General features: G+C 39.0%; 3 protein-coding genes across 9 annotated transcripts in view; 2 read left to right on the forward strand and 1 right to left on the reverse strand.

Annotated features, from left to right (window-relative positions):
- The window catches only part of LOC118263810 (DNA repair protein complementing XP-C cells homolog), a 5900-nt gene extending 5346 nt beyond the window's left edge, over positions 1-554 (reverse strand). The window contains exon 1 of the mRNA XM_050705400.1: positions 17-554. Within this exon, the coding sequence (XP_050561357.1) occupies positions 17-416 (400 nt within the window). The 5' untranslated portion in view covers positions 417-554. The remainder of the gene's footprint in view (positions 1-16) is intronic.
- A 12255-nt stretch (positions 555-12809) lies between these two features.
- Positions 12810-57953, forward strand: LOC118263338 (LIM domain only protein 3-like). 3 transcript variants are annotated; one of them, XM_050705192.1, is made up of 7 exons: positions 12810-13283; positions 37319-37403; positions 54021-54264; positions 54389-54514; positions 54733-54874; positions 55939-56136; positions 56244-57953. In XM_050705192.1, exons 2-6 carry the CDS (start codon positions 37358-37360, stop codon positions 56104-56106), a joined length of 726 nt encoding a protein of 241 aa, XP_050561149.1. In that variant the 5' UTR covers positions 12810-13283; positions 37319-37357; the 3' UTR covers positions 56107-56136; positions 56244-57953. The 3 variants fall into 3 exon arrangements, with proteins under 3 accessions (XP_050561149.1, XP_050561150.1, XP_035431160.2); XM_050705193.1 differs by having other exon boundaries at positions 12850-13283; positions 54733-54859; XM_035575267.2 differs by lacking the exon at positions 12810-13283 and adding an exon at positions 37069-37092.
- LOC126912570 (uncharacterized) lies at positions 39426-45859 on the forward strand. Of its 5 annotated transcripts, none has more exons than XM_050705188.1 (2): positions 39426-45105; positions 45803-45859. In XM_050705188.1, exon 1 carries the CDS (start codon positions 39530-39532, stop codon positions 43433-43435), a length of 3906 nt encoding a protein of 1301 aa, XP_050561145.1. In that variant the 5' UTR covers positions 39426-39529; the 3' UTR covers positions 43436-45105; positions 45803-45859. The 5 variants fall into 5 exon arrangements, with proteins under 5 accessions (XP_050561145.1, XP_050561146.1, XP_050561148.1 ...); XM_050705189.1 differs by having other exon boundaries at positions 39426-44334; XM_050705191.1 differs by having other exon boundaries at positions 39426-44193.
- Positions 57954-72089: the final 14136 nt, after the last annotated feature.

The raw sequence follows: 72089 nt of genomic DNA on the forward strand, positions 1-72089 counted from the left end.
CATTGTTCAAACTTACCACTTTCTGACAAATTAAGTTCAGAAAAATTAAATTTTGGTAATATTTTGTCTGCTTCTGTTAAGTCTTTGACTGAGAACTGCGAAGTTGGAAGTACATCGTCTTCATTTTCATCTTCGGCCGATGTTTGTTTATTTATTTTTTGGATTATTGTTTGTGCAAATTTTGGTTTCCTACTCAAACTCAACTTCTTAGCCTTAGGTTTTCTTTGTTTAGCGCTGGCTTCTTTGTCAAACTCTTCTCCAGATGAAGGAACGCCGGGCGCTTCTTCCTCTGAGCTTGACTCATCTTCAGGTGAAAATTTGGCATCTGAACCAGAATCACTAAAATCACCGTCTTCTACTTCACTGTCCTCATCCTTATACACCGTTTTGATCACTTTTTTCCTAGTGTTAGGCATGGTACCTTATTATAAATTGACCTTGAACAATTTCGACGGTGGTGTAACACAAACCGCGGCGTAATTTAAATAACGGCGTGATTTCGACTTAGCCGCATTTTATTGTTCGTGAGAACAAAAATAAACGGGTTTGACAATAAGAATAACATTGTTTTGTTGACATTGACAGTCAATGACATTATGTTTGGTGTTGCTATTATAAAATACGGAACTTCAGTGTTGTTGATGAACTGTTTTAGTTGCCTCGAAGCAATGTAGATGTCGTTAGTAGTACTAAATACGAATTGGTCACTAAACTTCTGTAACTTGGAGTTTAGTTGAGCTTTTCTCCACGTATTCACGTGAGTAAAGTGTGATTTTTAGTATATTTTTATGAGATTTTCTATTTTATGAAAACAAACACGAAATGCTAAGGATTCCATGGAAAACTCACATAGTCCACGTTTTTTTCTTGGAAATCCCATGGGATCCATCCAATCCATCTTTTAAACAACTATACCTAAAAAGCAACGTCACGCTTTTTATCCCCAAAGGGGTAGGCAGAGGTGTACTACTGAACCTATTTGCGTGAAATTCTGTACAACGATAGTTTGAGAGCCGGGAAATCCCAGGTGAACGAGAACTATGCGTTAAAATCTTGCGACTGTATTTCTTATTTAAACCACTTTACCTCTTTGATTGAAGTCTGGTTCAACCGTGATCTTTCCCCAGAAAGATAGAATAGTTTTTAACGCTGAAATCTTACGGGAACGTGCACACACGTTGGTCGGATTGTTATTTTTTTACCTTGAAAATAAATTAAGTTATTTCACATATTGAATTGATTCTGATGACATTTGCTACAACCGTAGAATATTCTACATTTGCAAAAGACTAATTAAATAACCAAAATTCTGCCATAAGTTGGTGGAAATAGTTAGTTCTTACCTATAATTAAATAAGAAATAAAAAATTTGTATGGTAGGTAAACAAATAATATAGTAATATAGGGCGCTACTAATGTCCTTACTGAAATACAATCAAAGAGTCAGTTTACTTTATAAAGTGAGCGCAGGGTTAAAGCTACTAAATGAATTCAGCGCTAGATACCAAATCTATTTCAATAATAATATCCAATTGCGTCAAAGCAGACCGCTCCTTTTTCTTCGATTTCGATTTGCTAAAAGGTTTTATAATTTACCATAATGGAAAGGTTGTGTTTGTTTATAGAATGGTAAATGGTCTGAATCAATCCTGTTAAGTGCTTTTCAACAGAGCTTTATTGCCTGTATAGCGACGTCGAATGGATCAGTCCTCGATGCGGTTCATCTCCTAATACTTTACTGGGATAAAGGTTCAGCCTTATCACTTGTTACGTTATTAGGGCGCTATGTATGAATCTATGCCTCTCGACAACTTTAACTCCATTCCGGTTATGGACAGTTAAATTGTCAAGCATATGTGTTATACCAAAATAAGAGTGGCACTTAATATATACGATTTTTATTTGAGGGGTAAAATCACCAAATGACTTCTCCCACCTTGGGCGAGGTGAGAGGCAGTGTCAGACTCGTACTGACTAAAAACTACCCCGTTCCAAATCCTGCTTTTTGAACCGGAACCCTGGTAAACCCTTTAGGTAGTCCGTAGCTCCGGCAATAGATACGATAGATATAAATCCTAAGTTGGTAAATGTATACTTACTTTAGCTATTTAAAACTTGAAAAAACCTACAACTATGTTTAATTGTAAGTTGAAATTGCCTCACATATCATCAAGTGCCTAATAATAGCAGCGAAGTTAAAGACGTAACAATAGAAGTCAGCATATTCAAGTCGGCTCTTGAGTAAATCGCATTTCCAACGTAGCAGTACTCGCCATAAAGCATAAACTAACATAAATAACTTCAATTGTTTGCTGCCTTATTGTTAACTTTAATTACATTTTGAATTAATTTTGTAATTAAAACGGAAGCTAGGAGCGCGCCGCGTGAAGTTTAAGTGGCTGGAAACGGATCGACCCCGGGTGGAGATGGGGTGCGCGGGGGCAGCGGGCTTTTAGATGCAATCTCTGAGTGGATTAATTAATTCTGAGGTGCCGGTTATCTCCTGTTATCATTTAATAAAGTTACGTAAGGATATAGAAATTTCGCTTTACGGCAAAGAGATGATTCTTGCTTTAAGCTCTTGCCATGAATCCGAGTCGTTCGTTTATTTCAACCTTGTGCAATTAGATAATAATATTATTGTTATGTCCGACTACGTTTTCACCTTCCTTTATATTCGTCATAGTTTAAAATATCTTAATTTAATTGATTTATACCTATAGTTTTCAGCTATCAGAATAAAATTAACATACCTAGAAGAAGTGTTAAGTACTGGTTTAAATATTAAAATAATATTCCTGATTAAGTCTACAATAAGTTACTAATTTTATCATTCGTGTGAAGGCACTTTAATGATTTTGAGAAAGGGGTACCAAAGTGATGTACCTGTACCTACTTAGGTACTTTGTAATAGTTGCACCAACTCATAAAGGTTATCTGATAAGATACTTATTAAAAATAAAGTCATAAGTGAGTTAAGATAGGCTACCGTCTAATGAAATCTTTGTGAAGCTTGTTGAACAAACAACATTATGTACATCGATATGTCGTTAAATGTTTCATGAGGTGCCTGGGCATCACCTGGTGTGACGAAAATAACAAATTCAGAACGCTTTTCAAAACAACACTCAGCCTGCGCTACATTATGCATGAAGCACTCCATTTGCTGATCCGCTCAGGAGTCCCGCTCGCGGCTCGTTAAGCGCTTACATTAGCTACAAACACTTATTGATTTTGAGAGATTGATATAATTTGTAAGAAATGTACGCGTCGTCTTTTAAAGGAGTTGTTGGATCGTACTCTACGTCTAGCTGTATATGGATGAAGTAAGGAAACGATACGAATGTATTTCTTCAGGTTAGTTGAATTGCTATTTCAAGGCATGTACACAACATGATGTAGATACATCACTAACATTTTAGGTAGGTAGCCTGAAGCCAATTTATTTTTTATTTATAAGTACTCAATACTAATGGTCAATTCGTTTAGGGACCGTACTATCTAAGGCAGCCTATACCTAGAATATTTTTTTATCATTCTCAAAATGATATTAAAATGAAATGACGTTTTCTACAAATGAATATTGTCGCAATATGTAAAACAATGTCCATTAGCTTTATTTCTGAAAACCTGGCCAAGCAAATGTCCATCGAGGGCTCGCAATCGTGGGGGTTTGGGGCAGCAGGGAGGAGTTAGAAATGCAATATTAATGCAGTGCCGAGTGGCGGCCAGAGTGCATTTACTTAATGGATCGTAGGCAAAATGTTTACACTGTCGTCGAACACGAAAAAAACAAGCAGTCCGAAGTCGGATAGAGAGAAGCTCTTTGGCAGGATTATTGTAAGCAACTGGGGACGAGCTGAGTCACATAAATAAAAAAGTTGCTTACTTCATCTATCTACTCGGTAAAAAAACTTATACGACATCTCCACTACAGACGTAGGAAAGTGTGGGATACATTACCGGAGTGGAAAAGTTAAAAAGCTTAAATGTATCTCCGGCGCGGCTAAAAGTGTCTGACAAAAGTTCGACTTCCATTTTAAAAAGCTCCATTACAAAACATCGAGATTCGCTTCCGCCACGCCGCCGCGAGCGCGAACTGATGGCGGCTTGAGGAACGGAATTAAACTCGAAAACTTTTCAATTTATTTTATATGAAATCGAGCATAGCCGCGTATTCGTGACGTGAAGAAAGCAAACTTCCTTCGACTTGTGGCTTTTTAGAAGTAACGGAGAGTTAATGTTGGATGTTTGTGGGCTAATGCGAGTCGGGAGAAGGGGACCTCAGTGGGCCCGAGCCGCAGGAGCGGTGTTGCTGCGGTTTGTCTGCCGGTCAATTGCAACCACGGCTCTCCGGTCTCAGCCCTGTGCGACACTAAACTTGAATTCGTTACGTGTGTTGCGCCTGTATACTTAGCTCAACTTATTTGATACTTTATACTCCTTTTCTTCGTGTCTACCCTAGAAAAGGCGACAGAGTAACTCAATCTCACTCAATAAAAAATTCTGATAATTTTATTATAAATGCCGATTGTAATTTTGTAAAATACAATTAGGTACTGTGTGGTACAGAGTGTGGATGGAACTTTAATTTGATTATATCGATAACATTATAAATTGTACAGTAACAAAATTGTTAGATTTATTATTTTAGTTCTAAAATATTTAAATTTATTTCCACTTAAAATGTTAACTCATTAGACAATGAAACGTTGAATAAAATGCTACAAATGAGCAGTTTTCCTGAACATACGAAACGTATCAACATTATTTGTAAGAGTACAAAACATCGGTACGGGCACCTCCACACAGAGCAAAGTAAGTTGAATTTGAGAAGAGTTGTAAGGCTTTGGCTCCGAGATAGTGCTTTTAGGCCCTAACCCCGGGGGTGATGCAGTGGGTCCGTGGAGCTTCTTAAAATGTTTTCACTTATGTATATATGGGAATACATTACCCCTGCCTCCGGGTTACTTGAGGCGCGCACACTTACTTTTAACACAAAATTGAAGTGACGTAAAGCCTTCACTCTGCTCTCATGTGTATCTTCACTTAAATAACATTTTATTGGAAAGAAACATCTCACTTGTAGTAGTAAAAAAATCAAAACTTGGAATATATTTACTGAACCGTAAGTGACGTTGAAAGCTCGGACTTGGAACGAGTCGGTCATTGTGAAGACGTCGGGCAAACATTTCACTATCAGATAGCAATTAAGTTAGTTCAATGAGTGGCCATGACGAGTGCATCCATCGTTTTGCGCTCATAGTTACTAATAATCACTTAGCTTAATTGCGGCCGTTAATTACCACCGATCTCGACGGTTCAAATTACGTACTCTAAAACGCATTAGCGGCTGACAGCTGGAGATTATCCGTCTAAGCGGCGTCGGACCGGCAGTCGGCCGCCCGCCCCGCGCCTCCACTCGCGGGACCGTTCCACTAATGAAATTTAATGAGGCTTAATTGTTGACGACTTAATGCAGGAACTGTAAAGATAAGTGCTTACTTACGGTCCTCGCTGAGCATCTGAAACAAAACGACTACATTTTGTGCCTAAGTAACATTCTAATTTCGTGAGAGTCGGCAGATAGCCATGTGCCATGCCATTTGTTTTTGTATGACTGAGAACAGCAGGAGTAAAATATATATCTGAGCGACTAGACTTCAGTTTATTAACTGTATCGATCATTACCTACAATAAAGTAAGCCTTTAGCTTGTGTTCTAATAGGTCGGCATCGTATCGGCATTTTGTGTCTGTCCAATTACACGAGGACGTTGAAGTCTGTTCTCATCAAGGCAAGAGGTTGAACACAAGTGCGGGCACACAATCAGGAGGTTCAAGTTGGTCGTGACGTGTGGCATGTGATTACAGATCACAATGGTGTACACTGAGTTTCTTGTTAACTGATTAGAGGCAGCCGAGTGGTGTCATCTCAGAACGTTCCAATTACTAAGACCGGGGTGGGGGTCGCAGGGGGAGATTGCCGGGGTGTGAATGATCCATTTCGAAAACTAATTTAGAGTTAGCAACTAAACAAAGAGCACTCCTCGCAGATAATAATTAACGCTTGCGGTAAAGTTCCACTTAGTCTGTATTGGTTAAACCTCACTATACCAATGGCAACGTTAATTAAATGTTTTTCCGGTCCTTTTAATTTGTTTAAATGAGATTGAACGTTGTTCAGATAAGGTATTTTAAGGCAAGTGATTTTTCTTATCGTTAGTAAGAAATGGTTGGTTAAACGTTTTATTAATTGATAACAGCAGAGACCTACAGCGGAGAGTAGCGGGTCTACATTACTCACGGAGAACTTGTCAATTAGCTTAATTATGTAATTAAATGAAATATGATTATTGTAATAACGCAGAATTCCATTTTTCATAGGAATAGGTAATTAATGTATGCAAATAAAAATGTGCGAGTCATTAATTAAAACACAACAAGAGCAATTAACTTTATTTTTGCATCTATTTCCGCGATACGACAGGCGTAAAACAGTCAGATGTTATCTAAAATATTGGTCTATAGGTCATCTGGACCATCGGAGCTCCTAATGATGTAACTCAAAACATAATTAAAGTAGAATCAGCGCGCAAAGTCCGCAGCGAGACAGATAGAGCGTTTTATGTTAAAGTGAATGTGTCTGTCGTGTGACTGTTTGTGCTGCCATCCGACCGTTGTCCAGATAAAAGCTTCTCCATAGCACGAAAAAGCACTCACTCCAAATATTGATTTGTTACTTCGCCGCTCCTAAAATGGGAGAGATATGTCTTGGCTTTCATGTTCGTTCCTATATTTAAAACAAGTAGAAGTTATTGTCTCCCAGGAAATAATAGGAAAGTTGACCTATTTACGACTCGACATTTTATACGATTTGCAACAAAAGTACTAAGTAAAATCACTTTACTAAGACTCAAAGATTGCTTGTGCATAGAGAGTAATGTTGTAATTAATTTTGTAGAACGTTAATTTCATCATTATGAAAATGTCGGTAAGTAGCGCGCAGGGCCGGCGCGGCGGGTGCGGGCGCCACCGACCGCGCTAAATCCTAATTAACTGCTTGATTACAAGTGGAATAAAAAGCTCGTAATCTTAATTGGTATTTTTAATCAAAGCTCTCTGCGCGTCGACGGAATCTCCTGCGAAGGTATTTAGACGAGCGCTTCGGTAATACTTTGTACTTAACTAAAAATACAATTATTTTAATTTAACATTCATTTCTAACATCTGTGTAAAATGAGTTCGTAACGTTTGCCTTAGTTAGAGTATTAATAACATGAGTCAAGGAAAACTGAGTTATGCTAATGAATTTTCCCGGCAACAAATACGTTAAGAATTTCTTTTATTAAGGAAGAATTAAGGGATTTCTTTATTAATACCGTAAAGCACTAATTGCAGAGTAGGTAACTTTCATTTCGTCGTGAAGCCTGCTCGGGGGACTGCCCAGGGACGTATTCAGCCGAAGATATATTTAGCTTTATTACGAAATGCTTTGTTTGTCTTTTAACCATTTATAGCAATTTGGGTTGTGGCCTAGTGCTACAAATTGGTGTTCGGTAACCTACATACATGTGTATGTAATGTTTTATTATAATGAAAGTTGTTTTTTTTGTATTTATAGGCTTACATGTGTAACAGGAGCAACTTATTAAAAGCTTATATTATTGTTTTGGAGATAGAGTATGATACAAAACTATATATTTTTTTATTTGACATGTATTAATTATTATTTTACATGATTACTACGTTTATTTGGTACCTGGGTGATTCTTCAAAAAACTTTAACTTTTATTTAACAAATCCGCGTTATTAAGCATCATGGTAGCTTATTGTCATCCTTATTTATATTTGATTGGTTGAGAGCAGTGTCACAGCTTAATTTATTGAAACCAAATTTTGTGTTTCAATCGCCAGAATTGTTAACTTTTGGGTGAGGATAATGACGCCGTTAACTTTTTGTGACTTTTTTTGAAGAATCACCCACCTACCTACGTTGTTCATCACTTTACTTAATTTTACGAAAAATTAAGTAAATGCTTTACACAAGTAAGAAGTTTACTATACGCTTGTTTCACGTAGGAGAGTAGGAGAGTTATGCTTTGACACGGATAACACGTTAATTAGCTTTCTTCAAAAGGCCGACAACACACTGGTAACTCCTCTAGTGTTGCGAGTATATATGTATAGGTAGCGTTAGTTGTTTATCTTTAGGCGATTAGTCTACCTCATTTGTCACCATATCTAAAAAAAAATACCTGAAATGGAATAAGTTTAGTATTATAATAACAAAATAGGAGTTAATTTGGTGTTGATTTCGCAGTAGTAAACCGAGGCTGTGTCCGGCCCTGGCATGCAATTACTGTACCTATTACTTATTAACTTTCAACCACCCTTAATGGTTTCCGTATTACAGCGTGAGTAAATTGTTGATTTCGAAATTTGGCTATTTTAATTAGATTTGTTTAATAATGCTTCTACTTACCTTAATTACATTTTGTTTAGTTTTTAGATATTTGATACAATTATACATGTGCCAGGCCATCCTGGCAAACCTGTCAGACCAATAAACACTCTGCTTAACCCATGTTAAGCAGAGTGTTTATTTGTCTGACAGGTACAAAATAATTAAAAAAATCACTGCCATACGTTGTGTACATTTGATCTTGGTACGAATGTGTGTTGTAGTATCAAGTTTTTTTTTGATGTATTGTTACATTTTATAGTAAGAGTAATAGTTATAACGAGACGACAATAGTGTTGTACAACTAGTTGGAGTTGCAGTGCGCTGCCCGTAAGTGGCTACAATAAAGCTCTCGGTACATTAAGCTTCCGCTAGTGCGCCGTTAGCGAGATAACGAGACCCACTGCCCGCACCACACATAATTTATATCGTCCGAGCTCGTTAAAAACTTATAAAGACGCACATTGTTAGTGCGGCCAATATTCGCGGTTATCCGAGATATACGACCGCCCTAACGACTCCTTGCTCGGCTCGTGCGAACCATTGCACAAACGACCCCGTTCTGACTGGAGCCCGCGAAACGCCACTAGCCGATGCGATGCTCTACCATTATGTACTCTGTGAGTTCCGCACATTAAAATGTGTTGCTTGCTAGGTATAGCTTACAGGCATGAGCTACGACTGTGATATAGCTATAATATTCTGTTGTAGGTAGGTACCTACTACTTAATGGGTAAACTTTACGGGCTCTATTTAATTAAAATAGCCTGTTAAAGCATCGACCTTAACTTGGTTCTCGAGTCTCGTAATAAAGAACTAGCGCGTAATGGAAAATCCGTGTGCCGATGCAATCTACCGCGAAGCTTTTAGGCTGGCTGGCGAGCTTCGTTTTTCACTTAGTTGATGTGCGCGCAATTACTCGCTTCGCACGAAACGAAAACACATTCTAAATAAGCGCTGTCTGTAATAACATTTTGTTAATTAAATATTACGATAACTTCGGTGGATAATGTCAACAATAGATAATGGCAGGTAATTATAAAGTGAACTTTATTCTTCTGTAGCAAACGAAACTCGTTAATGATAATAAATTTTCCAATTTCAACGTCACTCATCAAAAGAAGGTTGCTATTACATGCGGCATTAACCGTTGTTAAGTTGAAGAAAACTTGGCGAGGCTGACGTTAATTTGACAAGGCGTCGAGTGGCGGTATGGCCACACGTGGGCATCGGGCACGGTGAGTGAGCGGCACGGCGGCGTGGCGGCCGCGGGACGGCGACGGGGCGTGGGCCGTGCGGATCACGGACGCGTGCTTGGCTAAACACAAATCAACACCGATTCTCCATTTGTTAGACACGGGAATGTAATTATGGCCGGAACACTTGGTGGGAAGAGGGGGTTGCAGTGAGGGCTCCACGTCATTCAAGCTTTTAGTTCGTTGCTCGACAACGATCGTTACTTTGGATTCCCAATGTTACTTTTCGGAAACGTCATATTTCTTCATATGTAATTAATTATTATTTTTTAGATTTGTATAGTTGTCACAGCGGATAGATGGCACGTTGTTGTCGATCAAGGAAACTCAACTGTCCCTATAAAATTAGATTTTAGAAGTCAACCTTAACTTCGTAGCACTATGTATGTTCCTAACATTTTTCTATGTACGCAAAAGTATGGTACAGAGAAGGTATATTGAGCAAAATTAAGTTTATTATTAGGAGTTATATGCTAGGAAATTGAGCGTAAAATTAAAAAGTGCGGCTATACATAGCATGTGGGCTAGTGGCAGGGCGGGCGTACCGTGGGCCGGTGCCGTGACACGAGTTAAACTAAATTAATAAACTTGCACCAGTCTCCAGCTTTATTAAAAAACACTCATTAAAGCAAAGGAAAAGTAGGTGAAGTCGCCGGCGGGCGGCGGGGACAGCGCCGCTAATTGCGCCGCCTTTATTGCTTAAATAAAGTTTTAGTGGGGGAACACAAGTTTTAATTAAAAATGTGAGAATAGTTTTTAATAAAGGACGGGCTCGGTGCGCGTATATTGCGAAACTTTAAGCGATGCGATACGTTCAGCTTACAGGAAGTCCGGCGATATAGTATCTTGCGCACGACCGACGACCGGCCGGCCGGCAGCCGGCAGCGCGCCCGCCGCCCGCCGCGCTCACTGACCTATTGTTTGCGTTCAGATCAATTCTTGTTTTGTTCATACCCTATTTGTGATTCTAATAACCTTTGATACATTAATATACATTTAAGTGGCTTTGTAGATCCGCCGCCTACGTCCTCCCACTGGCTCGCACACGATCACTTACATTGATCGATTATCCCGGGTTAAGCGAGAATATTATCGCTATTGATTTACAGTTATCGACGAGAAGCTTTAATGTTTTATGAACTTTTTCGAAAACGGTATTCTCACATCAATATAAAGTGACAAATGGCACCGAGTAACAAGAGAAACTAATAATGCTAGTGATTTACGCCCGCCCTTGTTATTACGACTCATGTGAAATGTAATTTCGGCATACTGCGTGTAGAGTCGCACGCACACACGGCCAGTGGGCGAGTGTGCAATACGTTTAATAAAGGAGGGACGCGGAGTAAATCCTTCAATTTCGCCGGCACACAACGGCGTATTCTCGTTAACCGTGGCAATAAGTTAAACGGGCGGGCAGCTCGCGCCGGCCGCCGCGCCCGCACCCGCGCCTGCCCGAGGAAATTAAAAAAACTCTTGAGCCACCGACGTCATATTTGCCACTTCGATGTTTTCTCTCATTATAATAAGATACCTCCAACAATGCATGGGCTTTTCCTCGACAATCATATTTATTTATGCATCTCCCTGGGGCCACTTCGACCAGTTTGACATTTATTCGTAAAGTTGTTCATTTCACTGAAACTGAGACTCTATACGTTATGTAACAAGTATATCCGCTACTACATACACCACACTTTTTAATATATCTAGATTTTTAATAATGTCTGATTTCTGCGAGATAGGATAGAGCCAATATCAGCTTCTTATAAACTTTATTATACCTTATTGACTTTTAACTCAATATAAAACACAAGGCTGTACCGATATAACATGGCTGAGTGCACCATACAAGACGCGAATGTTAAGACATTACCTACATTTAAATTGATACTTTAGCGGCAGTGCAAGCGGTCGATTTTAATCAAAGTTCGTTCATTTCGAACTTAGCTGGGGAGGCAGTGCTTCGTGGTGTAATATAGGCCGAGTGTAATATCTGCGGAACAAAGAATACACACGTTCCCGCCCCGGCACGGCTCGACTGCACTCCTAATTAGATGTTCGATGAAAGTGTAATCAGACGTTGGCCGGATCCGGGACGTAATTAAACGGCGGAGGCGAAGAGTGATTTATTAATAGAAAAGCTCGAGCCGTAATGAAATACTGGGCGGACAATGGCGACGAGGGCGGGCGGGCCGTGGAAATTAAATTCTCAGCTACGGTGAAGCCGCTGGACATACACTTACCGTTTCTTTGCGGGTCACCTCCGACCACCGGCTGCTTAATAATGTACGCGCGCCCAGCAGCGTCGCCGGCGCCGCCCGAGCCGCCGCCGCTCAGCCGCCGCCACCGCCACCCATTACCCGCGATGTATGGAGGTGTATAAATTTGTCGGCGAGGGAATGTAAAGAAGATTGGTTTCCAAGTCGAACGGGCGAGGAGAAAAGGGGTGGAATTGAATTTAGGCCGGAATTCACTAGCGAGGTTGTGTTTGTGATATTTCTTACCTATGTAGCAGTAGTGGGACGTGACGCACTTGCCGATTACATTTATTAGGTATCGATTCCTTACAACATTTATATGATATCAGCGTGCGAAATTATGTACGTACTAGGTACACCGATCCTTGTATTTGTTAATTTGTGTAGAGATTGGTGTTACGTTAGAAATAATCACAAATTCACTTACAGTGTCTGAGTACATATTTACAACTTTCATCTGTTAAAACTTCTTCTCGAGGAGAGGAAAGTGATCCGTAATGTTTATTAATTAATTTTTACCATTAACTTTTTTTATTAATCTTTTAAGATAAAATATAGTTACGGTTACGGATATTAAGATGTAAAAATTGTACTTAATAATAAGAAAATCTCAACAATTTATTTAAAGTCATGAACAAAACCCCTTTCAACCACAACCCAGTGCAACCTAAACAAAGAGGATCGATGTAGAATCAGCATTTTCTAGTCAGTAAAGTCGCAATGTGGAAGCGTAACCTTAATTACACTTAAAAGCTGTCGGAGTATACTTTTTCAATTAGAGTATTAAAGTGTTCCGAGGCTGTCATTATATTAGAGTGTTGTTCCATTCCACCCCGGGCCGGGAGGGCCGCGCACAGCCTGCCGGAGTGCCGGCCGCCACACGCCGCTCTCGCTGGCTCGCCTCACTTCGCCGCGAGTCATCCTCGACACACTACGTGCCGGCCTCCCTCGCGCGCTCCCAAACTTTACACGAGCTCTCGACTCGGTACGCCGCGGCGATACAAGCCTTCATTTGCTCGTTTAATTACAATTTTAATAAATCATTTTTATTGTCCGTCGTTAGTCTCACGATAATATCTCCCGTTCGACTGCTTTACCGGCGACTTGTGCTCTCGGACATTAACTAAATCAAATTTTCTGTAATTTTTCTAAAGTGACAATATTGTTGTTGGAGTGGACAAGTATTGTATCAATTTATTTGGTGATCTGTATTTGACTGTGATCTGTTTGTCGTGGTTCCAGCTCAGACAATTTGGAGATTACATGTTTTGTTTGTTGTTTTTATCGGAAAATACAATTTAGAGGTGAGTAAACAGATACAATTTAACTATGATGCTTTCTATCGCTTTGTTTTGAGTTGCTTCGTTCACCAGTTTTATAATATAATTGTGATTTTTCTTTTTTTGCGTTGGTTAATTATGTTGTTTCTTTCATGGTTGCCTAATTAATTTTCGAGATAGAGCCTTCAGATATAAATATTCATTAATATCATAAACATAATTAATTAGTTTCGCAGACTATAATAAATTACTCATATTAATCTTGACAGTTATTATCTAATTCAGAGACCAATTAGCTAGAGAGCGATTTGAGACGAGAAAGTTAATTCATTCAAGTTTATGTTTACGTGTGTGCGTTACGTTATCACACGTTGTGATTGTTGTCATATATTTTGGGTGTGAGTGCGTGGTGCGTGTCCATTCAGTTTAATTGACAGATCCAAAGTAACGGATAATTACTTCATTGCGGTTTGGTTAAACCGTAGTGTTTAAGGAAAATTGCAAACAGCCAATTGAATAGATTTACACTTATAAAAACATGAGCACCAAGCAGTGTAGTGGTTCCGCTGTTTTTGTTGTAAAACGATTATCTTGAAACATTGTAGACACTACACGTTTTTACATTACAGTAAGCATATTAGAGTTAATAAGGCAATTTTCATTGAGATCGCTTTAATAAAAATAAACAGTTAATGCTAACGATTTGTTTTCATAACAGTATCACGTGACCTTAGCTCTGAACTGTACCAATATGATTGCAACAAGATTGAAGCGTTAAGCCGGCGTCGGAGGGGCCCACACAATAGCTTCCAGCGGAGTATGTGTCCGGTGGATTAGTGTCGTGTCGTATGCGGCCCCACGAGCCCACAGCTCGCCGGGCCCCACAAACTCGCATACTGATGCGCCACCACGCCTGTCGCTTGTTATTTTAATTATTATGTCTTAATTAAAGTTGCCAGAGCCCGCTACCCTCGCCCACCCCTTTCACGACTAAGATGATACAATGTAACTCACAAGTTTTCACACCAATGCTTTGGACCGTAGTGTTATTTCTATCCAATAAATAATGAACCTTCTTGGACAGACGATAGAGTACACAATCCATCGCTAATTCACAATACTCAAGATGCAGAGGTCATTACTACTTAATATTATCTCGGCTTTTATCTCTGTATTTAAATCGTCTAACATCATAAATATGTAAAGTGGTAACCTAATTCAATAGATAAGTTACTTAACCAGATACAAATGTTAACACATTAATGATGTTGGCCGGAGATAGACTGCATTTAATATTACCATTCTAATTTAATATAAGATAAATAGGTACCTGTTTATTCGTATTATAGTTTCCTTAAGAATATATTTGTTTGTAATTTATTAAAACATCACGACCATAATCTTAATTGCAAATTAATATCCATTAGGCAGTGTAGTCTCTATATTTGTGTTGCAAAATATATTAGTCATAAATAGAGCCTTTCATTTTATTTATTTGCACTAGACTAAAAGCTTTTGCTGTATTTGGCAACAGTCATATTGCTTTTGTAAAATATTTAAATGAAGGAATCAACATTCTTACTAGCTTTATATTAACAAAGAAGAAAAATGGAAAACAACTGCTATCCATACATATACGTAGATAAATGTACAATAACATAAGTACTAAATCCCCTGAAAGTATTTCCAAATGAAACATTAAAGAACAGTCACCCTACAAATGAAATAGCACCGTAGTGTTTTCGAAATCACTCGCTTAATTACCACTGAAAATGTTCAGTGGCATTATATTCAATTTCGGTTACAACAGTACGCAAATTAACATTTAATTAAACCTACTTACGGATTGTAATTTACATAAGTGCATTGTTTTATTCCCATTGAAATGTACTGAAACGCGGCGTGTATAGTAACGCAATTAATTAGTTCACAAACCGCCTCCGGCCCGGAGCAGCCTTGGAAATGTCGATAAGGATTATTATTAGGCGTACAAGAGATACTCATTAGAGGCATCCGTAATGATTCGCTGACGGCCTACGTAATGGCAAACTCTCCATAATGAAGACAGCAATATCTACTCAACCGACACAGATGAAATGAACACCCGACGTTATTCGTTTGTTTATCATTATGTTCCACCCCCACAGTACCTCTATTGCGAAACATTCTTATTTCTCTCCGTTATTGTTTGTTTGAGAACAGAGTAAATTAGTTAATGAAATCGATTGTTCCTACGGCTCAAATACAATTCATTTCATTGTGTCCCAATTATAATTGATTTCATTAACAAAGCTTGGCCCATAATTGAAAGTAGGTATACAGTTTCAGTAAAAGGGAGGGTAAGGTAATTACAAGATCCAATTTAGAATTGCCAAGTCTACACTTTGCTGTTAGTTTCAAACAAAAGCTTAATTAATTAAGTCGAGAACAATTAAGTTCACTGCCGTAATATTCTCAGCAATTACGCGGAATTCGACGTATTTTGTAGTCGTCCGTAATTGCCGACGAGTCTCGAATCTGATTGTATCCGACGCTAATACAGCACACATCCATTAATTATACAGCGAACACTAATTGGGAAATCTATTAATTAAATTACCTATTAGTGCATCACGAAATCCCTGAGAATGTTAAATGAACTGATGGCATTACGCGTTCAATTGATATTAATTACCACACATGCACGTCAACGGTTACCCAGATTGTTTTTGTAGAAACAAAATTGTACAATATAACCGTACAGTAGCATTTATCTTTGGATTAACTATTGGAACAAAAACTAGGAAAGTGTCTGTGGTGTCTCCGACATCCGACATAAGCCACGAAATGTCACGACAATTAGCGTACGACATAAACTGGTCGTAACATTTAAATGTCTTTCAAATTAGTGCAACTTGTTTTTAGTACAGAAATCTTAACGTCTTATCGCTCCTTATGGCTTGTGACTGTGCCTACCTCATTGTTCCCGCTGACATTTTCGCACGTAAAGCGGCGCGGGCGGCGCGCGGCATCGGCATTAAGGAGCGGTCGGTGGCGAAGGCTTCATGGTTGTCGGGTTTCGGCCGAGTTTCGGCTGTCAATTTGAATGTATTGGCTCATATAAATCAGGGGTGTCGTTAGGTGAGGCAGTCGCCGTGGCCGTGGACGGCAGGTAGGCGCCGCATGTAACGAGACACATTTCCGGACGTATCCTTCCAATTAGCGCGGTGCGGCCGCTGCTGGCCCGCTGGCCGCCCCGCGCCCGCCGCGCGCTCGTTACGCTCCCGCCTCGTTAGGAGAATTGTTTGTTCGAGTATGTAAAAATGTGTTTATTTGCACGTACGCTTCAGGGTAAAAAATATATGAAAAGACCCTTTTAAGACTTTTAATGATTTCCCGGCAAAGGGAAATTGGGTTAGTTATTTTCCCCGGGGTTGCCCCTCGTTAAGTTTTAATGGGGTAGCTAGCTACGGCGTAATCAAACGTACTTATTTAAGTTAACGACGTTTACCAGGGATGTGTACTTTGTTGTCAATAGCAATTATTCAAAGACGTACGTAGTGTGCTTGTTATAGGACGCTCTAACAACACTTTGATTCGTGATGCGACACCGGCGTCCGGTGTGACGACGGGCAGATATCACGATGCTACTGCCTCTATATGTCAAAGTTTCCAGGAAAGACGCATAAGCAGCGCGACATGTTAGAAACAAGGGCCTTCCGGCGCGGCTGAGGGTAGCTATCTTGCCGTATAGGTACAACGCCTAATTAATCTTCAGTAAAATGTCGACGCTGCTTGTTTTTGCCAGGAACTCGACTCATTAGACCGGCGAAGCATGTTGATTACATTCTGCAGTGCTTATTAGCGCAAACTCTCATTAGGGGCCACTATTGTTGTAATTAAACAAGAAGCTGCATCAGTACGGATCGCTAAGCGCGGGTTGCGCGGAAATCGCCTCTATGTGGGCGTAATAGCGACTCGCGCGTGTCGGATTGCGAGTGGCCATTATGTTGTGCGAATTTAATTAACAACTCAATAGTTACACAGTAGAAGAATAGAATGGAGGGGTGTTCTTGTGGTGTCTGACATGATTCCATTGTTAGCGTCGGTGCAAAAAAGTGGAGGTTTGTTTTTGAAGTGGCTTACGCAATTACGAGGTGGTACTCGGTTCCGGCGGCGGCGGCGGCGGGTGCGCCGTCGTCAGCGCGAGCGGCGAGAGTGAGTTTAATTGGACAGCCGAGGGGCGCGGGCGGCTCCTAACACTTCTAATTGGCTCGCCTACACTAACAGGAGCTTTCCTCTAAAATGTATACTCATCGTCATTACGTGTAATAGGCTCCGATTCCGCAGGAACACCTGACGCTTTGCCAATTTCTTTGCTTTAATAAGCGAGAAATATTTTGTTGCTAAGATCAAATGTCATTTGAGTCTTGTGTGACGGCGGCGGGCGGGCGACACATCCCGTTAACCTCATGCTTCGGGGAACTTATTAGACTAACGAGTCTATGACAAAAAGATAAAAGTTAAACCTTTTTTCAAATAAATGTAAAGTATATTTATCTTTGTGAAAATATTCTATTCGTGGAAAGCATGTGATGATACTGGAACACGTGGCGGTCATATAATACCTGATACAACACAAGAAATCATATTATAAATGCTCATTACGTATACAAATTACAAATGAGTAAAGTAGCTCTTCATTTTTTTCATTCGAAAATTTACATAATTATATACAAGGTAGAGTGTGACATGCATTTAAGTGTGTCCGATGGCCCGAATCAATCGAGTGTATGCAATCACTGTTTCATAATTTATTTAACTAAATGAATCAAATCAAAAAGGTTATCGGTGTCAACGTTAGAGCGTTATTTATCTATTCGTGTCTATCGGTGTATAATAAAAAGCCAGTTTTAGAAATATATCTAATTTATATGTGCACTTAAAGAAAAAAGGAGAATTTAAATAAGCGATAATCAGAAACATAAAATGAAACTGCATAAATAAAAAAGTTTACATTGTAAATTTTCAAATTTTGAAATCGACAACGAAATATACCTCTTTTTAAATGTAAACAAGATAACCAAATGTAGGCATACTTAAAGTTTTTAATTAATAAAATTATCTTGTGTACGTGATTAATGCTTTATCATTGTTTATGTTATTCATTGACCAAACTAATAACTGGGCGTATCGTTAATTAGTCCAATTAAGAAAAAATATCGTTTACATTAGCATCGGTTTGAATTGATTGGAGTGTATGAGTGTACCGGTTGATTGGCATCTCACGGTGACTGCGCATGCGTGAGCTACCCGGCACGCGACTCGCGACCATGCGGTGCGAGCGATAGCGGCTCAACCGCATATTATGATAACAATACCTAATTAATATTATAAGAGCACCCAGCTTATGGTGTGATACAGCTACACATATTATACTGGAAAGTTTCGAGAAGAAACTGCGAAATAAAATCATGGTTAGGTCAAATACCAACCATTTAAAAAATACCTTACTTCTTCTACCAATAAAAATAAAAAACTTATTGTGCCACAGAAATGCAGCTCTAGTTATTGCCCGTATCCAGGCTTGTAAGAGCTTATTGTGAACGCAGTACTAATAATACAATCGAGAACCAATGACGACGACAAATGCCGTAATTAAAGACTTCAGCGGTCAGAGCAGTCGGTTGGCTTATTACATAATAATAATAGCATAGTTAATATTCATGCAATTATTAAATAGTATAATATAAAGCTGCAGACAATTAAAATAAATCATATTAATTGTCTTGTCGCGTAGGCCTAACGTAGTATCGTAGACACTGCTATGGTTCTGCGTAGTGCGTAGGCGCTGCGTAGGCGTTCCGTAGCTGCCCTGTAGCTGCTACGCAGCTTCGGCGTAGACGCAACATCTTTACGCTAGGCAACTCACAGTACGTATTTGAATGATCTGAATGTAAATTTCTAATCACAGTCGAGAATACTATTAAGATAAAAACAATTTAAAAAACTCAATAGAAAGATAAAGGAATTGTAATTTAAATCAGTGCAGTAATCAATTCCTAATATTATTTTCGAGTTATTTGTAATTGTGTTAATGTAACTTTACATATAAATCTTTAAACGAAGAAATCACAATCTAGTTAATCAACACAAAACCTCTTTTACAGGAAACCGCGATAATAACTTTCTTTAAAAATAGTCTGTGGTTGATCCTTTGTAGTGAGTATCGCAAGTGGGTGCATAGTGGGTGTCTGTGCGAGCGCCCGACACGACACCGACACGACACGACACTTCACGGCCCGGATATGAGCGGCTATTTAATTTCCGTGCTTTCAATGATCGTTTCATATTCAACTATATAACTCTGTCAGTTACCAGCTTTGCACCTGAACTGAACGTACTTTGAAGCACATACACATGTACCATGTATGATAGATTGATGTTAAAGGCACGATCGAGTATAGAACATATTATACCCAGAGCAGGGTACTTTAGAATGAGATATTGCATTCTATTTTTAAAGTAGATACTGAAAAATGATTGGCAGTGGTATTTAATTCCGTTAATATAATGTTTAGGAATAATACAATTTAAAAAATGGAAGGTTTTTTTATTTTATGCTATCTTTGACCTAAACAAATTTGCAGGTCATTCGCATTTTTTTTTAATAGATCTGAGGAAAAACGTCTAAATTATATTTCAAATCTTACTAAAATTGATTATACTAACGGAGGAAATCTCAGTCGCATGTTATATTCATATTGCTCAGTCCCATAATAATTCCATGTGTCTGTGTGTGCGCACAGTGATCCACTCTGTTTAGGCAATTAAATGCATTCGCAACGTCTCCGGAGATTGTTACTGAGACTGTATTATTTCTGATTGTTCACGCAGATTACATTGTTGCGGCCATTATAACGGACGATCTCAGGACGCTTAAAACATGACTACGTTTCATTTAACTTAAACCATTATCGAACAACCAAATCGTTTTTTACACTTAAAAAAATCGAACCGTTAATTGAATTTCACAGAATTTCCATAATAGATACATCACTGGCACTGGAACGATTTTAATTATGCATATGAAGTTTCATTGTCTTTACTTGGAAAACGTTGTGTTGCGGAAACGTTTCAAAATAAATTATTCTATTAAGGTTTGTTTCATAACGACGGTTAATTAATTACGAGCTCAACATAATCACCAAATAAATTAAAATGTAAATGCAATTAACATAACTCATAGTCCATCTATACTTATAATAAATCTGTAGAGAGGTCAATTCTGTACATGAAATATATTTCCAAAATAACTATCAGCGGGTGATTAGTGATCGATACTGATGCCAAAAATGCAATCAGAAAAATTTTTGTCTGTCTGTCTGTCTGTCTGTCTGTCTGTCTGTCTGTCTGTCTGTCTGTATGTTCTTTATAGAAATAAAAACCACTCGACAGATTTCAATGAAATTTGGTACAATTGTTCTTCATACTCCTGGGCAGGTTATAGTATACTTTTCATCACGCTACGATCAATAGGAGCAGAGCAGTGAAGTGAAATGTTGGGAAAACAGGAGAACTTACTCCATTTTTTAAGCTTCCGTCGCGTGTGCAGCCTTAATGGTTAAAGCTACACAGAAATAATGTATGACGGAAATGTTCTCCTTAAAATTGTTTAAAAAATATTCCACGACAGCAAATGTCTATCTCTTATGGTTAATTCACAATAACACGTATAACTCCCGATAGCTTAGCAGTTCGGAGCTTTCTGATTATATTTGTCTACTCTTACGTTTATAACACTCTCATTCATTTATTCATTCATTCATTTATTTATATTATAATAAATATGTAGAAGGGTCAATTCTGTACATTGAAAATATAGAAAAAATAAATAGTAGGGGGTGTTACTGGATCGATACCTAACCCAAATTGAATTTTTTTTTTGTCTGTCTGTCTATATGTTCAGGCATCACGCATTTATTTTTCAGTCTTATTCTACAGAACGCGAGCTCAACAGCAGTAGCTCAAAAGAGGGATCTCCTTAATTATTATGGCCTTATTTAGGTTTAATAGATATTTATAAGATGTCATTGTCAGAGTTACTCAAAATGGAGAAACAAAACTTCCACGCGAAGACCGACATCCGCGCGGACGGAGTCGCGGGCGGAAGCTAGTCTTTCATAAACATTGAGGTGTGTTCGTGTTGTGCAAACACTGGTTATTTTATAACGTATTTATTTTAATGTAATAATGTTACGCCGCGAATGACTTTTTCAACAGGTACAGTCGTCGGCCACAGCGAGTGTACGTAAATACGAAAGTTAATAAGTGCATAGGGAGGGGTGTGTACGGCCAATCCATCTTGTGCGATAGCAATCAGTGCGTCACACACTAATAGAAGCCACTGTATGCTTGTTTGCCATTAATTTCGTGAATCCACATATCCACGTAGTGGCTGCGGCGTGTTGACACGCTTGCAACGATTGATTCAGAAAAATAACATTAATTAAATGTAAACACGATATTATTATCGTATTCATGAGCTTGTTTACGTCTTATACCTACAACAAACTAGTTATAGAGTAATTTATTTTTAGTAACACTTTACTGAAATAAACTTATAAAGTTTAGAATTTAAATTAAATCGACGGGTTGAATTTAATAAAAACGATAGCTGAGCTAATATTAATAAAATTGTGATATTCACCCAGTGTTATGATGTGTCGGGTGCAATATTTTGTAGATAGATGTTTATTTTAGCACTATTGCGAGGGAGTGTGTAGTGGAGGGGTGCGGTGGAGTGGCTGTGTGTCGCAGATAGCAGTGTGTCATCACTGTTATCTGGTATCGAGAGGTACCCGCGCCGCACGCGCCTCCAGCCCACTCGTAAATAACGTCTAACGTTGACGCACTGATTACACTCCGCGCCGTAACACGTGTCTAACACCATTCATTACCACCACCAAATGAAATGTTACCCGCTAATGTAATTTTCATTTAAACAAATTAACCTCTAGCTTCTTGACGTTTTAGCAACCACGATAAGATTGACATATTATGTGTGTTCGTCTTAATTGCCTCAGGCAGTGGTAGGGTAACGAGATAAATTATTATTTTTATAGCTGTAGGTACCGACTACCGAACATAGTCGAGCTCGAAATAAACCGATACATTCATATCAAAACTGATAACCTTATGTTTTGAGTGACAAACCAATTTTATTCTCGACTGCCCCTCTCAGGCGGGCCGCCCCTCGGACCGATCAGACCTTATCCAAATTGGATCTTGAATAATAAAGAATCGGGGCGATTGGATTTTATTCCTTAAATTCAATTAGCACACAAGGGTCGTGTGTGACTGCAGACGAAAGATAGAGGCATATTATCGTATTAAAAGGGATCGTGCGGGTATATTTGGTCGGGAAGAAAGTGTCTAATCTACTTATACATAAATTTAAAATGTGTCTCTGTATTCTACTTGGTTCGTAGTGTTTCAAAGGGTTGTGTGTGTGCAATTTACAAAAATGCTTTTTGTGCCTGTAAGAATGTAAGTGTTCGAAGTATAGAATTAGCAGTTATTAACCCTCATTGCCGGCGCCACGCTCGCATTTGGAAACACCACTAGTCTGCAAGAACCCCGTTTATGTAAATTACAGCGCTCACAGCTACTTCACAACTACAACTTTGATTTAACGACTGATAAAATACAGTGCTTTTGCTAACAAACTATATCGACACGATGTAATCTCTTACTTGACACTTAATATACGTCGGCCGCGATTTAATCGTGAGAATAAACGTAGAAATTCGAAACGATAAATGTTTATAAGTATCTACACACATTTATTGTAGATCCGGCCGGTGTGGGTTGCCATTCCGTAAATAACTATTATAAAATATGCAGCCGAACTCACGTGACCTAATGTCAAATGGAAGATTTTAAAAATAACTTAATTATGAGTGAAATGTAAATGAGCGTTTGAAATAGAAGCATATCACGTATTTCACCTGATTATTGAAATATTTATAGTAACATAGAAAAAACTACTAGTTAATTTAAAAGTTAATTTGCATATAGATCTTATACTTAACAGCTGCGCTTGCGCTGGAAAGACGGAGGCGACAATTCCGTGGGAAAACATTAGTAAAAATAACTCTACCAAAACTGTTTGTAAGATCATCATAAACCGGATAAAAATGAAGTAAGTAGGTTAACTAAAAGCTATACAGGACGTTGTTTTTTGTAACTGTCAAATCTGTCATTCATTATGCACCACTAAAAAGTATATTAACGATATAATGGATGCGTCATCTAGTAAAGCATAATCCGTGTGAGTATACAACCTGCTCCCCATTAGAGTGAATGTGTTAATAAAATAAATTGCGATATTATCGTCGTCGCGTTTGACATAAACATCGAATTCTACTTAAAGTAATGGAAACGATTTAATGCAGCCGAATCAGGGCGAGCGATAAGACCAGTTTCCTTACTAATGTTCACAAATAGATATTAATTTTCAAAGTACCTATTCAGCTTGTAGTTTACTTATAGAAGTATGCTTAGAAATTAATGTGAAAAGCTTTAATTACAGTAATTTATTGCTTTTTTTAGGTATTGGAGTTTATAATTCGGTAGAATAATATTAAAGCCGTTGTAGCGTAGGGATTGTAAGTTATAAGTAACAACATGCTGTATAAATAATTTTCATAATAAAATCTAATTGCTTTACGAAGTTTCGTAATACGTGGTTCTAATTGAAACCGTATGCTTATCCGTAACATACGACTACGTACATGTGTAACCGGCAGATCAAACAACCGCAGTCTATGACATTTTCAACCTTCCTTTTTTGCAATAAAGTTTAAAGTCTAATAAAGAATTTTGACAGTTCTGGGTAGGTTGATGTGCTACTCGTAGCTATTGTAGAATACAATGTAAAGTTTTTGTCTATGAACACGACGCTTTTAATGTTCTTGTGCCATATGGTATTCATTAGTGGTGGGAAAAAAACGTATAACACGAAACATACATTAGACATTTTATTAAATTCACACGTCATAAAATTTAATTTGGTCTCATATCCGACAATGTAATACAACGAATCGAGAAATTACCATGAATTAATTATAGCCTGTGGCCGTACTTAATGATGTAAAGTTATTCAAAGATGTTATGGTACCTACTTAGGTAATTTTAATATTTCTAATTATCAAGATATGATTATTGATGGCTATGATTAATAAAGAGAAACTGTTCTAATATAAAAATATAATTTTATGTGACAAGTTTTTAATTATCTATTTTTCATGTCATAATATTTCTAATTTATTTTATAGTGTATCAAATAACCATGATAGTAGGCTAATTTATTACCACTGATATATTTGTTCCCAATGCCGAAATGCCGTTGTATCAAAGATATAGAAAAAATAAATTAAAAACGTAGTAGCGATTCTACTAATAATTTTAAAAAGGTGTTATTACGTCGTTGTAGGAAGTTTTCTAAAAAACCCTACATTTAGTACGTCGGCTATATCAGTAAAAGTTTTACAGGTTAAACGAATTTCTTTGAATCGGCTTCGTAGTTTCCTTTGAAAATTATGAAACTACTTCGAACATTTTATTTATATTCTTTACAAATTCCTTGGAATTCAGGCTATAACTATACTTATAAGAAGGCTATTCTCGTACTTAGACAAGATTTTAACTAAAATTAGTTTAAAGTGTGTACTTAAGAATTATTTTACAATGTAAAGTTAAGCTGAATCAATTTATAACATTTTTGTTTTAGAACAAGTAACAAGTATTTATAAATGGTGATATTTTTGTATTCAAAGTCATATAGCAAATGGATTCTCATAAATCTCACTCAATAAACCAATTCAGTACGAAGTATGTATGCGAACAAAACTCACAAAGAGTGTAACTAACAGTATCCAATATTCATAACGCTGTCAGCATAAAGGTGAGAGTAGAACATAATTAATAAAGCGCATGTGTCGCCCCTCGCCCGCCTCAGTCGTGAAGGTGCCAGGAAGAGATTGCGTCGTCGCCAGATGCTCAATATGAACCAGATTAATGTTTTTGCTCTTAAAATTGTTGGAGCGCCACGTTATTGGACAAATGTGTCCAACACTTTACAGCGCTCGCAATTACTTGAGATTATAGTTCATGTTCTCATAATACCCATTCCACTCGAGTTCATGTTTAAATGTAACGTTGTTTCGGAGATGTTCTGTAGTGGTATTGTTATTTAGGTAATACCATATATTTACTATGTATCTATCGATTTACTAAGCTTTATTAACTAAAGAGTACGTTCGCTATTGGCGCGTCTGCATCCTGTCAGTCGGTCCACGTGTAAATGAGAGTGCACCCAGTTGTCGGTTCGGCTTCGCTCTTAAATTGACTGTCCATCAAATCGCATATCCTCCGGGATGCGCGGCTGACGGGGATGGGATCCGAACCCAATCGCCCTACACTTTCCGCTACAGCGCTAGCCACTATGCAATCGCGTGATATTGCTTAATTAAACTTTAAGCTTAAGGGAAAATTTAATTTCCGGAGCGGCTCCGAGGGATTATGTTTCTCGTATTTTTATTTGTAATGATGCCGACGTTCTTAATGCAGCTCTCATAAGGTTTCTGATCATTCGTTCGGTACATCTTAAATTAATATCAATTTGTGCCCGACTTAATACTGCCTCCTCATATTAATTTGGGAAAATGTGTTCTAAAAATAACACCATTAAATACGGTACTCTGAAGAGCGGGTAGCGGAGCGTGTAGCGTGGCGTATAATGCGCGTGTGTTTGCGAGCGATGGCGTGCGGCGCAACCTTAAAAGCAATATCCGGCGCCGCGCGCGCCGCCCGGAAATGAACCGGAAACGGCGGTGTATTAAGCCGCAGGTACCAGCCCTTCAATTTATAAACGCTTGCGGGCACACTCCAGCCTTTAGCCGCCTCTATTGGCGCTTTACTCTTTTCTCGCGGATATATCCGGCGGGCGGCGCGGTTAATTTGTAACTTGCACTTTGTGCTATGAAAACTCCGTTCAGTACAGATCGAAATCGAAAATATGTGCGCAATTTTAATAAAATACCAAAGTTCGTGGAATACAAATATAAAAGAGACTTATTCAAAACATAGACGAGGACAATATCTAAAATTACATTCTCTCGGCCTGAACTAACAGTGAAATGAAATAAAGTCCGCAAACAAAAGTTTGCAAATCCAATATGATTTGGCGCGTCGGTAAACATCGGCAGCATTCCGGTGATATCGCGAACGAATAACATTAAACTTTGTATGGATTGAATGTAGAAAACCAATTTCGGTGCTCGGCGAGTGCGAGCCGACGGGATGAGGGTGTCAGAACGCTTTGACAGCTCTCTGATTGAAAAATACGGAAACCTGTTTATGGAGCAAGTGAGCTCCCGTGCGCGAGGCTCGGCTCCGGCTGCCGAGTCCCACCGATCACGTGGCGACACGCACCACATTTGCAATTATATCGAACCATCAGCCGACACATAACTCACGGCGATGCTAAACAATGAAGGTTTTAGGCAACTACTTGTTTATAGTTACAGCGGTTTTACACGTTCTGCGAGCACTCTAACAATTTTCACATGGCTGTCAAAAAGTGATGGCGCGGCATTTATACTTTTTGCCGAAACTGTTTCATTAGCGACATCACAACGTTTGGTACGAGCCATTAGCACGCGGTTAAGAAATGTTATCTCGCTTGTGTTAATGGTTTGAGGTGACATTCTGAGGAGCAGAGGTCGACTTACATGGTTAACATTATTCGCACGTAGTTCTTACGTGGCGTGGTATTATTTACATTTTAACTTTCTATGGGGACGGGCCAATATAATTGTACGTCTGTCAATAAACAGAAGTTGGTAGGTGCAAATTGTAAGTAGTATTATTGTGTAGGTATCTAAACACAGATGTTTATCTTGTCTATTAGCTAACGTAATTGCTATCTATGCATAGCAAAAGTCTAGCTGGCTTAGCAATTCTAAGAGCCAAACATTTGCTCGATATAAAATCAGTGATGATAAATGATCGAAGAACTGCACGTTATGAAATATCTCATAAACAGGCGCTCGAAAACGATCTGAGCCACGATATATCACGATTTTGGACATCAGCAACCAGCTATTGGAATTCTGCAGATGATTTTCCTTAAGAATTTATACGCGCGGTCGGACGAACCAATCGTAGTAAGGATTTCGGGATATGAGATCTGCGATTCATTTAAAACGGCGAAATTAAACGTCTAGGAGATTACCAGTTGGGTCGTTTGGGGATTACACAGAGATAACTAAGACGTTTATTGAACTACTTTGAGAAACTTTTATTAAATTTATATCTTATCAGTTCCCGCAGATCATTTAATAGGAAATATAATTTACAATCGTTTCGAAAGACAGTTCGGAGATGCTGAAGTTGGCTTTTAGTTTAATAATCTAACTAAAGTTTTAGTGTGATTTGTTTGTTTAAGCCTGATTGAAGTACAATTTAGATAAATTAAAATTGTATTTGCCAGGAAAGCTAAAATTAACTCTTGTTTTGTTGAAGCTCCCTTAGTTCTCGAGTTAACACGCTCGTTATAAAGCATGAATTTACTCAAAAAGCCACTGACGAGTGCGGTCATGTAATAAAGCTATTTATAATAAATTAAGGTATTGTGTAGAACGTCGTTCGCGAGTAATGTGCATGCATTTAAATTACGCTCAAATGCGGCACATGTAACGTACAGGAGGGTCGCCGGCGCGGGCGCGTCTGTTGTCTATGTCGCCCCAATACACCAATACTCCAATATACATACAATCATACATACTGTGAAAAGATGCGAAGCTTTAAAATTATTATTTACCTTAAATTCCTCAACATTGATTAAATCATTTTGCGTACACAAGATAATAATTTTTAAAGCTTTTATGCAACTTTTAATTATGGTCAATACGAAACGATCAAAGCTTAGTTTGGCTCAGAAAAAGTTGTTAAAGTGACTTGACGACACAGAGGTTAAGTAAAACATTCATATGTCTGTTGGTAAGCGAGCATTAAATTAAAACGTTAAAGCTGTCTCCGATTTCTTTGGAAAGCGCCGCACGAAACTCCATTGTGCTCAATTGAATCGCGTCTTAATTACAAAACGGGTGAATATTTAATTAAAAACTTTCCGCACGCGAGTAATTCCTTATTCCATGTATACGAGATTGAGTCAGCGTCGATTCCTCTTTTCTGCGAAGCCGTCGACATTCGACAAGGGTTTTTAATTGAACGTCGACCCATTGTGCTCGTTAAAGCGATTCTGAGTTAATCACCACGTTTTTCGTTCGGCGTAATGGAAGAAAGTAATTATCAATTAACTGCTCGATAATGGATTGCGGCCGCTTATCCGCCGGCTTATCTCGACGTGTAACGACCCACTCCCGTTTTATCTTTTTAATAATGAATTTAAATCATCAATCATTTCCACGGGTTGTGTCAATATCGGATATTATGTTGTTGGGCGTCGTTGTGGGCCATTTGCACGCGCTTGGTGCGCTGCCAATAATGTAATTAACTTGGATATTGTAAAAACTTGCGGTTAGTAAAATGTCGCTGTGACATTAACTGAATATTTGGGTGCGGCGACATGGCGGCACGCTGGTGACACGCCGGCGACACGGCGCGGAGCTGGCTGTGTGTCAGCGGCGCGATTGTGAAAATGTGAAGCGCGGCGGCAGATGACGTGATATTGTGCCGTGAATTAGCATTGTAAATGCAATCACAGGTGTCAACCCGACATTCGCTCGTCGAATTTATGCGCCTTCCGCTCCGGCCAGTATGAATATAACAATTTATTGTCTATAAATAACGATTAGTATCCAACGCTGCCCTTCTAATGAAGTCATTAAATTATTCAGTTATTTCAGAGGTTTCAGTGAACGTAGGCAGGTAGATGCTGCTTGTTGGTACCTAATGCAGATATACAGTTACACAAATATCAACCGTTGTTAAAATAAAAAAGCACCTTACATCGGTCACTGGAACGAGATCGAAAATGTCTGTCACAAGCCTATTTGCCTAATGACAAGCTGGTCTAGTGACAAGTGTTTAAGGTTTGACATCAATCAGTATTATCGGCGTAGAAACCGGATTTTGTTATTGTATGTTGTCCGACAAAACAACCATTAAGCGGATTAAACATGTACGGAACCAATTAAGGCCTTAAAAGCCGACAGCGTTGCTTGTGCGCCGGTCGTGGAGCCGCCGGCGGGGCGAGTAGCGAGTGCAGCGACTGACAGACCGCCGCTATTAAATCTCATTAAAATACCTAGTGGACGACGATCACGAACACTTATTTACTGCACTCGCGCTAAGTTATTGCAGCTTAAGTCAACGTAACAGCGCTGCAGCGCCACAATCAGCCTCGGTCGTCTGAGCGTTAATTAGCTACATTATCGCTGAATCTACAGCGACGTGTTACAATGACAATTACGTGGGGGAAGTGTACCGCAAGCGATCCATACGCTAAACTATACGTGACTCAGTCTACTCGCTGCTTCGCTTTTGTGAACTGTTTAAATGGGTAAACTAAGGGTGATTGCACCCTGATACAAGGGTTTCATTTACCTGTTGTAAATACTGGGTAATAATGACAACACGTATTAGTTGACGGACTTCAATCTACGTAGTATTTAAGGTACCAATAACTATAAAGACTCATAATTCCTTCAGCAATATGATTGTTGATTACCTTTTCTGGTACACGTAAGTGTAGGAATCGAACGTCAAAAGTAGATCACGTTCGGTTGATTTTTGAGATAAACGACTAATAAGTAATGTTAATTAAGGCCTGCCCTTTTAAAATGTTATCGTTATTGTAACAGACATAATTTCATTAATTTTGATTGAATGGTTTCTTAATGTCTGAGTCATTTAAAATAATTACACGGGTGAATAATCAAGTTAGCTTATACTGTGTATTAAGAACATACTTAGTTACATATAGGTAACCTGTTCGTAAAATTAATTCTAGGAATTTATCCAATTAACTTTAAATAATAATTGCGAGATATATTTTAATATAAAAACGTTTTTGTGAAACTTGACTGCGAGTATTACGTTTATTATGTTGTCAGGTATTTTTGATAAATATTTGTGGGTAATTACTCAGCATACAAGGACATTAAATTAACTCCAATTTGTTTGACCTTTCTTCTGGTAATTCGTAAATGAACAAAGAGTATGAGTACCGAAATATTGAATGGAACGCGACATTAATCGAAATCAATGGCGACATTTACACAAGTTGTGTGTCATGGGTAAATTGATGGCGTGAAACACACCATTACGTCCGGTCCACTCAATTATAAGAGTCCGGCTTATGGCGGCGAGCTTTATGTGCTAAATTATGCAGACTGTCCGGTTTAATTTGCGCAAATTACATTTCAACCAGCGGTTTCGCGCCTCGCCCGCCTCGTGGGTAGATTAAAGGAGGTTCGATTTGATACACCTCTGTACTGTGTACAAACTTGTAGGTACCCTAATTGCTTATTGTAGAAACAGACGTCATAGATGTCACGATTTGCTAAATAAAAACTAAATAAAAAACATCTTTGTCTTCAATATAGCAATTAAGTAAAACTGTTACATTCCAAATTACTTCAATCAATTATGGTCATTGTATATTACAGGGTAATTGAGTTGAAAGTACAAACAAACGTCATTGATGGGCATTGTTTACATGGCAGTATTGTTAATTAGAGTTAAAGATGTAAATGAGCACCGATGAACATGAACAGCAGTGCATTACAGACAATGATGAATATTGCATTAAACTTTACTCTTTGTTATCGGCTTCATGAATAACGAATTAGAGTTGAACTCGAATAACATTTAGAAACATTGAATAATACGCAAATAATCGTAGATACGATCAAATCGGGCACGCAACGTCGCGAGGCAATAAAGGTAATGTAGGCAAGGTATTTGCCAATATCCTCGTGGAGTGGCCCTCCCAAATATCTTGAGATTGTATTCCCCCTACATAAAAATTGTTCCGGAATAGAGATACTACCCGGATAAATATTCAATTTCACTACGGACGAAAAAGATTTGATACCTTTGGTACCTACCAGGTTTATTGGATGATAGCCTTTGGAATGGTGTGGATAATCATATTCATAGTTTTTCGACAAAATATAGATGAGTTTTTAGATGAAAATAGTTTTTGTGCGCCGATGGTGACCTCCCGATAGTGATCTAAATTCCATCACGGGCCTATAGGCGACAACTATGCCGTACAAACGCGATTCTTGATCGAATTTGTTGATAAATTGTGTAGTATTTTTCCTACACATTAGGTATGCTCATTGCCTATTCATATTTTGTGTGACAAAGTTAAATATTCTAGTGTTCAGTATAGTAATCTGGAATTGTAGTTTTATGTAGGTTTAATATAATAGTATGATTCTAATAGAAAACAATAATAGCGCCGTAAAGAAAACCGAGGGACGGTATAGTTTGTAAGAAACGCTCGTCTGTCCGCGGCATATCCACTAGTCGCGCGACCCTCTTGAGAGGTAGAGAGAACGACATGTAGATGAAAAGGGCAGCTGAATCTAATACAATCGGGGAAAGCGATACTCGCTACTATGTTAGGGTTGACGACGCTCGCCGTTTCAGAGAATGATATTATTCTGTATTATGCCGAATATTCTGAAAGGTTATTGAAAAAGTTTTCGTTTCGAGTTTTCTTTGACCTGTTTGTTCCCAGAAACGTTATTAAATACGGATCGATGTAAACGTAAATAATTACCATTATTGTCGGCTGTTACAAATTCATGTAAATATAAAACAAACTGTGTAATAGCTTGTTCAAGTTGATCGAATTACGCTCAGCCACCATATTAAGTTAGCTAGAACAAATTCAAACAACAAACAATTCTGTATTTATGCCCCATTTCGTATCACACGCTGATAACTACAGGAAAGTAGTTAAAGAGGAATGTAAAGTTTTATTGCGTTCCGTGATAGGGGCGCGGGCGCGCACAAAGTATCGCATTGTTAGCAACCCTAGGCGCGCAGGGGCGAGGGGTGGGGGCGGCCGGGTATTGAATGAGATTGCTTCTTACTTCGGCAAATGGATCACGTAGTGGATGAGATGTCACAGTGTTTTAAGATCCCAATTCGACCGATCCGTTAGGTAGTTATACTCTCTCCTTGAATGTGTTACGCTAACAGACAGCGTGACATCCCTGATATTAGGTTATCCCATGACTAATAAATATAATAAAGTTAAATGAAGAACAAACGACTTAATCAAACAAAGTAAGTTTGTTTAGGTGTTTCCATTTGAAGAATATTATAGTCAACTCGTCAAGACCATTGTGCTATTAACAAGTTGGTACAGCACTATAACAGTTGAGCGTTCCAAGTTGGGTGTTTAAAGTATCCATTACGTAATCAAGTAGATACATTCACACCCAGTAATTGGGAAATTCCCGAGGCGGGCCGGCGACGGCGACGCGGCTACGTAGCGGTGCGGGCGGCCGGGTGCTGAAAAACAATTTCACGCCAAATCTTAGCTTGTGTTTTCCTATTTCCTTTTTATTTATCTTTTAGTCTTTCCTTTTCTCGAGAATCAATTTCACGGATGAGCGTCGCGATGATCTCAGTTCAAAAAGCGCGAGGGTTGTAGCGTCGGATAGGTGCACGTGTGCAGTCCGTGCCGGGAGCTGACCGGGAGCTGGCCGGGAGCCGGTCCGGCCCGCGTCCGTCCCGTGTCCGCCCAGAGGTCGCGTCTCGCTCTCCTCATTACCCGGGTGACGCAACGCCGCGTCTCGATAATAAGCTTTCTGCTCGCTGCTCCTTGTGATTGGATGGGTTATGCGTGTGTTATCTGCGTGTGCTACTCATCATATATCTCGCCCAATTTTCTTTTACATCACTCCCTAACGCTTTTAACCATTTTTCAATCTTCTCTCTATCTGATGGCTTTGTGTACCGACAGTTGGATGTAATTAAATTTTAATCGCGAAATCGCTGAATTAATGACTGTGAAACAATGTTGTGTAATTTACTGTATCGCGCAGCTAAGTACTGAATAACAGTGATTGTTTTGGCGCACACCCAGATGGCAATGCGCATTTTGCTGACGTGTAGAGCGTGAGCTGCAACACTCGTACGTACTTCACATTTTATTTATTTGCTTCTTTTAATTCCGATTCGAAAACGGAGACGGATGTATGTAGCTGCCTAGTCGCAACATACTTAAATAATAAAGTTGTTGGGAAATCAAAATAAAGTGCTGACATGAGATGCCTTTTAAACATTGAATCGGGCCGGCGCGCGGCGCTCAGCGGGCCGGTAGAACCGCACGCTTCAAAATTGTCGGGCCCAGGCGCCGGCGCTCCCTCGGAATTGACAATTTTACGGGCGGTTTATTTCCGGACACCGAACTTCCTTGGTCAGAGCCGCTCCCTCTGGACGCCTCCCATTCACCCCTCAACCCCTTCGCTTAGCGCTGTTTGTCTGCAGATACACTTCTAAAACAAACAAAATTAGCGATAACACCACTTTGTCTATTCACTTTATTTATCGAAACTTCACTTTGTATTAGAGCATTAAGCGGAAGGACTATTTTAAAAGTTGCTAAGATACACTCACAAGGTAGCTATCTACATAAAATTTACATTGTATGTAAGTGTCTTAAGCGAAAGCTTCCCACTTAAAAGCTCTACAAATGCACTGAAAGCTCTTTCGCGCACTAATCCCAAACCTTTTAGCTGCAATCAAAAGCCCCGAGCGCTGTGTGCGGGGCGCGCGGCGGCGGTGCCGGGCCCGGCGACGTCATGCTTGTGGAAGCGACTAGGAATTTAATTTACATTTTTAATTAAGTTAAATTTTGTTCGAAAAGCTTTCACAGAATAGGAGTTTTCTTGATTAGAGTTCAGCTCAGCCTGAAGTTTGAGATTGATTAGTGGAGGTTTAATTGCTCTCCTCCGGTGAATAATGAATCCGATCAGCGAAGTCAGAAGGGACTGTCTTACAGATTACATTGACGCGGTAAAGTATCAAAACAACAATCATTGCTTACATTCATATTCCGTGGGAAGAGTTCATTTTCAAGATGTTTCATGATACAATTTACATTTGTCACTGCAACGTCGGGGAGGTCCATACTTCGCCTTTCTCGATGTTTGACGACGCGCCGGCCGGCTGCCACGTAATTGATGGCTGGGGTGAATTTTAACGTAATGTTGCTTAATTGATCGTGTTGATAACATAATCATAACGCCCTACATTCCGGTAGTCAACTACTAGTCACCCTCATTTATAGGGAAACTTTTGTATAACCCTTTTACTGTCTATACAATTGGGTACTTTACGGCCCGCAAAGCATTAGTTATGTAATATTTTAATTAATAATAATGTAATTCATTAACACAATTTGTAACGTAAGTTAACTGAACATCCGCTTATCGCTTGCTTGTCAGATCACCGCCGGAATAAAATTAGCCACTGCGTGGTTTGGTGTAACTTTCTCTCATATTATAAAACACTTCGATGGGCGCATATAAATCGGAAAGGGCACAAAAGCAGAGTATTATAGCTGACGTAAAAGCGAATAAATAATCGACTTCCGCGAAGTACTCTCGGCGAGAACAAGTCGAGAGCCGGTGACGTACGATTTGACGTAGAATATTTTATCCGGTACTGCGACGCCCGTCATCCATTCCACTTATCCCGGCACTCTGTTGAATTTTTGACACGTCGACGGAGTACTGCCCTTTTCTTCAGGTGGTTTAGTGGGGCAAAGTCCTTTAAATTCGCATTATGTGCTAGGCGCTGCCTCGGGGATCGTTTGTCAGTCTCACACTACAAGTAGCGACAGATTACTGCGGGGGTAACACATTCTTTGTGTGATCGTTGTCACATAAGTCGACAAGATGCGATTGTTTGCGGTGTAGTAAAGATGGGCTTTAGGTGGGTGGTTAAACTCAAGGTATTGTTGAAAAGATAAATGGCAGCATTACTGATTGGTGCGGCTGGAGCGCGGCGCAGCTGTCCGTCCCCACCCGCCGATCGGACCGAATCCGGCGCACAGCAATCCATATTAGATTTGCCCGCTCTCTCATATCCATTCTGAGATGTTCATATTTTATTGGGGCCAATAAAACGGATTCATGAATATGAGAAATGCATAACGAATACCGTATTTATGGATGGAGGCGTGCTCGCTCCGGCGCGCTCCGCGGATATGTCGCGGGTAATTTGATAGCCGCCTTTGTAACAGGTGCTGATGGGAATTTCGATGCGGTTATAAAATTTTTTCATTCCACTCAAGTTTGATAGCATATTCTGTTTTATTTTATACGTGTATACGATGTTATTTTTGACTGATGGAGTTTTATATTCAATGTTTTAATCTTTAGTTTTCGGACGTGTGTATAAATAACCAAAGCGTATACGGAGCATATTAGAATGTGATTTCCAATTAAAGCTTGAGATTTAATCAGTAACTCAATGACGCGTTTTGTATTCACATCTTCGTAGGCTGGCAGCTATCTGTGAATGGTGAGCATGAATAACCGATACGGTGCCGCATACCGGTGCGGCGCACGGCGTGGCACAGTGGACACGTCGAATGCCGCGCATTAACCACATAACAGGTGTCTCCACAATTAATGGCACTTTGTTCGTTACACTATCAGTATTAACGTGGCGAGCTGCTTGTTTGCATTTCAAACTATGCCATTTCTCCTTTCTATTTTTTTCAGTTCAATGATATTTTAAATACTTATCTATAATGATTACTATGAAAAGCAACAAAGAAATAACTCTATTTAATTATTTTCTATTAAACATTTCAATATGCTCCAACACTGAACTAAACGTTAAGTAGCTGATATTTATGATCAGTATTGTCTATTAAATGTACAAAAGACGGTCGTAAGTTGCGCCGGCGCCGGAAGCCTATAAATCGCTTCAAAGTATTCCAAAGATGGATCGCTTCATTGCGACTAGTGGTCCAGATGATAAAGGACGGGCTTCCGACATTTGTGACCGCGTTCGTAGTCTTGCTATCTATTTGGAAGCGATTCCACTTTGGTGGCCGTTCCGTTTTAAAACACTGATATAAATAAAGAGAAACTTTATAGAGATAATATCAGATTTCTTTAATTATGAACTCATATAGATAATTTAGTCTTTCTACTCCTCTAAAGCAAAATGTACATTGAATTATGGGCAAATAGCTTTACAAAAGTTTGCCAGAGTTAGGTGCTTCCATTTAAGGCGTTAGAAAATTGATGACATCCAATATGCACACGCGACAAGCCACAAGAGATATTAGTGCCTCCCCTAGTTTCAATTTACAGCTTTGCTTGGACGTCTCAACCTTTACGGAATAATACCACCAGATAGTGCGTTTGTTATTCATGTTACATTTGAAATTGGACTCTACAGCGTATTTCTAAGACAGAAAATTATTATGTGTAGCTCCAGTTGTGTTTAGTTATTGGAAATGGGACTCTAGCGTGTAGTTTATAGAGTTTATTTCGTGTAGAGTCCTTGTTAGCTGGTTGGTACCGTTTGACGGCAGTTTGTCGGAGTAATAAGGTCTCGCGGAGTGGACGTAAGGAGAGGATATCGTTTATTCTAATGAGGTTTCGTAGCTAGACGCGTGCTGCCGGCTCCGCTCTCAGCGTATTACTTACCTTCCTTCAGCTCGGGCTGGGATTCTTTGTAAATAAGGACATCTTTGCATACAACATCGATGTAGGTGCACTTGTATAATTTGGACGCAAGTGCTTGGAGACTGAGTTTGTGAATAGAATTTTGAGTGGTACCAACATTATGTTTGAATATATTTATTATTTTGTGACATAAAATGATTACTTTTTTCTGTCTATGTAACCATACCAGAAAAGCAAAGCCAATAAACAGAACAAAACAAGGGTTCCGTGTTAAACAATCGTAACTGTCACCATTACCGGCTAACTGAGCAATCGATTTAAATAACGATGAGTAAGTTACTGCATAATGTTGACATATATTTGCTTTTGTTACAGAACACAAGTGTTGTGTAATGTGCGAGTGACGACCTCGCCATGATCCGAGACCCGCCGGCCATGCACAAGCCTGACAACGCCAACAGTGAGTACCCGCCTTAATAAACTTTATACATATTGCATCTCTTCATACAAACTGTATTTGATATAATGCTTCATACTTCTTTTGTGTTGTGATCTCAAGAATTTCGCCTGCTTACTTATTAACGATTAAAAGTCTAATTAATATGAACGTGCAAAGATGATCTGACTTATTTATATGTGAGTAAATCATCTGTGCCAGAACACACTGAAAATTTTAACAGCGTTGTAATCATAAGATTGCATTTATGTAGGTATGTACTTAAAACCCGATTTTTAATTTTTAAGATCATTGTTTACAAGCTGTTAGAGGCCTTGTAAACATTGAATACACGATATGAATATTTAAGACAGAATTGAGTTCTACTTACGTTAAATAAATAGCGGCTACTACTACTACTAGACAAAAAGTAAATCAAGGAACAAAAAAATATAAGCAGACGTTTTCGTTTTGCCGACGTCAATTTTTTCATAATATTAGGACAAACAGGTCGCGAATAAAACGCGGGAAGGGTTGTGCCATAAACCGCCCAGTGCCGTCCGTCGCGATATTAAAAAGGGGACGAACGATATTGCAATATCACATTTATGCGAAATGTCCGACACCCAGATCGTATTGATAAAAATAAGCGATTTTTTATTGTGCCCCACAAACTTGTACGGACTATGTTTTTCTACAGTATTGCTGATTGTAGTCTGTGTCTTTTAAACGGTTGATGGCCGATATAAAACAGTAAAGATATTTGATATGCCAGCTTTGTGACACAATCTGCAAATATTGTGTCCGCTGCCTGCCTAGCTATATTAATGTTTGTTTCATAACATCCATATTGTAAATGAAAATACATATAACGAATAATCCAATGACAGCGATTAATACCTTGTCACAAAATTTAATTAATTTCAATCAAAGTGTCGTTTAAAATAGTATTTGAAACGTAAATGCCTGTGTGCGGTGGTCAGACTGTAAATGTGTTTGCTGCAGCTATTTTTGAGTTGCAAGCCAATACATTTATTGGCCGACAGTTTTAGTAGGATTATGGATTGGCCAATTCCATCTAAGAGTAAACACTTAAGTTGGTGTCTTGTCTCGAGTTCTCAATCGCGAGCGTGTTAGATGTAATACTAAATAGTGTAAACATGTCACGGCTCGTCGATTTACTACCACGAGTGCTGGAGACTGCCGCATTGGCCATTTTCGTACACGTGGTTATTACCTCATATTTCACGATAACGTAGTTATCCATGAAGAAGATTTCAATTTCTTGTGAAACAACAAAACAAATTCACATGAGCATCAAATGCAGCACGGGCACCGGCGGAAAATTGCGGAGACAGTGCGGCTGCGAGGCGGCACGGCAGCGTGGCGTGGTGTGCCGTAGCGTGGCGGCAGCGGCGGCGCTGGGCGGCCCTGATAAAATTTATGGCCACTTCCCCTTTAAAACAATATTGAGGGCTCAGTTGGGATTTATGTCTCGCCGCTGCTGCAGCGACTCAATTTATTCTTCAATTTTTCATACAATAACTCACACACGTATTACGAGTGATGGATGAAAAGGACTAACTTTCGGGCTTTAATAAGAGCCTCCAGATGCGAATCTCCAAATTGGCTGAAGTTTATTGCCCACTTATGTCAGGCTTAAGTTTCGCCCGGAGCCTTTCTCTGAGAAAATAATTTATGACGTAGATTGTCTCGACTTTGTATACGTTTGATTGTCGTTTCGGGATACGATGTATCATCTAGTGATGTGCACGATAAATTTACTTTTCATTATTAACCACATTTTTATAGGTACTCTCTGTTTCAACTGTGTAAATGTAACAGTTAACTAAAACCAAAAAAACTGTATAGCATAAATCATCAAGAACTCAACAGACAGCTATAAATAATCGTCTATTCGTCTCACTAATTTTCCACTTCGTTAAACAAAGTAAAATTGAATAAGCTATTTTATGAGATGTATAGCCTACGATAATATCGATAAACACGGTTATTTAATATTTTAGTACCTAGGTATACCGCCCCCTAAACAACCACACGTCCGGATCGACCATCTGATCACGTGGGGGGCGGACACACGACTACGAAATTACTGGCGTGGCTAACGTGGCTCTGGATACCCATTCAAAATGGAGACTCGTTCAAAGAGGAAACGTATAGGACCGCTGCCCGGGGGCGATCGCCGGGGCACACCTGGAGCTGACGCTGGGTGTTTCAGCATGCGAACCGTCAGTGGTGCGGAGTTGAGCAGGCGGGCTCCCACCAACAAAGATACTACAGCCGATATCAGTGACGACGGCGACACACAAACAAACAGATCAAACACACCACTGGAGCCATATAGCCCCAGTACCATATCATACACACCGTCTAGATCCTCATCACCATCCATACCGTCGTCACCAGTTTCTCACACCGTTTCACTTACTCCGGCCTTGGATGTTGCGCGGGGGGCAAATGCCTTTCTACCCGCGTCCACCAAGGCTGGAAAACCTAGAGTTCGCATGAAGTGGAGTAAAGAAGTAAACATATTCATCATGCGAACTTACTTCTACATCACGAAATTAGAAACTGACATGACCATTTACAGAAAAGTCTTGCATGAACTCTTCTGCCGACAATATCCTGATGTTAATGTATCCGAACAGCGAATTTCAGACCAAAGAAGAACAATAGTTAGAAATAATCTCTTATCCCCACAAATTATAGACCAAATAAAAGAAGAAATACGGCAACAACTAGAAGCAGAATCAGAAAATAGTCAAGTCACAACATCGAGTCCGCAAAACATACAAACAAACGATCAACAAACACACCCGTTCACTCAAACACAACCTCTTAACACGCAATCACAACCATATAACTACACACAAACAACACACTCATCTACACAAACAGACTCTATCACATTAACCCTAGAAAATGATATCGACACCTTAGCCCCAGTAGAACAAGCGACAATCACAGAAGAATACACACAACAAATATACGACAAGTTCAAAACGACACTCACACAATATTCAGGTATGGATCCCGCATCACGACCAAGGTTACCGAAGCTCCCGTATAATCGTAACCTTTTTAGGTTAGTCAATTTGTTTAATGAAAGTATTATCGCACATTTTATCTCAGAAGAAGCCCAACTTACAGACTTACACACTATTATATACTGTACAGCTTTAGTCATATCGGAAGAACTAAATTTTAAAATAACAGGAGAAACAGGAAACAGAAGGCCAAGGACCAGCATTAAGCCACCATGGCAACAAAGATTAGAAAAAGGTATAGAAAAATTAAGAGCAGATTGTGGTAGACTTACACAATACATTAATAACAATAGATCACATAAAGTAGTCAGAAAAGTAGAGGCAATTTTTAAAAACACACGCATACACACCAGACACGAAAATGACAACCGTACACCCGAGGAATTCTTAGATACATTGAAACAAAAACTAGCACTAAAAGTACACAGACTTAGAAGATACAAAAAAGCACAACAACGCAGAAATGATAACACCATATTTACAACAAACGAAAAAATATTCTACAGAAAACTAAATACATCACACACCAACATAACAGACGACCTGAACACGACACCATCAAAAGAACAACTAGAAGCATTTTGGGCGGGAATTTGGGAAGAATCAGTTAATCATAATGATAGAGCTGCTTGGGTAACAGAGGAAGAAACAAAGTGGATAGGTATAGATGAAATGGAATTTATAGAAATCACAGAATCTGATATTGCAAACGTAACAGCTAGACTACATAACTGGAAATCCCCTGGAATAGACAAAGTACATAATTTTTGGTATAAGAAATTAACTATCCTACATAAACACATAGCTAAAAATTTAACTGAAATAGTCTTAGGTAAGCAAAGAATACCGGAATTCATAGCGACAGGAATAACGTACATGTTACCCAAAGCTAAACATTCACCACAGCCTTCACAGTACAGACCTATCACCTGTTTACCCACAATTTACAAAATACTCACATCAGCTATTACAATCAAAATTAATTCACACATAGAACGACATAAAATAATGGCAGAGGAACAGAAGGGATGCAGGCGAGGCCACATGGGGTGCAAAGAACAATTAATCATCGATTCCACTATACACAAACACGCCACATCCAAAAATAGAAATCTTCATTGTACTTACATTGACTATAAAAAAGCCTTTGATAGTGTCCCACATTCTTGGTTGATACAAATATTAGAGATATATAAAATAAATAATAAAATTATAGATTTTCTTCGTAACATAATGCCTCATTGGAAAACTACACTACTGATTAATACTACCAACAATAACATCATTACACGACAGATAAGTATCAAGAAAGGTATCTACCAAGGAGACTCCCTAAGCCCCTTGTGGTTCTGCCTCGCCCTGAATCCTCTCTCTCATTTGCTGCAGCGTTGCCATGCCGGATATTGCCTCAAACATAACTCTGAAGAAACAATAGTCTCACATCTAGTATATATGGATGACATTAAACTGTACGCTAAATCAGAAAAAGAAATGAAAAATCTAATAGACATAACAGCAACTTTTAGCAAGGACATTAATATGGAATTTGGTTTAGACAAATGTAAGACTTTACACATTATACGAGGCAAAATACGGCCTGGCGACTATGTAGTTAATGACAGAGACACTATAACAGCAATGGAACAGACCGACTTATATAAGTATTTAGGCTACACACAACTTAAAGGATTAGACCACGTAAAAATAAAAAATACACTCACTGCCGAATACAGAAGACGATTAAACGCAATATGTAAAACACAACTTTCGGGAAAACATCTTATTAAAGCCATTAACACTTTCGCTGTTCCGGTGTTAACCTATTCTTTCGGTGTCATTAAATGGACAAAAACCGACGCAGAACAACTAGAACGCACAACACGCACTACACTCACCAAACATAATAATTTACATCCAAAATCGGCAATAGAGAGGCTCACCATTAAAAGACAAAATGGTGGGAGAGGCTTAATAGACATCTATCAGCTCTGGCAAAAGCAAATCCGCAAATTAAAATCATTTTTCCACTTGAAATCTCAAACTAGTGATATCCATAAAGCTGTAGTCAACAACGATTTCAATTACACACCCCTTAACCTAAATGAACCAATAGATGTAGAAAACTCCAACGAAATTGATCCGCAGAAAGAAAAGATAGAAGCCTGGAAAAGAAAAGTCCTCCATGGCCGACATCCGCATGACTTAGAACAAGCCCACGTAAACACCATCGCCTCGAATAAGTGGCTAAAAATAGGAAATTTATTCCCAGAAACCGAAGGATTTATTATAGCTATTCAGGACCAAATTATTAACACTAAAAACTACAGGAAATTCATTATTAAAGACCCTACAGTAACTAACGATAAATGTCGCAAATGTCACCTACAGCCAGAAACTATACAACATATAACAGGAGCCTGCACAACACTCACACAAACCGATTACACACACAGACACAACCAGATAGTAAACGTCATTCACCAAAAACTTGCACTCAAATACACACTCATACAAAACACAAACACACCATACTACAAATACACGCCAGAAACCGTTCTAGAAAACAGCACACACAAACTCTACTACGATCGCGCCATACTTACCGATAGGACAATACATTACAATAGACCGGACATAACACTACAGGACAAAATCAATAAAATAACTTACTTAATAGATATCGCAGTACCAAACACCCACAACATACAAAAAACAATTACCGAAAAAATTACAAAATATGCAGAACTCAAAGATGAGGTCACAAGAATTTGGAAGCAAAATAAAGTTTATGTAGTCCCCATAGTTCTCTCCACCACAGGTGTAATTCCAAATCATCTTCTCCATAGCCTCAAATTATTAGACCTAAAAGAAACATTGTATATAACCCTCCAAAAAGCAGCAATTCTAAATACCTGTAGAATAGTCAGAAAGTTCATGCAAATAGAAGACAACGAGATTAATCACCAAACGACACCCACAAACACCTAACCCTACTCACCACACCTGTATTTACTTGGCCTCGGCCCGTAAATATGGATGAAACTAGCTTCACAGCTAAGAAAAGAGATACTTTCTCAAAAATAATAATAATAATAATAAGTCCGCAAGGCAGCTTGTGGCGAGCTGTTGGGCAGTGGCGACCCCACGGACCTGACTCCCGGGAGAGGCCCTACTTTTTAACTCCGGTTAGTACTCGTGACTATCCGGAGTGGCCTCTCCTACCTCACTCTTGCCTTAATCGGCTGGTTTGAGTGGAGATTCGCAAGAGTGGAGTTGCCTTCAGCTCCACTTGGGGGAAGGACGTATCCCAGTAAGATGCTGGTAGGGGTCTTGACCGTACTTCCGGGATTGCTCTGATAGCCGTGGGATGCCCTCCCTTCCTCAAGCAGCTCAACGGATGTTGCTTCCCTTGTCGCTACATGCTAGCGGCCGTTTCCGGGGGCCCACTATTGAGTTTGCGAGTCACCCCCTGCCTGTTTATCCGTATTTTTCAATATTGGTCAGGGGCAGGGGCCATAGTCCCCATAGTTAACCGGTTAACTATTCCACAGCCACCCACACCCATATCCCTATCATTTCCTTTTACCATATCTCACAATAGTCCTGCATCAACCGGGGATTGTCCTTTGGTGTACTTCCATAGTGCATACAGGGATAATCGCCGGCTGATGTCCCATTACATTTAGATTAAAATTGTTCAACGGGCCTCTGCGAGTTGGCTTCGGCCCCTCGTACGCCTTCCAAAGGTCCGGGACCCTGTGGTCCCGTGATTATGTAAAGAACATACATAATAATAATAAATGTCCATGATGTCCCATTACATTTAGATTAAAATTGTTCAACGGGCCTCTGCGAGTTGGCTTCGGCCCCTCGTACGCCTTCCAAAGGTCCGGGACCCTGTGGTCCCGTGATTATGTAATGAACAAACATAATAATAATAAATAATAAATAATAATAATAATAAATAATAAGTCCGCAAGGCAGCTTGTGGGTCCGCAAGGCAGCTTGTGGGTCCGCAAGGCAGCTTGTGGCGAGCTGTTGGGCAGTGGCGACCCCACGGACCTGACTCCCGGGAGAGGCCCTACTTTTTAACTCCGGTTAGTACTCGTGACTATCCGGAGTGGCCTCTCCTACCTCACTCTTGCCTTAATCGGCTGGTTTGAGTGGAGATTCGCAAGAGTGGAGTTGCCTTCAGCTCCACTTGGGGGAAGGACGTATCCCAGTAAGATGCTGGTAGGGGTCTTGACCGTACTTCCGGGATTGCTCTGATAGCCGTGGGATGCCCCCCCTTCCTCAAGCAGCTCAACGGATGTTGCTTCCCTTGTCGCTACATGCTAGCGGCCGTTTCCGGGGGCCCACTATTGAGTTTGCGAGTCACCCCCTGCCTGTTTATCCGTATTTTTCAATATTGGTCAGGGGCAGGGGCCATAGTCCCCATAGTTAACCGGTTAACTATTCCACAGCCACCCACACCCATATTCCTATCATTTCCTTTTACCATATCTCGCAATAGTCCTGCATCAACCGGGGATTGTCCTTTGGTGTACTTCCATAGTGCATACAGGGATAATCGCCGGCTGATGTCCCATTACATTTAGATCAAAATTGTTCAACGGGCCTCTGCGAGTTGGCTTCGGCCCCTCGTACGCCTTCCAAAGGTCCGGGACCCTGTGGTCCCGTGATTATGTAAAGAACATACATAATAATAAGTCCGCAAGGCAGCTTGTGGCGAGCTGTTGGGCAGTGGCGACCCCACGGACCTGACTCCCGGGAGAGGCCCTACTTTTTAACTCCGGTTAGTACTCGTGACTATCCGGAGTGGCCTCTCCTACCTCACTCTTGCCTTAACCGGCTGGTTTGAGTGGAGATTCGCAAGAGTGGAGTTGCCTTCAGCTCCACTTGGGGGAAGGACGTATCCCAGTAAGATGCTGGTAGGGGTCTTGACCGTACTTCCGGGATTGCTCTGATAGCCGTGGGATACCTCCCCTTCCTCAAGCAGCTCAACGGATGTTGCTTCCCTTGTCGCTACATGCTAGCGGCCGTTTCAGGGGGCCCACTATTGAGTTTGCGAGTCACCCCCTGCCTGTTTATCCGTATTTCTCAATATTGGTCAGGGGCAGGGGCCATAGTAGTCCATAGTTACCATATTTACCAGTCCATTAGCCACCCACACCCATAACCCAATCATTTTCCTCCATATTGCACAATAGTCTTGCATCAGCCGGGGATTGTCCTTTGGTGTACTTCCATAGTGCATACAGGGATAATCGCCGGCTGATGTCCCATTACATTTAGATTAAAATTGTTCAACGGGCCTCTGCGAGTTGGCTTTGGCCCCTCGTACGCCTTCCAAAGGTCCGGGACCCTGTGGTCCCGTGATTATGTAATGAACATACATAATAATAATAATAATGCCGGCTGATGTCCCATTACATTTAGATTAAAATTGTTCAACGGGCCTCTGTGAGTTGGCTTCGGCCCCTCGTACGCCTTCCAAAGGTCCGGGACCCTGTGGTCCCGTGATTATGTAAAGAACATACATAATAATAATAATAATAAGTCCGCAAGGCAGCTTGTGGCGAGCTGTTGGGCAGTGGCGACCCCACGGACCTGACTCCCGGGAGAGGCCCTACTTTTTAACTCCGGTTAGTACTCGTGACTATCCGGAGTGGCCTCTCCTACCTCACTCTTGCCTTAATCGGCTGGTTTGAGTGGAGATTCGCAAGAGTGGAGTTGCCTTCAGCTCCACTTGGGGGAAGGACGTATCCCAGTAAGATGCTGGTAGGGGTCTTGACCGTACTTCCGGGATTGCTCTGATAGCCGTGGGATGCCCCCCCTTCCTCAAGCAGCTCAACGGATGTTGCTTCCCTTGTCGCTACATGCTAGCGGCCGTTTCCGGGGGCCCACTATTGAGTTTGCGAGTCACCCCCTGCCTGTTTATCCGTATTTTTCAATATTGGTCAGGGGCAGGGGCCATAGTCCCCATAGTTAACCGGTTAACTATTCCACAGCCACACACACCCATATCCCTATCATTTCCTTTTACCATATCTCGCAATAGTCCTGCATCAACCGGGGATTGTCCTTTGGTGTACTTCCATAGTGCATACAGGGATAATCGCCGGCTGATGTCCCATTACACTTAGATTAAAATTGTTCAACGGGCCTCTGCGAGTTGGCTTCGGCTCCTCGTACGCCTTCCAAAGGTCCGGGACCCTGTGGTCCCGTGATTATGTAAAGAACAAACATAATAATAATAACCCCACCGACGTATCTCTACGTTGTCGACGTGGTGGGGCTTAAGGGCTCTGACTCCTAGTCTTATCTTGACTGGGGTAGGAGCCCGACCAAAAGAGATACAACCCAAGCCAAGGTTGCATACGCCGAGGGCTGCGTGGCTAAGGGGGTGCTTAGTCATTAGTATGCCAACTCTGGAGACCGGGGGACCTCCAGTTTTATTTACCCTTGCCACAGTGAACGCAGGGCTCTGCTGTGGTCGACCTGTTTAGTCCCTAGCTACTCGTGGGAATAAGAATGATTACAAGATCCAAAAATAAAAATAAAAGTACAATGCAGGCAAATGTGCCTCCAACAGATGTTGACACATCTACGGTGTCATTGTCGTCATCTCCGAGATCCATATTTTCATCAATTACGCCATCATCACTCTCTATCACATCACGTTCATTAAGATCATCTACTTCATCAACAAGGTCAGTGGACGTTGTGGCGGAAGCTACTTCAGCTAAAAATCCGTCATCCGCTGCTGGCTCTAAAAATACGCGCAAAAAATGGAGCAAAGAAATGAATGAATTCATTTGGCGTACATACCTCATCATCACTAACTTAGAAACCGACACTAATGCTTATTTGAACACATTACACATACAATTTACTCAGCAGTTTCCAGACATGGTAGTCTCCAGACAAAGAATAGGTGATCAAAGAAGGGCCATAATCAACAATAAGTTATTACCAACTACGACACTGGATGCAATTAGACTAGAAGTACTGTCAACAACAGGAGTCATCCCTAAACAGCTTCATCAGTCCATAAAAACCCTCGACCTTCCGTCCTACACATATCAAAACCTACAGAAAGCAGCTATTTTAAACACATGCCACATAGTCAGAAAGTTCCTAAGCGAAACATAATGTTTCATTCACCCGCACCCAAAATTGATACATCCATGTGAGTTAGCACTTGGCTTTGGCCCGTACTAACTCTAAAATCCGGCCCAGAAGCCGAGCTAATAAAAAGGAAAAGAAAAATAATAATAATAATAATAACCTTTTTTGAACATGTGTTTTTTGTGCAAGTAAAATCCAGTAAATCTATTCTATTGATATCGACAATCTAAAAATTACAGAAAATACAATTCATCGCCTACCGAGTGAGATTTGAAAATAAACAACGATTTACTATGAGCAAGATAGTCATTCTACCAGATAATGTAAAATCGGAGTTCCTACGTCATTTTTTTCTTTTCCTAATTCAAACAACTGTTTTTGTGTGAGCACCGCACTAGCTTCAAACAGACATCCAGTAGTTAATTTAATATGTAGATTGAATATCTGCGGCCTGTGTTAACAAGAACTGGTATGATTATAAAAGAAAACATTTTCCCTCATGCGTGACTGTATCTACTCAGTTGTTATGTTCAAAATAATATGTACCTACGCACTCATTCACTCGATGCATTAATCAATAATGGAATGTTCGCTCATCATAATTCATTTCCATAATTAAATCTATTTGTTTAGACAACAATTTCCTACTCAAGTTGTAGCTGATTAATCTTCGCAAATTGCTAAGCCGGCCTCTTTTTATACCAGTAATGAAAAGCAATTAAGATACGGTTTTCTGCCATCAAATAATTGAAATTTTAATTGCTGAAAACTCTTTCCTTAGAAATCGTTTACCACTGCCATTAGGCTTAATTCAAAAATTAATTTAAACTTTCACAAGGTTGAGCTGGGAAGCGAGCACCGGCGTAAAAGCAATATCAATTTCATAATTTTAATTAAAAAAAACTAACTTCTGTGATGACAAAGTCTCGTACTTTTTTAATAACGGAAATGTTAACGATGCTGGCAATAGGGGAGGGTGGGCTGTGTTGCAGGGTGCGTCGCTGCCATAGGTCAGCTGGAATTTTAATAAGGCGTCTGCACCTTCACCTTTGCACCTCGTTATTTGCCGCTTTACAACCACCCACAGAGATTTACTTGCAACATTATTCTCAACTAATTACCATAACGACTCCGATTAAGATTATAATAAGGGCCAGGTCATATAAAATATTGCACGGTTGCATATTGATTTAATTGTTCTGTTTGGAATGTGCTATTGCCACGATCTAGTTAAGAACTCAGTGTAATTAGAACGTATATTTTAATTGTCTACAATTATTATTAACGAACAATAAATATACTGATATTAGTAAAATAATATTCTTTGATTTAAACTTTCTACACACAAAACTAGCTAAAATATATGATAATCTCTATGAAGAATGAACTAAAAAACATGTATGAAACGGTACGCAACACAATAGATAGTATCGTGGCCAGGTATTTAGTAATGTGAGTAACGTTATTCAGGGCGAACATCCTGCTCGTAATTTTTTACATTTTAATCGCTATTAATGCAAAACCCGCATTTGGTTAAATCTAATTACAACCCGCATAATGGATATCGCAACAACGCAATCAACTCCATTGTTTAATGAGTGACCGGTGGCTAAAACTAAATAAACTGTATGACCATTTAGAATAGCTGCAACCACAATCATTATACAAATCCATTAGTATCGTACTTTAGATTTTACCATATGATTACGTATTTGTTTTCGTAATTAAATTGAATAAGCGGTTTCTGTTATAGCAATTCCGTTTGCAGATGGAAATTTAATTAAATATGTCTGTTTAGTTTGTTGTTAGAATATATTAAGGTAATTAATTTTAGTCTTTGTAATGTTCGCAGTCATTTTCATTTTCTCAAATTTCATGTTGGCACGCGTCTTATTCTCAGTTCTAAGTTTTAGTTGAAATATAAATATTATATTTCATAGATTTAAGTACTACAACAAAATCAATTAACTGAATAATTTAAGAAGTAATAACCGGGGTGCGCCAGTTGTTGTTGCACACACGCCTTAATACGTTTAATATTAGGGTAGCATTTACCTAATCATTATCCGGGTATTCAATTAAATTACTAGTATAAGGTAACCACCCTATTCATTTAGTCGTTTTTGTACATAATTGAGGTCTCGGTTCCCATCCCCAGGTCAGACAAAAACTGTTAAAGGACTTAGAAATCTGTGTTAAACAAATTAATGTTATTGAACTCTGAAAGTTTGATTATTCAACCTTCTCTTTAGGAAATCATGAAAAATCATCGAAGTCTTGTTAATTTAACGAACCTACTCTTAATTTTTTAATTAATTTAACGAGTTCACAGTCACATCAAACGTTGTACCAAAGATAGAACAAGCACATTTTCTTGTAAAATATATATCCGAATGTATCAGCGAATGAATACAGAATACATCTTATGTAGTGTCGTAACAATGCAATTTGGCATCTTATTGTAGTAGCGTAGTTAACAAGCGAGCTCTTCTGTGCAACGTCAACATGTTAATAAGTACAAGAGTAATAGCTAAATGGAGATTGGAAACTTCTGCGATAAATTTATTAGCCAATAAATCTGTTGGAAGAACATCAATCAATGGTGGTAGCGTCAGAAATCAACGTGATCTCAGTTAGATCCGACTCTCAGTTAGTTTATGAAAACAATCATGAAGGGACACGTTAGATTTAGGTGATATTATTTACGTGACCATAAGCAGGTTATCTATCGTTACATGCGAACAACAAATAAGTATGAACCTATTAAATTAACTAAAAAGAAGTAGATTGCGCTACGTAGCTGCGTCTGCGCACGCTGCTTTTAATGAAGAGTGTGACTGTGACTTGAAACTAATAGAGCTTTTCTCTATTAATTTACGTGAGTAAACCGTGTTTTTTTTAGTTAATTCAGCGTGTCTCATGATAGTTATAATAAAAATAAAGTGTGTATTACACCGATATGTCAATACTGCATTATAAGTCAACACATACATATACACATATACATACATATGATACATAATACAACATACATACCATATCTATCGTTACATTGTTGTAGAATATTGCAATAACCTATTAAAATGGAGTTTACAGCTTTATGCAGAAATAGCTTTATTAACGTTAATTGACGTAAATATGCATTCCGATCATTTACCACAAAACCTTGTAGAAATATCGTTCCGAGAATGATGCATAGTCAATGTGGGCTTGTAATGTTAGCATATAGGGATGGCTAACTAATTGCAAAACGTAATGAACGATTGTAAATTACGCGGCATGTACGCCGTACTCTCGTGATTCGTACTACTTACAATTATAACAGGGTACTAATTAAATGCCAAGAATGTTTATGTTTTATGGAGCATTACTAAGGAACCAGTATTTTGAAAATTTTGTTGCCAATTTAATTTTTTGTGTAGCATGTAGCCATATTACTTTATTAGTTCAATCATGGCGACCACATTGTCGGCACAGAATATTATGTTTTTGATTAAACTTTTTGCTTTTCAAATGATAAGTAAAATGTCAATGAAAGGAAACTTGTTTTTGTGAAAGGATGTAACTGGCCTTTAAGATTCAAATTTTCCATTTTCGAGGTCAATCTCTTATCTCAATAGAACGAAATTCAAAATTCGTATTAATTTCGTATTATTCTCGATTGGAGCAATCCACATTTACTCTCCGATATTATAACGACAATAGATTGCAGCCAGTTACACAATTTATTCTTCAATAGAGCTCGAACTAACCAATAAAGGGAGTTTGAAGTTATGTCCGTATGTTCTTTGTTGGCAATATATACTCGTACGTACAGTGACATCTATAATAACTATGTACATAATATACTCGTATGGAGTACAAACAGGTAATAGATTTACTGTTCGCATTCTACTCGCGCTTCCAAAACAAACGGAAATGAGTTTCGTCGCTAAGAAAGGATTTTCTGAACGAAAGTCCATTACGGATTCCAATTAGATCCCATGTTTAGATGTAATTTCGCGGTGAAATTAGAAAATTAATATTGTGTTACCGGAGGCTGGGGAGTAGGCACGTCGGAGGGGCCTGCCTCGGCTGGAGGGAACAGTTTGCTCCTACGCACGAAGTCGCCAGCAGTATCTTGTCATTGAGATCTTATCGCTCGAAGATATTTGTATAATCAAGAGGAAAGTATGGAAATACAAGTGAACTTTAATTGCTTTCATATCATAAGCAATTGTTCCTAACGTTACAACCTTTCCGTATGTATAGTGTGACTCTCCAGCACTCCTGACATTTGGGACATGACACTACAGTCACTATCTCTTGTGCCACCATTGTCACCCTACTCGCGCTAAAATAAATTACTTTTCATCCATTTCCGGGTTTCTTTTCATTTCGGCGCCTTAATACGTTGGCGGCGGGCAACCGGCTGTGTCGGCGAAATTATACTGGCGGGCTAGTGCGCCAGCCAAGTCTCTATCAAACTCTCGAGCCGAAGGTAATAAAACGAAAATAATACGAAACGCCTTCCACCAGCGGATATTTATGTACAGGCCATGTTATTAACGTGCACTTTATTGTTTCTTAATAGTGTATGGCTGAACAGGACGTGGGCCACTCCCAACGGAATGTCACCAGTGTTATAATATTTGTTCCAAGGCATTTTGCAACTGAATACTGATTTCATGTATTATTGAAATTAAATACCGATATCATTAACAAGAAATCGATACACTTACATTAAAAAGTGAAGCAGCCATGTACATTTACAAAGTAAATACATAAAATCAATGTGGCTATTAGAGCGATGTGCGGTTGCACGTAATTACAGCACTAACAACATGCATACAACCTGAAATGGTCAAAACACGTCAGTAAGTGCACGGCGCGCCGTCGCCTCCGTGCAACATTCCCAAGAAAAATACTGAGATTTTTGAATGGCTCTCGCTTAAACCGGGTAAACCAACATTACGTGGTAAATGTTTTTGCCATGAAGAAAACTTACCACGGTTACATACGTTCTCAGAATATTAAAGGAAACCACGTTGAATTGATTAGCTTTTAACGTTTCGCGTGAGCGCGTCTCACTTGTGCTGGCGGAAATTATATTACTTTTACCAGTGGTTAATTTTGTAGAGTTCTTTACATTTGGTTTTTCGGAAACTAAAGCAATTATTTTTAACGAGGCGCAATGAGCTACGCTATTGTTTATGTGTCGTAATTAGATGGTACAGTAGAACTCCAATTATCCGAACTCCGACTATCCGAATCGCCGATTATCCGAATCATCCGAATCCACAATTGTCCAAAAAAAGTCATAAGTGCGCTATTATTCTCCCCCCCCCGCGAAGCCAGTATTTGCGCGTCAAGTCTTGACTTGACTTGTCTTAACTTGCCGTTGTGCCTACACTGACTTCCTCCCAACAATTTAATTCAATAAAAAAAATAGTGCAATATCAAAACGTAGCTTTTATTCTCATCAATGGCAATTTTTTTTAAAAAATCCGATTATCCGAATATTTGATTATCCGAATGGGTCCCGGTCCCCATTAATTCGGATAATTGGAGTTCTACTGTATGTGGATTTGAGCCTGTAGGCAAGTCAGTTGTTCTGCGGCGATACCCCTTGCGGCGTTATACCGCACAGCTAATTGTGAATAGCGAGGCTCGCGCCCGGAGGCCGCGCCGCCGCCGCACGTCATCCTTATTATTTTATTAGTAAAGAGCCATTAATATAGGCCAATTAACTTTATTGTCGCGACGTCGGCTCCAATAAACGAGACGTATCGGCGGCGGCGGCGGCGATGCGCAAGTGATCGATTGCAATGAGTTATGTCCACCTAGTTACCCCTTCAATTGGATCCTTGATTGGTTTGACGTACGCACTATTATTATGTGGACCGTATTTGCCGATAAATTGGTTCTGATTGTTTGCTAAATGTTCATTGCCTTATTTATTTGTACCGATGTATTCGCTGTTGACTTTAAAATGCAATGCAGTCGTTCCAATAAGTTCTCGTAACACTTTGTTTGTTTAAAAGGAAATAAGAATTGTAGCTTAGCCTTTTATGGAGCGAATGCTTCATAAAGTTTTATTGGGTGCTGTTAATGCACATAATGAGTCCGCATGTTCCAATGTTGCATTTTTTTTATAGTGTGAGAAAAATGCGTATGCGCATCTTAATGACGTCAGCGAGCAACGACTGCATGTCATGCGGTACGCCTTTGCTCGCATTAATTGACGCAATTACACAGTAGAAAACAATCGAGCCTAGCTTAATGCCATAACGACGCGTATTACGAACAATTACTGGCATGTACCAGCTACGTAGCGAATCATTAAATCAAACCATTACTTTTTCCTTTTGTGTCTAATATGCATAGCTGCATAAGTACATCGTTTGTAATTGACGTTCCGTGCTGCATGTACAATGTACGACGTTTGTTACTTTGTGAACAGGTCAACAGGATGACAACAAGTACGGGCTCACCGTCAACAGCAACGTGGCGGGCAGCACGGGCGGCGCCCGGCTGTGTGCACAGTGCGGGAAGGTGATCACGGAGCGGTTCCTGCTCAAAGCGATGGAGAGGTTCTGGCATGAAGACTGCCTCAAGTGTGGCTGCTGCGACTGCCGCCTCGGAGAAGTCGGCTCCAAACTCTATTACAAGGCAGACCTCATGCTCTGCAAAAGAGACTACCTTAGGTAAGCGACCTCAAACAATTTACGCTGACACCACATAATACGCTTAAACGACTTTAATGTAAAGTGCTCCGGGTATTTATATGTCGTAAGTATTTTATGTTTATAGCCTTGTTATTTTTAACAGGTTATTCGGTGCGACAGGCAACTGTGTGGCCTGCAACAAAGTCATTCCCGCCTTCGAAATGGTCATGCGAGCGAAGAGTTTCGTCTACCACTTAGAATGCTTTGCCTGTCAACAGTGCAACCATAGGTAAGCTAAAGTCCTCTCTAAGTTAAGATAAGTAAAAGTGTTTTGGTCACCGAAACACAATACGACTAATGAAATGAAAGAGAATTAGAACGGATATCTCAGGAAAGGTTAGCTATAAATGAAAAGAATGGAATGATTACAATAGATTGTATTTAATAACGAGGCCATGTATTAATGGGTAAGTGATTGACAGATTACTTAGTCCATTGTTTGTCCAGGTTCTGCGTGGGCGACAGATTCTACCTGTGCGACAACAAGATCCTGTGCGAGTACGACTACGAGGAGCGACTGGTGTTCGCCAGCATGGCCGCCAACCCCAGCGGACTCGCTCACATCCGTCGCCAAGTAAGCGGACTACAGGTGAATATTTATGGAACGGCTATTTCAGCTCCGTCTAGACTGCTTTCATTATGAACCGATTTATCTACAACAACTACTGTTTATTGATTGACCCCGTTTATCGATGTCAATAGCTCCATTTAGCTGCTTTGTTAGCGCAGTACTCTCGTATTCCAAGTGTGATAGTTCCCGTGACTCAAATAGAAACGGACAGTCATGTCAAGCGCCGTATAATTACACAAGCGGCACATATTGCCGGTTCCCATCGGTCGTGATGTACGTGGTTCAGCTAGAACGAACGACGTTGCACTTCGCACCTGGATAGCTGACGTGGACCAATGCGGGCTGTGGGAGCTTCAGCCACACTCGCACTTAACTACCTACTAAATTATTATTAACGTAATAGCTGCAAACTAGCTCCATTAGAGTCTTCACAAGGTGGAACTACACACCATTTATCGATTTAATACGGATTCGGTTATTAGGTACGAAATGATGAGTACAATGCGTTGCTCTACGTTTTCTCCGTACTTTAGTTGTAGTGAGCATAATGTGTTTGCATTTCACTACAGTCAAAAGGAATATATTTTTTCAAACGTCTCCATTCAGAATAAAGGGCACGTGAAAAAGTCGACTCGGCGGAGTAAATAACTCCCACAAGGACACTGTTAGTGGGAGATTCTATCTCCACTTTATTATGTTTCTTTTGTGATCATTAATCTTTCTCGTACGAACGCTTGTCGGAATGCGAATGTGGGGGAATCTATTTCATTTTATGAGTCGCGCGAGTGGAGGAACCCATTCAGCCGCGCGACATTTCTAATCGACTTTTTGATTGCGTGCACGGTCTACTGTTGGGACCGTAAGTGAATTATAAAGCACATTATCACCACACTTATGACTCTAATCTCATGAGCAGATTTATAAGCTTTACCCTGGTCTTAGGTACTTATTCCACTGATCTGTTAAGGTATTAATTATAACAAATTCTATCATATGATTTAGGGATCTCCTAGATCAAACTAAAAATAGTTTTTAGAATATAAAGTTTATGAATTTGCTGACATTTGAATTGTTGTACGCAGTCGCCGACCAGTGGTGGTTACGTGGCGGGCGTGGCCGGATGTGGTGGCGGAGCAGCCGCGGGCGGTGCGATGGTCGACAAGGACGGCGGCGGATGCGCGGGCGCAGACGACGCGTCCAGCGGGTACGGCAGCCCGCCTGACCCAGATGTGTGTGACGCTGCACGATGACCGACGGTGCAGCGCCGACATCTCGCCTCGGTTAGTCACGATTTCAATGATTTCAATGTGTTTTCAAAATTGAAAATGATGTGGTCCAATCAATAATTCTCACAGGAATGTATTTTAATAATTGTGTTTGTACTCAGGTAAAACCTCATTGAGTACTGGCGAGGCGCGCAGGCTGCCTGCAAGCCCTGGGCGTTGGGGCGGGCACATTCGGCATCGATGAACGTCTTTCTAACGACACAGTTATAGACACTAGCGTGACGTTCCGTTTCTTCACCCCACATACAAACTAGCCATCACCCTACAAACCTACCTTACATAGAAAATAGAGTAGAGTATAATGCTTTATTATTACATTTTGTTCATAATGAAGTCTTGCGAACCTGAAACCTGTTATGAAATCTCGAATTGTTCTTGATATTAAGGTAATATAATAAAAGTGTGAGGTGGCCAAGTATTCAGTGTTGTAAGCCGACTAAGTGCAGATCTACATCGAGATGTCGGGAATATATTAGTGAGCGCGCGACTCGCGGGCGGAGCTCGGGCGGTGCGCGAGAGACGGCCGGAGTCGCGTCGTGGATATGTGGCCACTTTACAAAGTGTCCGGGATGAGTCGCGATAACGTTGTTAGAACACGATATTTCCATTATGTATACGATTTGAGCACTTGTTTACATGTTAAGATAGCAGCGTCGCGTGGGTAGGGCGCGCGCTCTCGCTTCTACTTTATTGTACCTTCTGTACCACATCTTGCGCTTAGCCAATATAGACACACCCCGTATCAATAAATAAGACCATCGATAAAATGCTCATTACATGCCCACAACGTTAGGTCTTTATTTGAATACATCATTTGTAATTTGACTTAGGGAGTAGAGTATTGTCGGTAATATATTCCGTTCGATGTGCCGCGCTGGTCTCGCTGGGCGCGGCCAGAGAGCGAGCGGATTTGTATCGATTGTACTTTTATCGTGATACAACGATTCAGGTCCAGACACTAAAATATTAATTGATAAAATCGATCTCATTGTTATGGATTGTATGTATGTACATGTACTAAACATAAATATTGTTATCATACAAGGTATGAAGTTTTATTGATCGTAATTCCTTACTTTTATTTACTTTTGATTGGTTACGTATGTTAATGTTATTTTTTTACCAAAGATAGATTTCCGTAGAAGGGTTTTCTAAATAAGAGAGTCTACACAGATGAGCTAAGATTGTAGATGAATAGTGATATATTTGGTACTCTGAAGTGGTGCAATGGTTAGTTAGGTACCTCTGTATTATATAAACGTTTAACTGTTTAACATATTTGTAAACATCCACCTTACTCGCAAACGTCATGTGATGGGGCATGCGTGATCTTTTGTATTAAGTCACTCAGTGATAGAAGGCCGGCAGTGCAGCGCAGGCTGGCAGGTCGGTGTCCGACGTTGATCAGTAAGGTGTTTGTGTTTCTCTCCGCCACAGAGCTTCAGTGAATGTTGTACGCGCATTAAATTGTAACAATCTTGAAATACAGATGATTGCTAAATCTTTATTTTATTTTAATAATAAAAGAAGTTGGAACCTCTTTGTAGATAAATGCTAAATTTTCTAAGATATAGAATACCTAATGTAAAATAAAGATTTCTACGATAAAATATGTATTTATGTAAAAAAATTGAACTGTCGTTACTTAGTACCTACCTATTATTGGCTATTGTAAATTGTTCCATGAATTTTAATACTATAAACTTACACACGACCGATTTAACAATATTTTCGACTTCATAAACATCGACAGAATAATTATTTCATTTTGCCGTTAACGTGTAAATAAATATATTTATTTAATGATTAAACTTGTTGTTTTATTATTTGCCTTCTTAACTTCAGTTTAACCCGACCAGGAATATTGATTCAATCTTTGTGCGAAACTGAACATTTTTGTTTAAACTTTGTCCAAGAAAAATATGTCGTAACAGTGGACACTTGTTAAGTAACGTCCCCACAACCTCACGAACAACAACTGCAGAAAAGATGACAGAAAGTGTTTATCTTCGGCAAATTTCCCAATTTCGAGAGTCAATAATCACTACAAATATTACACGAACACCCACGTACCTACACACGGACGATACAAAAAGTCAGTGTACATTATTATATTACAAAAGCTTTTAAGTTGATTGCCGATCAAATATTACAGCCCCGTTCGTGAAAAGCACTTAAAACAATTCTCATGCGCAGCGAAGAGGTGTTTGGGCACTCCACAGGTACTCCGAGGGTGCTACACTGTGCTAATTGGCCAGAGGCTTTTACACTGATACAAACATCTTTTTAAAATTCGTTTAAAAATACATTATGCTGTCAAACAAAAAGCAACTATAAATGTTTTCCGAGGAATCGTGTGGACACGCCATTTTAATTCTCTTTGTCGGAACTGAACCGACTATTACCGCTGTTATTACGCATTACGTATTCTATACATCAATGCACTAATCATTTCTTTGGTAAGTTTTTTATTGAGCCAGTCAACTGTTGTTAGCCTTTCCACTGAGCAAACATTAATGCCATCGATCATCGGAAAATAATAATTAAATTACTTTGTAGCATTTTAAGAGAAGGTGAATATAATTAGTTCTCTTTTTATACAGATAAGTATTCATAACTTGTATAGCCTTAATTAATATTATTTTGAACATGTTAAGAGTTTTATAGAGTACCTAGTATCAATAATGCGAAAAATAAATGGTGGACGAAATTACTTATAGTATTTTTATTTTTAAATGAAAGAGAACTAATTTGTCCACGATTAATTGCTATAAAATAATAAGTTAGCCATAATTTAACGTCATACAAACTTTCTTGGTAACAATTAATCGAGTGTACGTATAACAAGCTTAATGTTTTACTGTTTGCTCGGGGTGGGATTGTCCATAAAATTCTCAACGACGAGACGCATTAACGAGCGTCGTTTAGTTGTTTGCTGTTTAAATAAGAGCTGTAATGTAATTTTAATGAGCTCACAAAAATGTGTGCTGGTTCCGAGTATTCACGAACGCGGACGGCGCGTCGGCGCACGCGCAGTAATGACTGACACACTGTCCGTGTAGTTGTCACACACCCATCTCCACATTTAAGAGGATTATCATACTTTATTACACGTATGCTTTATTGATGGCATATTTTAAGTATTTTATGCACGCATCCTACACAGGTTTTTACAGCCTTAATGCCAATATTATCGCTCTGTAAGCCGTCTTGTCATTAAATCGCCCCCTGACTTTATTTATTAAGGAAATACATTTCAATTACGATAAATGTCACAAAGCCGCTATCGGTTGGGATTAAAAGGTTAATTACAGTTCATAGGCAATCCCAAAAGAATTTGGTTGCAGAAAGAATAGAATTTGCCTAAATTATTGAGAGCCGCGGGCGGACGCTCACCCGTGAAAACTCACTTAAACTTTTTTAATTAAATTTTGGATTTTTCTCGTCGACGCCGTAAGGAATCTTATCCTGAAGCTTACTCAAAACGTTGTATTAATTAGTCCGCGCACTGAAGACTAATGACTATCGTAAACGAATTTTGCGTAGCGGTGTACATTGCGGCTATTTAAACTGTGTTGTCGTCGCGACGTCAACAGTGGCAACGACAGCTTCCGTATTTACAAATGTTTTAGGTCACTAGTAGTGTGTATGTTCGAAGAAAAACTTGAGAACACAACATAATGGATTAAAACTAGGTCCCATCTGAGTAAATACATTACAAAAGCAATGAATTCAAGCGAGATCTGGTTCGAGGAAATAGCTATAAGTGCGCGCAAATCCCCGCTAATGTGTTTGATCATAACTAAGTGAAGTCAGCCGTCTTTGTTTGCGTTTAATTAACGAAAATGCCGCGCCACGGCTGGTCATTAAGCCGACCGATGGATTATTATAAAGTTCATGCAAAGAACGTTGCTTGCCCTCATATAATTAACTAAACATTAGCGAAGTCATTAGAGACTTTGTAAATATAAAATTAAACTTGTTAAGCACGACTCAGTTGTGCACGTGAAGGGTTCCTCAGGCAACGACGATTCTTAAAAGTCAATTGCAATTATCGCTTTCTTAGCTTTTTATACATTGTTTTTTTAAATTAATTCTGTTATAGTTTAAGATGAAGTCTTCTGGTAGATATACATAAAGAAAAAATAATACATACACAATAAAGGAAACTAAAAATTAATCTGAAATTACATTATTGTTTACTTACATTTTCTTTGTAGAACGAATCAAATAAATGTAGGGTAATAATTTAGTCAGTCCTTTCGGACACGGAACTCCAAACAAGGAATCGTGCGAGCTAAAAGATAGATTCTCTATAGAGCGTATTTATTACTCTCGCTAATAGCAATGACATTTTCCAACAAAATAAATAGGTAATCCATAAAAGATTAGATTTCGTGCTGAAAATGTCAGACTAATTAAGATCGTGAAGGTAGGATTTGCCATGTTTTATTAAATACTGCTACGTGACAACTACTATATGTATACATCGTCTATATTGGGATATTTAATAATTTAATTCAATTATAATTATACGGCAAAACATTTCTGTTTTATGTGTAAAATATTACTTATTGTGCGGGTAAAAAGTGTCAGGTAAAATGCACTTAACACTTTGAGATCTAAACAAGATATGTGCAAGAGTCGACATTTGATAAATTGATTCTATTTACGGACATATTGCTTTTACACGCCGTGATGTGCCGATGTACCGACACGATCGATCAATAAATAAATACGTGCGAGCAGAATGTTGCCGCAACCAATTAATTGCTACACTTGCCAAGTAAATTGAGGATGATATTTATTTTACTCTTTTATGAGCACTCAATATCCGCCCGACTATTAATTTAAATGTCTCGGCCTCAAAAACCACTTTGAAGTAAAATCAATTATAAAAATGAAATTAACAAGCAATGACTAAAGATTCAACCTCCGTACGCGAGTCGTGAATGGACCATTAACCCTTGATTTATTTAAGAAACAACTAGGTACAAGTGTATTGTGAGGCGCAAGAAGTTTCCGTCGAATCATTTAAATAAACGAACTCGCATCATTATGTCAGATCTAAGGATCGAACAAATTGCCAATTAGTGGCGCCCGTGGCGCGCTGGTGCGGGCCTCAAGGTGCGGGAAGAAACGCGACGTGACGATGCGGTGGCGACGACGCGACGTACTGGGATGTATCGTATCGTCTCGCCGGCTACGAAATATTTCGGCGTAGTCTATATGCTACGCGGCGGCTACCGGCATACTACGTAACGGCTACGAAACTGTTTCGAAACGACTACGACCCGATAATTACAGTCTATCTATCTAGACTGTATAGTCAGCATCGTCACGTTCACGTCGCGTTGACGTCTCGCGTCAATCCATTCACGTCGCACTACGATAGCTTTTAAATATAACGACCATTAATGCTTTAATTTCCTTGAAAGCAGTTTTAAAAGACTTTTCCGTTCTGAAACTTTCACATGAAAGACGATGACAGAAGAACAATGATGTAGATAGAGACGAACAGTTAACGACGGGCGAACTAGTGATATGTTACACATAGCTGATATATAAATCTGTAGACTCATAAATCACAATATGACCCATTGAATTCCTTTCAGGTTTATTTTATTTATTTAGCAACTATAACAAAAAGATGTTGAGTAACCCAAATGCCATAGCATTGTTTAAGTACATCAAGCAATAAGGAACATTTATTTAATTTGTACAATAATCCAAACAATATCTGGGTTTATTAATACCACTCCACTTCAATCTTTGTGCCACCCGGGGGCGGCGCGGGGTGGGGGCGGTCCAAGAGCGCTCAGTATTCAGAGTATCGCAAATGTAACTTTCGGTTCTTTTCATGGCTAAAGTATGTTGGCGGCAATCCATAATGGGATCGCCATTATTCTTGCCATTAATTCGCATGGCCCGGCTTCCGTGCATTAGCGGCCAGCGACGAGGCTGCCAATCCACGAAAAGGGTCATTTCTGTACAACGTCAACGCTTTCTGTTGTGCAACTTACTTCGTGAAAACAACAACTTCACATTGTTTCCCTTACTTAGCCTGCACTTTGTTCCATGAACGAGTATTTTTCATGTTCGAAACAAAGGTAAGTACAATTAAATGAAACTTTGTAAACTTTAAAACTACGCTTATAAAAGTTGTGTATTTTAATTATACAGGTCTTTATACATATTTATAAAAAAGTTTTAGAGGAAATAAACTCTTTGCCAAACTTTTCGTAAAGTTACGTCGACTAAAGTTATATTATTGTACATTTGACTCTTTACTTACTAATATAATATAATTTGAGAAATAATGTGACTGCCCAACGGCAAATTCGATTCTGTAAAATTAATTAACACGTAAAAGTTGCTACATGGGATGTTCTGCAGTCATTAAATTGAAGTTATATGTACGTAGTTTTAACGAATCACGTGTGAAAAAGTTAGCTAATAAACCGAGTGCGAAACATTTCAGACTTTGTAAAATTAATTAACAGCGGACGCATGCGGGAAATAAATCCTTCATTTTCCTGCACAGATTGCATAAAAATAATCAAATAAGTGGCGTGGACATTACTCAAAGCGTTGCAGTGCACTGCGGTAGACAAAGATGCAGACATGCAGGCGTCCCGCTCGCACGCGCCTCCACATCCCCCTTCCTGAAAGAAAAACTCTCGAAAAACTAATTACAAGTTGTAATTGAAATTTTGCGTGTTATATAATCGGATACTTGAGCCGAGAGTAATGTATAAATGCGCTGGGGAGATGAATGGACGACGTCGTGGGTGGGCCGAACGAGATAGGCGGGCCTCCTCAATTTTTGGATTAAGCAACTTTTATACAATAATTCGCAACAAGACGTTACAATTTGTAACTTTCTGAAAACTTATTTTTACAATAACGTATACAAACCATTATAAATTAAGTTACTTAAAACTTTTCTTAAACCAAACCTTAATCAAATAATGTTACAGAGTGTTTGTTGGAGGAACTACTTACTTTAAATTGTATATTTACTCTGGAAACGATAAAATATTATAAGTCTAATTGTACATAAACAAGCACAAACGAAAGAAACCATTGAGGCTCTTTCAACAAACATTTTTAATTAAAACCCCCTTCAAAACCGCGCGTACAAAAACCGCTATCACAATAGCAACAATCTAGAAAGCGATCTAACTGTATAAACACGCGAATAATGCGCAATCAAAAGGGCAGCGGGCAACCACTAGAGGGCTATGCAACTAGGGAGGCGCACCCCTCGCCCCTTGCTTCCCTTTGTCTCTTTTGCGAATTACAATTTTGATTGCTTTGCTTACACAACAACTACTTTTCATTTTCGTTATTACGTCTCGACTAGCAGGTGTTAAACGGCGCAAAAATGAAAATATGAATAAAGTTCAGTTATATTTAGGAACTCAATTTCAACATGTCATGCTGAAATCATGTGAAGCTTTTGGTCAAACTATTATACGAAATGTGAGAGGGTGGGGGCGACGGTGACGGGGAAATGGAAAAAGCATTAACGGATATGTCAGTGACGCATCAACGGAGAGTGGATGCTTTCTAATGCTGAATAAATACTATCCACCTCCCCATTCGGAGCCGTCAACACAGCTAAAGATTCACACAACAAAGCTTCGAGTAAGTAATGGTCTTTTTGGAGCACTTAAGCTCAGTTTCGTCGAATAGTTTTATAGTAGGATGTCTGTATAACTGTTTCAACTTTCAGAATATACCAGTAACTTAGAGATTCGATTAACATTTCTGTTGTGAATGTTTTGTTATTACTTTTTTAATTCCACTACACATACATCAGGGCTGGCATTTTCAATATGCGAATATTTTGTAAACGGTATGTAAAGTTTCATTTACCGGTCTTGTCTCGTTTTCAACGTTGCAATGTAATTAAACTTACTGCATGTTTGTATAGATTAAGATCCAACATGCAAAATCGATTAACCGTTCTCGAAATCAACACGTTTAACGTGGAACATGTTAATAAATAATATACATGTCAGTCTGTGTTAATCCAAAGCGCTCTTTCGTCGAAATACAATGCAATGTTATTAGCAAATGTAGGGTAGTCATGCAGGGCGGCACATCCCATTTCCTGTTAGTACTGGTGTCTGAAGTCGGACACAGATCCGAAATGTTTTAGCTAAATCGACTCCGAGATTAGATGGATATTTTTAAACCATCGCCTCGCCTGATCCATTAGCAAGATTTCATGAGTTCAGTCACTATAATGTTTTCAGGACTAAGTGGTACTTAGTGTTAATATCTTAAGGTTGCTGTGGGTTCCTGTATCGCTATAGCCCCTACTTTACAAGAGGTATATTTCTCAAGTTTTATTTAATGTAGCTTTCGTTATTTAGGTTATACAATAAATGTATATATTTTACGAATTGACTATGAACATAGATAAAGCAAGTCTTTGAAATAAACGAGCATCTCGAACTTTGTCTCCTCTAGCGCAGGAGAGTAGACTGCACAACTCCATTTAACAGCAATCCAGTAAAAGGAATTCTATTAAATTTCCCATTCGCGTTTATTGGAAAACTTAGGCAGTGTCTGTAGTTATTATTGCGTAGTTTTAAGCGCATAACACCACTATCCGGCGTAATTACATGCGGGCTGGTGTCAGTGTCGGCCAGAATTTATACACGCCCTCAACTTATGTTATTAACTTACTTGTTTCATGCATACTTTCGCTATCACTACCAGTATACGCTTATACTACACTGCGGCACAAGCGACTGTAATTAAAGGTGCTCTAATGACATGAATAGTCATAGACTATGCCCCACAGATTCGCTGCTTTGCTAAATGACGTTTCGAATTTATGATTACAAAGTTATGGTGTAAATTAATGAGTGTATTACGATTATATGTTTATAGTGAGTTACTGGAGGTCTTTGAGTAACTGGAGAGCACAATCTTAGTTATTTGAAAATATTGTACGTCATTTAGTTTAGTTTGTCGCTGACTGTAATGATCGGAAATGGTTAGTAAAAAATAAGACAATAAATTTAATAATACAGAAGATAAGTTTGACGTTTAAGATTTGGTAAAAAACAGTTTGCGGTGCTTACGGTGTTTTTAACAGAGTTTGTATTTTTAGACAAATATATTAGGAATATCATATCTATATTGATACTATTCTATATCTTTATTGATCTTAATATCAACCGTAATATCAATAAATGTTAAAAACATTAACAACATTATCTTTAATGGCATTACCGTATTTTGCCTGTGTTGTAAACAATGTGAAATACGTGTATTGCACTCACGCATTTTTCAACTTTATGAGAATAGTTCATATCAGCACTTTCTCGTGGTTTACATTAATTGCCTTCCTGTTAAAATGATCCATTTCCACTTAATCCATTAATAGATTTTCTTAGAACTTAAAACATTTCAACGGAATGAATGCGGCTTTGTAATAAACAGTAAGTCGGAGAATTACATAAAAACACAATAAACAATTCTTATTAACGGCAAATAAAACATCTGTAACAAGAATGGATTGTTGTTACTGACTTAGCTTAATTAAACAAGCCGGTAGTCGACACTCAGACGCATAATACTGCTAATTAAACGGGGGTTTACAGAGATCCGAAAAAGAGCCACTCAAACACGCTTAGCCGGTATTATTACAGTGTATTCAGGAGGCTCGGCAAACAGGCCCTCGTCGCCGAGGGTGCTACTCTCAAGTTTCGCGTTTAATTAGACAGATAGAGGCGCGGACGGGCCTTATTAGTATTGTCTACGGGGGCCCAATTAACACTCGGGAGGCGCCGCCGTGGGTGGTTCCAAGTTCGTTTTAATAATCAAGGGATACCCTTGGCTTCGTTAGCCGAATAATAGGATCGGGTGGCTTCGGTGGCTCTCGTGTCGTCCTGTGTGTCACCGGCTTGTGTTGTGACGCAGCCTCCGAACCCGCGTCCCAGCGAGCCCGCGAATTAATCACAGCTACAGGTGTGAAGTGGCCATTTATTTTGTTACTTCACTAATCGAACATTATACAATTTCTCATTGCTTAGTTTGTTTCGCCGCAATTTGTGTCTCAGTGCTAATTTTGTCTTAATTTATTGGCACTGTGACATTATAAATCATTATTATTGTTAACCACTTTGGTGTAATGGTTATTGCTTAATTCAAACATCTGGTTGATAACTTCAACTGAATGTTCATAATTAATTCACAAGTCAACCAAATAGTAGAGAACGTTTCTTTTTTAATTCAGTTATTATTCATAAACACCATAAATACTCTTTCTAAAAATGTCCGACTTATGTACGCAACGAAATACCGTGTAACTACATGGTACGTACTTATGAAACATGGGGAGTATCACATAAAACTGAAATATTTTCCGTAATAAGAAGTAAAAGCTCGTGCAATTATTTGTATGTAGGATGTAGGTATTAATTAATTAGGAGCTAGCTCAACACGGACAGCAAATTGCGCTATGAGTCTTGCAGCTTCCCGGCTAGTATCCCGCTGGCCATAAAACTCTCATTACAGAACGAGCAATTTCTCTCGTTAATTAACGCTGCACAACCATGTTGTCAATTAATGAAACGGACAAGTTATTCTTTAAAAAAATGGCTTCTTTACATTAAAAAAAAAGTTGTAAGAATTCTTATTTTTCCATTCCGTCTGGAGACAACAATCTCTTTTTAATTTGGTGCAATGTTTAAATGAGTCGACAAGCACGATCAGACAGCACTACACTGACTTAAGTACGTAGTTAACATAACCAGTATGTTGTTTTAGCAGTTTATATTTAAATGAATTAATTTGTTCAGCTTGTTTAAATCATCATTCTGTATTGGTCAGTAACGAGGGCCTTGTGAACTTAATGCAAATTCCCTGCATCTGCATTTTGATCCAGAAAATTGCGGAGAAAAATGCAAACGCATGCGCACCGCCGCCTCGCATGACTTGTCGACACTAATAACTTTTTCTCAAAACACTAATGAATAACTTGCTCCTTATTACTGGGCACGTTTTGCCACTTGGGACTCTTTGAGCGGACGAGACGGACGTGGCCCGGAGCGAGCCGGAGCGGGGCCGGAGCGGGGACGGAGCCTCCGCGCTGTTCCGCCGTTGGCGCCAATCTTACAACTCACCATTAAGCAATTTTCATCAAGATTCATGTTTTACTTAATGAACTTCTTGCTTGTACTATAGACGCATTTTCTTGGAAACTTTGCTCGAGACGGTCACGGTTGTATGCCTTGTTTTTATGTTGACAGGAAAATAGAATATAATGGTGGCTTAATGAAGGCAAATTTTATCGTGCGTCATTATGTGAATTTTATCAGTTATGCTTGATGCAATCGCAATAATTATATCTAACCGTTACGTTCTTAGGAGTTTCTAACGATGTCATTCGATTTTATATTGTTAACGATTGCCATTAATAAAAGCTCAGTTATGTTTACTGTCGTACGATGAGTTCTAGATGGTGCATCGAACTGAAAAACTAGTTGCAGTCGTAAATTTACGCAACACTACAGTATTTCTTGTTTATTAAAAGAAATTAATTCGTAATTAGCAAAAGTAATGTGTTACGAAACAATGGTGACTTCTCACAAGCGTTACACGTCATTAGCAGCTATTACATTAGCATGGCGCAGACATTAGTTTAGTTTTTCTGTTTCTCTTCCATCGTCTCTAGTTTCTAGTAACTGTTGCTCGCATTCTACAAGATTGTTTATACGGAAAATGCTATGCACATGACATTTAATTAGAGAACGTTTCCAGTTACATTATATATTTAACTTGATACATATAAGGAATTAATGTAATTGACGCCACTTTTAATGGAGCATTTATACAGGGCTGGTGATTACGGGGGCCATAAGAAGTGCAATTCACGGACTCGACGTAGCGCGGAGCCAATTTAATTTACAAAGTTGTCGGTCAAGTCCGGATTAAGCTCGGATCGGCTCGGCCGCTCTTAATAATGACATGTGCGAGAGCATCTGTCTCAGATTTACCGAGACCAATCATTGTACGAGATGTCACGTGACGAACAAGTAAAAACTCGATCTCATTACGTAAACCTGCGGGTTTTTCTGTAGCTCTCGTTAGATTTAATTAAGCCCGTTTTTGAATTGTGAAAATGCTACATGTAACTTCTGTGTATGTTGATTTATGAAGCATAAATAAAAGTTACCATGAGACCTGTCCTCAAGCACTACATAATGTACCTCCAGGCTACGCTTGAAGCCACAACTGTAGCGAGCGTAATAACATATCATCTATGTTTGCGTGGTAATTAATTATAATTTACTGTATTGATCATAAAGCGAGTACTATGTAATTACATTAGGTTCAGATAATAATATGTTTGCAGACATTGTCATGAACATTTATAATCTCCCAAAATTAAGTCACTCTCATCTTCACCTTGGTAGACAAAACCACCACATTTTTTTGCTTCGTCCCCATCTATCCTATATATCCCTTACCAATGTGGTTAACCGGTTACTAGTTATCCATAACCCGAATGTAACCGAATACATCCGCACTGGATACTAACAGTAAAGCCAATCAACGTAATGAATAGTGACGTGCTTATCTCAATCTAGTTCGTATGACTAATTAGGTATCGGAGTAGGTTCGCCACCGGCCCGGATACTCCCAGTGTCTCACTGAACACTTCCGGCATTCGATCCTAATTACAGATAAGGTTGAAGGCTTTACCATCGAGTCTCATCTCGTTTACTTGTCGGGATTGCCTCGGATGTGCCTTGTTCCTTATAACGGCGACGGTATAAAACATGGCGGAATGTACTTTAATAACGTATGAATATTTACTTGTTTTCAGTGTTTCAGCTAAATTTAATACTGCTTTGCTTGTAAAGATTTTATTTTGATGTTGTTTTTTTTGTATATTAGTTGTTTCTTTATTAGTATAACTTACTACTTGTAAGTAAAATTAAACTAAATGACTTACAATATTCGTCATAGTTCAATCAATTTGATAAAATAAAATCAACCAAAATTAAGCAGTCACTTAATTTTGTCTTATATTTTGTTGGAATGACTCACAGCAACATTTATTGCTGTGTTAGTTAAGTGTATTTCTGTTTATCTATAAAGGTGTAGATGTTTAAGTAATATCATCACTAAATCCCGATCAAGCAACTATCATAAACATGTTACAAATAAATTCAATCACTCTGATGCAATTACGGTAACAAAATTCCACTGATTTATTAAAGGTGTATTTATTAGATTTTTACAACAGTCGTATTAATTAGTAAATTAAATATTAAAGAGGAACGGCGGAGTTGTAAAGCTGTCGTGGTGAACGTGTTGTAAACACGCCTCGGGCGTGACTGGCCGATTGCACTCGACTGGACTACTCGTATAATTCCAATCAGTATTCAAATCGATGCAAATGGAAAGATTAATCGGCGTTTGCACCACCGCGGCGTCGACTGCGAGTAAGGTAGTAATTACACGATATTTGTTAGTACAATCACACTTTTTGTGGGTTTTCTTAAATGTTATAATGATAGACGGCTTAATTGATATTTCCGCTAATATCAACATTGTGCTTTGGGAAGAAAGCAATCAATATGCTCTTATCCGTATTGTATTGGCATTTTATTGCCGCGGAAATCGAAGCACTTTGCAAATTAATTGCACCACATACAGGATGTAATAGCACTCCATCAAAACTCAATACATTATTTATAATTGCATCAATGCTCCATCTTTTCTTGCCACTTGGAACTCGCTGTACAAAAACTGCGCGAAGTGTAATTCAATAACACGAATAAAGAAGTAGCGCAGACGCATTGCTTTTGTAATTACGACAATAAATCGAAGACGATAAACCATTGACAGTTGATATGGTTTTACTGCTTTGAATCGTAATGCAGGACCAGGAGATAGACTAAAAAATCAATCAGCTACATCACTACCATACTGTGAATTTCGCACGTAAGCAAAGTAACGCCCACATACAATAAATACTCGATAAAATCTAAAGCCTACGTTACTTTTAATCCTATAGAAAGTCCAGACAATCAATAACAAATATGGCTGATTAAACGTGCCGCGAAACAAGATCGATCACTTACAAATACAAAGAGATACAAGTAAAATAAATTAATCCGAGCGAGGTGGAGGCTATTGCGTTTTGTTAGCTTCTTAATAAGCCAATTGCTGTCACCGTAGAGCCGTCCGCCCACGCGACGCAAACTGATTTCAGAATAGTCCCCAACGCAATCCCACGATTGATTCTAATTAACGATAGCAGTATTTATTGGAGCAGTTCGCAAACGAACCTAATTGATTTCGCTGCGCCGACGTCAGCTGACATGTTATACACTCGACACCGGAGACTGCTGTTTATTGACTATTAATGCAGCCGGCTACGGATACGTCCACATACTGCTACGGAACAGACCTACTTCGCAACGTGTTAAACACTGTTCATTTGCTAATGCAATATCAATATCAGCTTGCCTGTAATTATTTAATAAGCTAATAAATTTATTATAACGTTACATACATACATGCCAAATTACTCTGCAATTAACTACTATTAATATCGAATCCATAAAAGTTGCAGGATGCACAAATGTAATTGAAACTATGATCATTTTAAACGCTAATACTTTTAATACAAAGTGTTGCCCACAATGCCTCAAAATATTAATAACGTATTTGTATTTCTAAATTAATGGATGATACAAACAAACATACAGAGCTTTAATATCATAGAATAGAGACAATTAATTATGAAATCAACAATCAGGTCGTCTGTTAACCGTTTTAATTAATCTTTGGAACTGTTGAAAGTTTTATAATTAGAGAAGTCACATCGACCGGAGTGGCTAACAATGCAATCACTGACTTTCGTGTTAAGTAATGTCAAGTGATTCCAATTTGAATATTTACATTTTGTAAATCAAAATACTTATTCTACAATTTATAGATTGCTCCATTTGATGATAAGCAATAAATAAGCAGAGCTGCTATTGGATAAAATTGTAAAAGGGCCAAGTTTTTTAAAGGCGTCATAGCTTTTCTACTAATAAATTGGAACTTATATAAAGTTGACGATTTAATAAAATCATTCCATTCACCAAATTTTTGTCATCTCATATGATAGTTTGCTGTTGCCTCTGAAATATCTGCACAATTTTTATACGTTATCCAGTATAGAATGTTGCTACTTTTTAGATACATATTATACTTATTAAGCTATTAGTCCCTTTATTTTTATTAAACCAGTAGTTAGTAAAACAAAGCAGCGACTATTAAAATGGTTTTATTAGCCCAACCTGTGTATTATTATTTGAAAATTAAAATCATTTACATATTCATTGGATTCTGTATTACCCGCATTTAAAATTAATTTATTCCTACTAATAAGTGAACTGTTGAAATAATTACTATAGGAAACGATCAATCTGCGATCAAATTATAAACTTTATGGGACTGATAGTTTCCCAATTAAGAACAAGTATTGGAAACAACTATAACAATTTTGTAACTTCGTTTGAGTGAATAATTTACATAAACTTAGGAAAGTGTATTTTTGTAATAACTATCGTGAGACATACTAAGTTAACTAAAAATAACGGCTTGCTCACGTAAATTAGCAGTCTACTGCGCGGCTTCGCGACGTCGCCGCGTCTGCGCACGCTGCTCATGATGAGGATTCCCTCTGTGACTCGAAACTAGTATAACTTTTCTCTATATATTTACGTGAGTAAACTGTGATTTTTAGTTAATTTAGGAAAGTTTCCAAATACAGTTTTTAAAAAGTGTTATACACACAAACATTGGTTGATTTAATCCCGTAGAAATTTTTACTAGTCTGACATTTGGGTGATAAAGAACATAGCACGCACTTATGTGGTTTGAGTTTCAGAAGGAGAATAAGTTAACCAGGTATTGCT

This window comes from Spodoptera frugiperda, chromosome 27, assembly GCF_023101765.2.
Source record: "Spodoptera frugiperda isolate SF20-4 chromosome 27, AGI-APGP_CSIRO_Sfru_2.0, whole genome shotgun sequence".
Taxonomy (NCBI): Eukaryota; Metazoa; Arthropoda; class Insecta; order Lepidoptera; family Noctuidae; genus Spodoptera; species Spodoptera frugiperda.

What these genes read in the sequence shown, in the direction of transcription:
- LOC118263338 (XM_050705192.1), top strand. Translation starts at nt 37,358, where the DNA reads ATGATCCGAGACCCGCCGGCCATGCACAAGCCTGACAACGCCAACA. An exon ending in TGTCAACAGTGCAACCATAG is followed by an intron (nt 54,515 to 54,732) that starts GTAAGCTAAAGT and finishes TTGTTTGTCCAG; the next exon opens with GTTCTGCGTGGGCGACAGAT. An exon ending in GCCAAGTAAGCGGACTACAG is followed by an intron (nt 54,875 to 55,938) that starts GTGAATATTTAT and finishes TGTTGTACGCAG; the next exon opens with TCGCCGACCAGTGGTGGTTA.
- LOC126912570 (XM_050705188.1), top strand. Translation starts at nt 39,530, where the DNA reads ATGGAGACTCGTTCAAAGAGGAAACGTATAGGACCGCTGCCCGGGGGC.